General features: G+C 39.0%; 4 protein-coding genes across 4 annotated transcripts; all 4 read right to left on the bottom strand.

The window, feature by feature from the left end:
* Positions 1 to 30,625: 30,625 nt before the first annotated feature.
* LOC111880457 (extensin-1-like) lies at positions 30,626 to 31,180 on the bottom strand. Its single transcript, XM_023876890.1, has one exon. The coding sequence runs from the start codon at positions 31,178 to 31,180 to the stop codon at positions 30,626 to 30,628; it is 555 nt and encodes a 184-aa protein (XP_023732658.1).
* On the bottom strand, positions 31,177 to 32,100 carry LOC128126867 (leucine-rich repeat extensin-like protein 5). Its single transcript, XM_052765014.1, has one exon. It carries the CDS (start codon positions 32,098 to 32,100, stop codon positions 31,177 to 31,179), a length of 924 nt encoding a protein of 307 aa, XP_052620974.1.
* A 493-nt stretch (positions 32,101 to 32,593) lies between these two features.
* Positions 32,594 to 34,735, bottom strand: LOC111880483 (probable carotenoid cleavage dioxygenase 4, chloroplastic). Its single transcript, XM_023876919.3, has 2 exons — positions 33,197 to 34,735; positions 32,594 to 33,115 (listed from the first exon to the last, which is right to left on the bottom strand). Exons 1-2 carry the CDS (start codon positions 34,651 to 34,653, stop codon positions 32,731 to 32,733), a joined length of 1,842 nt encoding a protein of 613 aa, XP_023732687.1. The 5' UTR covers positions 34,654 to 34,735; the 3' UTR covers positions 32,594 to 32,730.
* An 18,425-nt stretch (positions 34,736 to 53,160) lies between these two features.
* Positions 53,161 to 54,366, bottom strand: LOC111880458 (uncharacterized). The gene has a single exon (XM_023876891.1). It carries the CDS (start codon positions 54,364 to 54,366, stop codon positions 53,161 to 53,163), a length of 1,206 nt encoding a protein of 401 aa, XP_023732659.1.
* Positions 54,367 to 72,089: the final 17,723 nt, after the last annotated feature.

The following is a 72,089-nucleotide window of genomic DNA, read 5'->3' as shown; positions in this document are numbered from 1 at the left end:
TATTCAAATCATCCTTATTACTCCGAAACGTTTACATGCTAGTTCTAATAATGTAGACGCACGCTTAGAATCCTACACACATAAGGTCTCCAGATCCGGTCGGCAACAGACCGTAGATCCGAACAAATAATATCATATATGGCAACATATAACATTTAGCACATAAAGCATTTTAGGCAACTTTCCTAAAATAAACTAGTGCTCGTGTCTAAAATCCAATAGACACACATCTCAAAATTCCACTTAGCATTCTAATTTTAAGTCTAGAAATCCTATAAATTCCTAGTTCGCTTAAACTACTGCTCTGATACCAACTGTGACATCCCCAAAATCTCGGCCAGAAAAGACCGATTTTCATTTATGCTTTTAAATAATTTCAGAGTAAATCCTTTTGATTTGAAAGAGTTGCGGAATTTGTTCCCAGAACAAAACATGATAAAATAATATTTATCAAAGCATTTCATCAAGAGATGCATTTCATTATATAATCAAAACTCGGGATGTCATGTTCCGATACAGACCATAAAGCATAAACGATAACATTACAAGTCATTCAACAAATATATACATATACAGACTTGTAAACAAAACAACAAGATGATCCATCCATCTTACGCCCTTGTGCCACTTCCTGTAATACAAATAAAACTGAGTGGGTCCGGCTTGGGAGCCTGGTGAGCATATAGGGTTTTCAACCCACAATAAATAAGTTATATTTAATTTCACCAACCAATCACTATCCCGATTACCCATTACCGTTATCCTCACTTTACGTCCCTAAAACAACAACTATCTCAAGGGACCTAATCTAGGATTTTCATCGGGATGGACATCACTGCGAAGGGGTTTCCTCAACAATAGATATCCTAAAGGCAACCATGAGGGGGATAGAGTACACCGGTGAGCACATCGTTCACAACACCTACAGGTTATGAACCTGCTAGCGTTCCACTGGAATGTCTAGAAGGAGTCCGTGGTCGTTATCCATACTCCGCTGAATAACTAGATCAACAACAACAACAACATCGGGGCCTCTCATCTGTTTATTACACACCAACTATCTACCCATGTTCTACCCAACATATTAGTAGATAAAATATATACTTTCATACATAGTTTAAAACCTGTATATCATTCTCATTCAATATATATTCCACATAACAGATGAGGCATACCACATAACATGTATTCCATAGAAAGCAATTCAGATCTATGAGATGGAATAAAGTGAATATCTATTCACGCATACAACCATAAAATATACACATAACAAGTATATCATATAAGATACTTCATAGTTACTCGTTAGAAGAAAGTAACTACACCCTCACACATATAAACCATAATGTACTTAATACACTCAAACCGCACTTGTATTATTATCGTGTTTATGAAAGGTAGTATACACTCACTTGATCAGAAGATGATCGGACAGCACTACGACTTGCAGAAGTAGTAATCTACAGTAGATCTGGAAGATCTCCTCAAAAATCGAACTTCTCGCGGGCAGAGCTTCGACTCGGGAACCGCACTTCTCGGGATCTTCGGGATCTCGGGACTTGCCTCGGGGCTAGAGAATAATACCGGGGCTTCGGGGTATTTCTGGCATGCAAAACGATGCAAAACGGGAGAGAGAAGAGAAGAAATTGGCAAAATAGCCGGCTGCCTTCGAATCCCTTTTATAGAGGCTGGAACCTTGGAGTACGCGGGGCGTACTAGTCTCCGAAATCGTCACCGCATGCGTCATCCGAAGTGTCGACACTCTTCGGAGTATGCGGGGCGTACGTCGGATCGGACTGGTGACTCGGCTTCGGATAATGCCGGATTTTTTATTTAAAAATAAATACAATTTATTTATCAAACTTCGGAAATTCATATCTTCTTCATACGAACTCCGTTTTCGACGTTCTTTATATCCACGGAAAGGTGAGACTACGCTCTACAACTTTCGTTTAGACTCCGTTGGCTAATTTTGACTTTATTTTTATTATTTATTTTTAATAGGCCACGACAGAAAAACTTCGTAAGACGGGTAAAAAGGTTTAGACTACTTTGTAATAGACCACATAATTAAGCAATTAAGCACAAAACACATAATACTCAAATAATACATTCTTATTAATTCAAAATGGGTTCCAAAGGTTAACCTAGACTATTACATTGCTAAAAATGGCAAGCCCGGAAACACAGGCGTTACACAGCATGTGTATGTGATTGCAAGAGGAGAACTCGTGGGAGTTGCTCAGAGATTGAGAATGGGTCTTTCCGTCGTCGCGGGACGGATGGAGTGGGATTTGGATCGGGGATCCGATGGTTCATGGCTTTCTAAGCCCTTATGGGTCGAGTGATTGTTGAGATTTGGGGCAGTGATGCTCCATGGGCAATTCTCGGTTGTTGAGTGTGATTATCAGAGGGTTCAGCCGGTGCCCGGCTCGAGACGGTGGTCAGGACACCGTAAGGAAAGAGAAAGTCTGTTTGAGTTTCGATGGGCATGCCTTGAGGAACTTGGCCCAGTTAAGGCCAGGCGGCGCGTTGTGGGAGTATCGTTGGGATTGAATTGCAGTATGCTTCGAGGACGAAGCCTAATTTAAGTGGGGGAGAATTGTAACATCCCGAAATATCAAGAGTAGAGTAGAAGGGCTAAAAGAATAAATTGGGAAAGAGTGACTCGGCGAGTCTATGGGTGGACTCGGCGAGTAGAGTCGCGACTGGGTCGTGTGTTAAGTAGCCGACTCGGCGAGTTAGTAAGATGGACTCGGCGAGTAGGCGCTGAGTGGAGAAAACCCTAATTCTCGGGGTTGAGCCCTATATAAAGAACATGACAGCCCTCTCTCAGCCTCTTTATTCCCCCTTGAGTCCCAGAAACCCTAAAATCGTGGAGAAGCTCCATTGTTGAGCAAATTGGAGCTTGGAGAGGTGATCTTGGAAGAGATTCTAGAGAAGGAGAGGCTTAGAGCAAGGGGAATTTGCTTGGATTCGAACTTCATTGCAGTTGGGACGTTCTTTGGAGGTAATATCTCGTTCTTGGGTTGTTGTTATGTTGTTTCTTCATTTTGGGGTTTGAGGGAAGCTTGTCTTTGGATGTAATTAGAGCCTAGAGGTTTGATCTGAGGTTGCTACCTCAGATCTGGAATGGAGAAGGATCAGAGAGCATGAAGGTCCCTGTGTTGGAGTGTTTAGTGGAGCTATCATGTCCCAAACCTTAGCCCTAATGTGCAAAATGCATAGATCTCTTTCGATTCACGTAAATTTTGCCACTTTACGTGATGGATGAGTTGTAGGAGGCTAGATCTATGTTTTGGAGCAATTGCATGGCCTGGAATGCTTCTGAATGGATTCAGACCGGTGGTACTCGGCGAGTCACATGGGTGTACTCGACGAGTTGCTTGAAGATGAGCTGGAACTCGACGAGTTGGAAGAACAACTCGGCGAGTTGGATGATGATGGACTGGAACTCGGCGAGTTGTATGAACAACTCGGCGAGTAGGTTGAAGATAGCCTTAGACTCGGCGAGTCTTGTCGAAGAGTCCCAATATTTTCTGGTCGAGTCGAGAATCGGTGAGTCAAGGGATGACTCGGTGAGTTGTGTGCGAGTGGACTCAGAGTTGTTGGACTCGGCGAGTCTCGGGGTGACTCGGCGAGTTAGGTCGCGGATTGAAGGAAGTTCTGAGTATGGGGACTCGGCGAGTCATCGGGTTGACTCAGCGAGTAGAGTCAGTCAGGGGTTGACTTTGACCTTGTCTTTGACCAAGGGTTGACTAGTGGTTTCCAGGGGTGTTTTGGTAATTGTTGATTATTGTTTTGAGTTCAGTGCATTGGTGGTTGTCCAGTGGTGGAGATCGTATCAGTGATCGGAGCAGCTTGGGTTATCTGTTCAGTCAGCAGTATCGAGGTGAGTTATCCTCACTATATCAACAGGGTCTAAGGCACCAAGCCGGCCCTTATCGGATTGAGATCCGGGTAGTTGTTGTTATGTTGTTACTATGATATGTTTGCATCCTGAGAGCTAGGATGGTATATAGAGACCTGATTGAGATCGGTATCCTGAGAGATAGGGAGATGCTATGCTAGTGACCTGTTAGGTCGGTATCCTGGTTAGGATGATGATATGCTATGTGATCTGTCTGATCTGCTTGTTGACTGTGAATTTATATATGATTGTATGTATATGTGCACATGGTTGTTTGGACTGGAGTTGGGTTGAGGCGGGTCCTGCTGTGTGTTGTAGGCCAAGATACCCAGGGCGGACCGGTTGCTCCGAAGGCCAGCGAGCGGTCCGGATAGGCTGTAGGCCCCGAAAGGGCGGACCAGACGTGCCGAAGGCTCGGAGAGTGGACCAGATAGACTGAAGGCCCGGTGCGGGCGGACCAGTCATACTGTAGACTCAGAGAGTGGACTAGGTTGATTGAAGGCCCGGGAGCGGGGGGACCAATCACAATGTAGACTCGATGTATGTGGATAGACTCAGAGGGTGGACAAGGTGGACTGTAGGCCGGTGCGGCGGACCAGTCACACAGTAGACCCGAAGTGCATGGTTGTTCTGTGATCGGACATGTTATGGCATGTTATGCGTGTATGGTATTTATGGTTGGTATTTTGGGGATATCTCACTAAGCTTTCGGGCTTACAGTTATGGTTTCATGTTTTTCAGGTTCTTCAGGAGACTGTGGCAAGGCGAAGGCGTGATCGTACCGCTCCTCATGATTTCGTAGTATTGTGATTATGGGAACACGTTAAATGTTTTGTATTGAAAACCTTTTTGTAAAGATCTAATGGAATCGAGATGTTTTTTGAAAAATTTAAAATTGGTTGTATTTTTCGTTCGTTACAAGCCTTGCCTCCTTGCCTTTTTAAAGAATTGTTAGGGTTTTTTAGTATCCTTATTTGTTATTTTAATTGCCTTCAAATTTTAACAACTAAAACTAGATAACCTAAACCCTAATTTTCGAATTAAGGAAAGGATTAAGATTAAATAGATTAACTAATTACAAGTCTAATTAAAGATAATTATTTAATTCTTAAATGATTTAATTAATTTAACTAATTGTTTAATTAGAAGATAAACCAAATCAAAGATGGTTTAAAAGATTAATTAATTAATTGTTAATATAGATATATAAATTTAAGCCTTGTATATTTAGAAGGTTTTAAAATAGACCATGTACATATATATATGAGAATATTAATACTATATTTATAACATACAACCAATCGAATCAATAGTAGGCCTCATTCACGAAGACACACTATAAGAGAGGTATAAGGAAACAACCTATAAAATAAGCGTTAAATAGGTGTCCTTTTCATCAGTCGCTTCTTTGTGTGGTGGAGGGTTGTTAGCCAAAAGGGTTCGATGGGACATAATCACATTAAAAGTATAATGTATAAGTACCAGAACCATCTATAAAATCTCACTCTAGTTACTTTAGAAAAAAATTGTGAAATTGTATGCTAATCCATGAAAACGTAAATCATTTCTTTGTAAGTAGTTAATGCAGCACGCGTGGTTAACCGACACACTAATTTGGGATTACAAAGGTGAAATGATGGCACAACTCGAGTTTATGGTTGTTGATAAAGAGTTTGTGGTTAACCACTACGTCAATGTGAGATCATAAATGACAATGAGGTTGTCACATGGGTTTGCATGGCTATTCATATCTTGTTTGTGATCACCGACATCTCAATCACAAATCAAAGAGCATAACATAAGATTAAACATGCCATTGAAAAATTCAATGAATCTCGAAAGATCTAGGAATTTCATATTAGATTAAAATTGATATAGTCCTTTGCCTACCTAAAATAGATTCGCAATTAGATTACGACATCCCTCTTATTAATTTCAAATTGTATTTATGGATCCTAGACTTGAATATTAACTTGGGTTAAAACATTAAGGAATAATCAACTAACTAAAATCTTATCTCTTATTTAGATGTCTGGAAATGGTGATCTTCCTCCTCGTCCCCCCCCCCTCTCCCACTCGTCACTTCACTCTTTTGTCAATCCTCTCAAAAGACAAGCTTAATGGTCCAAACTACATAGAGTGGATGCGAAATTTGAAGATCACATTGCAATATGAGAACAAAGACTATATTCTTGAGAATCTTTTTCCAGAAATTGGTAAAGAAACTACTACTCATGAGGAATTGGAAAAATACAATCAACACATTTTTGCCACCACCAAGGTTGCTTGCATTATGATTGCATCCATGACACGTGATCTTTAAAAGTCCTATGAGCTTGTCTCTTGGTCAAATGTTCCATAAGAAAGAGAGACAAGAGCGTTATGAATTCGTTAAGGCTCTAATGGCATGCAAGTTGAAAGAAGGGGAATTTTTGTGTGCTCATGTGCAGAAAATGTAGAGACATTTAGAGAGATTGGAGAAGATTAATTTGAGCTTTGACAAGGAGCTTAACATTGACATGGTGCTTAACCCCTTGCCTAATAGTTATGATCAGTTCATTTTTACCTATCATTTGAAATATACTGAGACCACATTGATTGAGCTTCATAATCTCTTGCAAAGTGATGAAGTTGGAATGAAGAAGTCTCATTCAAAAAGTTATGTAAGTGCCCCAGTCATGGCTATCCATCAAGCCAAGGAGAAGAAAAAGGAAGGCATATTCCCAATCCAAGTGGAAAGTCAAAGCCCACGATATAGAGTTCAGTGGGTCAAAGGAAAATGTCAAATTGGACACTCCTATTGTTGGTGAATTGAAAGAAGTCGTGTGTTTTCATTGTGGCCAAAAGGGATATTAGATGAGAAGCTGCCCCAAGTACCTACAAGAAGTGAGAGAAGCACAGGGCAAAGTGTCAGGCTCCACATTTGATATGTACTCTATTGAGATCAATAACATTAATGTTTCAAACTCTTGGCTCCTTGATACGTGTTGTGGTTTCCACATATTTTTTGATATGTAGGGACTAAGGGAGCATATTGAATTCCCTAATAAGGTGTGCAAGCTTTTCAGTTCTATTTATGGACTTAAACAATCATCTCATAGCTAGAATCTTTGCTTCCATGAAAATGTTAAAGATTTTGGATTTTCTAGAAGTGAGGATGAGTCTTGTGTGTCTGTTAAAGCTAATGGGAGTGTAGTAACCTTTATAGTGTTGTATGTTGATGACATACTCATTTTCTCTTTAATTTTAATTCCTAGGGTATCCTTGGGTTTGGGTGTCACACATTAGAGACTTCCACATTATTCGAGCTAGCAGTCCAAAGAAAGGGTTCTTTAAAGTTGGTTGCTATATTTGATTATAGCAAATGGTATGTTAACTAACATTTGAGTTTTTCAATTTTATCATAGGTTATTTATTTTTTCTAATTACGTTGTTATTGTGAGAAAAGCCATAGATTTTTCGGTTTCATGTGCCGATAATTGTTTATGTGAAATTCCGTTGTGCAAATCATGTTTGATTAAGTTTAATTTGTAACCTAGAAAACCCATAAAAAGGTACCTCAAGTGCTTTTCCATGCAAGATTTTGTTAAATATTGGAGATGCACCAAGAACATATAGGTCACTATTTGACCCCGATATACTATAGTATGCATGCCAAAACCATAGATCTTGTGACAGCACTGGCTTTAGAATCACCATATGGTATACATGATCACCGCATGTGTATTGACCACGTCATGCGTTCAAAAAATATTCGCATTCCCAATGCATACAATCAATGCTTCCAATCATTCCTAGGAAACCTTGTTTATCGCTATGTGCCACATATCGTTGCTCAATATCACTTCTCACCGGATGTCGCAAATGTATGCCACCGCAAAGCTATATCATATATTCACAAAATAAATATGTATATTCTCGTGATGATCTCTCTAACATCTTCACATATTTATTTATTGCATCTGCCATAATGTTATACTGTTAATGTCGAAGTCTCTTAGTACACTTTTGTATCGTAGTAAACCCCCGTCTATTTATAGCATACCGTCTCAATTGAAAGATCTTGTAATTATCTTTCAAATCGTTAGCTATACACATAAATAAATTTCTACTTAAATTGTTATGGTATAAAAACTGTACACTGAAATACAAAATTAAATTTAATGAGACGCCATAAAATTGTTTACTTATCTTGGAAATTTAACAAAAATTAATTTAACTAATAGTTTGATTTTTTAGACATTATTGTTATTAGAAATTTTATAAATAAAAGTAAATTTATAAATTTATATTATTTTCAAGCAATGGAGGAAAACACTCATTTGTATTCCTATCGTATAAAAATGTATCTAAAAATGGAATTATATTCCTTGAAAATGATTTAACACATTCCTACCAAGGCCATATGGTATGCTTTACACGGACCAATCCGATTGATATGGCATACACGCCATGTTCGTGTACATAACCCTAGTGCCACGTGCTTCGAAGTGACTATAAAGGAAAGGCACAACTAATAGAAAGCAAGTTGTCTTTCTTCCTCTCATCTAGGGGGTAAACGAGATGAGACAGCTCACGAGAAACTCGAGCCCGAATCGGAAAATACTCGAAATCGACTCGAATTTAATCAATTTGAGCTTGAGCTCGAGCTACTCGAGTACATTATCAAGTCGAAATCAAGTAGTAAAATACCCGTCTTATAAAGATTGTGATCTTTATCAAGTATTTATAAAATTACTTTTTTACCCTTTATATATATATATATATATATATATATATATATATATATATATATATATATATATATATATACTAAAATATTTCAACACTTTTAGCTTTTAGGCACCGGTTAAAGAGTAAGGACTTAAGTTGCATTTCAAAACTTTTCAGAATAATTTTTTTGGTATCTTGGATGTATGTAAAATGCAATGAAATAGATGGTTGATGCAATATTGACATTAGATGGTTTATTGTGAATTTTTTGTTAGTTTAAACAATGTAAAAGTATGTAGAATGTTTTTACTTATTTATGATTTTAACTTTTTTTAAAATATTTTTAATTTTAGGCAAGCCGAGCTCGATAGTATCGAGTATTCCACGAGTCGAGTCTAAGCTTCAAATTTAGGCTTGAGGCAAGTTTGAGTTGAGCTTCGAGCTTGAGTATTTTAGGCAAGTCAAGCTTCGAGCTTTGCACTACTTGATTCAAGTCGACTCGTTTACACCCATACTCTCATCTGTCTCTCTTCCTCTTTCTGCTTTCTCTCTTCTACAATCAAGGCTAAGTGGAGAGTACTCCATGGCCTTCTACTTCTTTGAGGTGGTGGTGGTTTTAGCTGAGTTGCATGAAAAAGCCCACACAATTGGTATGGGTTGTATACTCTATTGCTTAAGCAAACATGATTTTCTTTATTCAATGATAATGCTTCATTCCATTTGATTTTTACTTGGTAAATACAAAAAACAATTTATGAATGTAACTAAATTTGAATCTCAATTAATCTTTGATCACTAGTTCTATATATCTTGGAAGGTTACAATTTCTCCTACAAAGAATATAAATCCAACCACCATAAATACTAATGTCATCTCCAATGGGAGTTTAATGGGTATTTTAATCTCATTAATCTTAAAATCCCTATTATGGGATAATGGCATAAGGATTCAATAGAATGGGGAGTTCAATCCCCATTGAACTATACATTCTCTCTCCTCACACACACATACACACACACATATATATATATATATATATATATATATATATATATATATATATATATATATATAAGTGTGTGCAAATGAGAACAATTCTAAATTTGAAAACAATTGAGAACAATTATGTTTACTTGATACTCGAATGTTGCTTGCTTTGTCCTTTTAGGAGTTCTAGTTATCTTTTACTGTAGTAAATGAATATGTTTAAGTTACATATTGTGAGGATTAAATATTTAGGAAGGTTAGGTCTAGCCCTATTGCGCAGCTCTTTTCTGAGTCCAACCGTTGTAGGGTAGGATCTCTCATTCAAAGATCTATCTAGTCTTAGTGATATGTAATAGTATTCACGAGCTAGTTAGGGGGGACAACAGGGACTTCTTATGCAACTGATAGCAGAGAGTGGGTTGGTGATTACCCTAGGGCAAGCCAAGGATGAGATTAGCATGAGATCAACAACAGTAGTAGAAGGGACTTGGTGGAGTCAAGGCAGTTCTTGAGGACAATACAGATAGATGTGGAAGGTAGTATGGGCCCGTACAACTAAAAGTAGAGGATCCGTACTCGAATCAAGGAAGGCTGAGATGAACCCATGAAGCTTGTAGTGTGTGAGATCCCTCGAGATATGATGAGTATACTGATGTTTATTATTGTGTATTTTTAGTATCGTGACGCTACATACTAGGCCGGTTGGCACTTCAGGTACTGGTGAGGGATCAGGCTCGGGTTCTGGAGCCGAGCAGATGGATAAGCAGACGAGGGAGTTCATCTCTTTGAGATCACGCATAGTATTCTTGAGCATACTCTTGAGATATTTAGTTCGATCAAGGAGGGTATCCTGAAGCTTATGGATGAGAAGCTGAGCGCTTTCCACACCGAGGTGGCGGCCATGATGGGGTCGGGTACACTGACTTTCAGGGAGTTCAAGGCTTATGGAGCTCCTGACTACCATGGGGATCGGGACCCCATTGCGAGCACCAGATGGTTGGTGGATGTCGTCAACGCATTCTGCACCAGCAGATGACCCGAGGGGGACAAGGTTAGACTTGCGTCCTGTCTTGTAAAGGACAGGGCACATGAATGGTGGGAAGAGATTGGGAGAGCCATTGGAGATGATGCAGATTTGGATGCGATGACCTGGAGTGATTTTTGGACGAGGTTCAGGGCCGAGTTTGCACCTGTGATTGAGGTGCAATAGTTAGCGAAGGAGTTCCAGGATTTGGAGCAAACGACAGAGACTATGACGGAGATCACCCCCAAGTTTAAGGAGAGGGCCCTTCTCGTTCCGCAGTACGTGGCGAACATGGAGATGAAGAACGCCCGATATCATGAGATGTTGCTGAGTGATATCAGCCAGTTTGTGAGCCGCTCGAGCTGCAAGACGCTGTAAGACATGATTGCTAGGGTTCGTGAGAAAGAGATTGTTTTAGAGATGGAGAGAAAAAGGAAGCCAGGATCTGTGTCTAGCGTGGAGGGCTCAGGCAAGAAGCCTAAGACAGATTCCCGAGGGAAGGGCCATCAGGGTCGAGGCCGCTGCGGCAAATGTGGTAGGTCGCATGAGGCGACGTGTAGGGCAGTTAGTTCGGGCTGCTTCAACTGCGGCCTAACTAGACATGTAAGGAGGGATTGTACCACTACTTCTAACACCACTACCACCACATTATCTGATATGATTTGCTTTTAGTGCAATCATAGGTGCCACAAGAGGTCCCAGTGTCCGATTTTGGCAGCAGCAGGGAAGGTGGCAACACTCACCCCTGCTACATTGAGGATTACAGACGGTCGTCAAGGCCAGGCAGAGGCGCTAGTGGCGAAGAGCAAAGCCTTCCATTTGACAGCATAGGAGGCACGTGTAGCTCCTGATGTCATTACATGTATGTACCTTCTTATCTCTTTATTTGTATTGATTGTTTCTTATGTTTATGAGTTACTTATAGGATCGTTTTTAGTGAACGGTATATCAGCCTTGGTACTGTTTGATTCGGGTGCCACCCGATCTTTTGTGTTACTCGCGATTAGCAAGCGATTTGTAGGAGCTCCAGGAGAGCTGGATTGCCCACTTGATGTGAAGATAGCATATGATAGGATCGTTAGGGTTGCGAGGGTTCACAGAGGTTGTACACTACAATTATTCGATGAGTAGTTCTCAGTAGATCTGGTTCATATTCCCCTACGAGGGAATACGGTTATAGTGCGTATGGATTATTTGAGCCCCAATGGGGCAGTGATCGATTGCGAGCAGCAGCTAGTGAGGGTTTGGACTCCTAGTGGGGTAGGGTTAGTGATTCAGGGCGAGAGGCCACAACACAGACTGGTTTTAAGTTCAGCAGCGAGGCCGAGGCGTTACCTTCAACAGGGTTACGCAGGTTATGTCACTTATGTGATGGATACCCGGGATAAGGGCAAGGTGACAGTGTATGATGTGTCATTCGTGCGAGAGTACTCAGATTTATTCCCAGAGGATTTGCCTGGGTTACCTCTGAAGAGACAGGTTGAGTTCAGGATCGACTTATGTCACACCCCCAAACCGGAACGACAGAAATGTTCAGGGGCGGAGGATGTCATGTACAATATTATAACAATTGCTCAATAGTAAAAAAAGCAACAACATACATTGCATTTAAAATAATTAATACAAGTGTGTTTTATTTATTGTTTATAAGATACTAAAAATGTATAGCAAAATAAAAGCAAAGTCTTGAATAAGCTCCGTCTTCTCAAAAACCTGTGTGAGTGTACCTGTCTACTGGTTCCCTAAGAATACAAGTTATTTTGAAAAGAGAGTATCAACATTGAAGTTGGTGAGTTCATAAGTATTTAGTAATTGAAGTTTGTATTTGTTCCATGAAAAATGATAGTATGTTCCCCAGAAAATCCCATATTTTCTCTATTAAATGAAAAGCAGTCTTAGGCCTTAAGACCAAAATGTTTGTATGTTAATGTACTCTGAAATAGTATGAGTGTGTGTTTTTCATAAATGTATGTTCTCTTTGATAGAAAATAGTGTATTGCACTTGTATGAACTCTATAGTATAATAGTTCTAGAAAATAATGATAGGTAGTCTTATTACTTAAAGTAAAACCACTGAAGTAATGTTTGTTTTGTAAACCCAAATATTTAGTTAATGCTTAATGTGAATGAGATTATAACCATGCTAATTGACTAGTATTCTACACGACTTTCTTCAAGCGTCGAAAAGTTATGACATTTGTCACTCATAGACCTGCCGGTCCCAATTGTAGCTAACAACCAAGGTGCGGGATTCTCAGTCCCGTATAGATCTACACACAAATTCACGCTCTCCCTCCAGGAGACTCTAGTTATAAAACAGGACTTAGCAAGAATCTTACTAAGTACCCTGAAGTAGCATCTCACATTCTAGTATTAACTCGTTTGTATATGTTTTCTTGTTCTTGTAAATGAATAATGTACTTGTAAATGAAAAGTGATTTGTACTTATGTATTGATTCATGTAATGTATCATTGAACTAGATAATAGTGTGAATGGATCTCAAAAGTATACCTATTATAGTTTCCAAATGTTATGTTTGTACTGAAAATGATTGACAATGTTACTGAAATAAGTTTAATACTCATATATATACTTGACATGGATAATTGAGGTTTAACTGACAGTCGGACCGGTGATCCTACCCTAAGGACAAAACCAAACAAGGAACAGGAGTCAAGGCAAGAGCAATAGTCCTAAGTCTGTTAAGTCCTAATTATAGACAAAGATCTATGTGAATATGGTTTGTTAAAAACAGTAACTTAACAGTTTGAAGACAATTTAAAATAGTTTAATAAGTTTATAAAAACATTAATACCTTAAAATGGTTTGTAATCACATGTGAGTGTTAACACAAATACTTTGTGTTCTACTTGTATTCTCCCCCTAAAAGCATTAAAAATGCTAAAACATTGGGGTATGAACTCACCTCTAGTGTGCGTTCGAGTTTGGATAGCGAAACAATAGTGATGTTCCTCGGGATAGCGTACGGGATAATAACGGTATGCTAATAATAATTACACATGATATCATAATTTAAATTAGTAAATATATTAATTTAAATTGTCAGACAGCACTATATTAAGTAAGAAATACTTACAATAATTTCTTAGAAAAATCGAGGTTGTTCTTGGTGTGTTCTTTGTGTTTGTATGAATCTTCAAAGGTTTTCTGGGTAAATCATATGATGATTTGGATGATAGTTGAGAGAAAATGGGGTATTCTCGAATGAAACTTGAGATAAAATGGGTGTGTATTCAGTGAGAAATGTGAGAAATGATTTGTGTTCTCGGTTATATCTTAATATATAAGTGATGTGTTCGGTCTTAATGAGCTTCCAAATGTGTGATTTCGGTCATACATAGTGGAATTAAGCGGGATTTCCTGTTTCTAGTCAAAGAAAGGAAGAAGAAATCGGTTTCAAGTCAAAGGAAAAAGAGAATTCGGCCAAGCTTTATTCCTAGGAGGTGAATTCGGTCTCTAGTCAAATGAAAAATGGGAATTCGGTTTTGGTTAAGGGATTTGATTCCCTTGACCGAACACCACTAAAAACTATACATTTTGTGTTTTAAGCTAAGTATTAGGCTTTTATTTGTTCATATCAACATGGTTTTGCATATATACCTACATATGAGTTAAATGAGCACGCATTCAAGGAATTCATAGTTCTTATTGCACCAATTTATGTAGTGAATTTACTTGTAAATGGTTGTAGTTTCGACTTTATTTAAACATGTTTAACTTATATTGTCTTGACGTAACGGGAAATAACGGATTGTTACAACTTAGCCTTTGGTGCGGCTCCGATACCCAAGGCACCGCATTGGTTGGCTCCTCCCGAGATGTAGGATTTATCTATGCACCTGCAAGAGTTGCTAGAAAAGGGATTTATCAGGCCGAGTAGTTCGCCATGGGGAGCACCAATCCTTTTTGTGAAGAAGAAGGATGGTTCGCATCGGATGTGCATAGACTACCGGGAGATGAATAAGGTAACGGTGAAGAACCGTTATCCCCTCCCGATGATTGATGATTTGTTTTACCAGCTACAGGGTGCATATTGGTTCTCCAAGATTGATCTGCGGTCGGGTTATCACCAAACGCGAGTCAGGGATAAGGATGTGCAAAATACAGCTTTTAGGACTCGCTATGGTCATTATGAGTTTGTGGTGATGTCGTTTGGGCTCACTAATCCTCCAGCCGCGTTCATGGACCTCATGAACCGCGTGTGCAGATCGATGTTGGATCGGTCTGTAATAGTCTTCATAAATGACATCTTGGTTTTCATCCCACATATGTTCATGGACCGTGAACACATCATGGGCCGTAAACCCATGGTGGTAGGCCGTCAACTCCTTTTTGTCCCTCATTCTTGATTCTAACACTTCATTGTGAGTGTTTCCTACATCCTAAGGGTTTTTCCTATGCTTATTAGTGGTTTTAGACACTAATTGTAGGCCTAAACATGTTAATATGTGCTTAATAGGATCGTACTGTGCTCGGGACATCACTTAGCATACCAAGAATCTTATCTTTGTCATTCATCCAAGTCACTCACAATCAGGTGAGTTCATACCCCTATGTTTTTCACTATTTTTAATGTTTTTCAGTCGGGGGGGGGGGGGGGGAATACAAGCCAAACACAAATGATTTTGTGAACTAATACAAAACATTTTCAACAAGTTTAAAACTTATCTAATTAATACAACCAAAAGATTTCCATGTTTTATATAATATTTTGATATTTTATCCCTTTTGTAACATGTTGAGCATAAGGGACGTTTTCAACGTCTATCCATAATTGCTAAGTTTTCGGATCAATAGACGATTCTACATATACAAGCATACAAACTATAAATAGGTATAGTTTGGGAACTCAGTACACGGTTTTAAATATACAAGCATACAAACTACAATAGGTATAGTTTAGGAACTCAATACACGATTTTACATATTCAAGCTTATAAATTATTATAAGAATATAGTTTAGGGAACGAACGCATCTTTTATAAACTTATCCGTTATTATAAAAAACATTTTTCCGTAATATTACTTGTAAAGTCGTTAATCTAGTTTGAGAGACATGTCTTTGGGTATAATTACATGTACTAGTGGAAGACTAACCTTATGAAACAGAGTCTCCTCGAGGGAGAGTGTGAGTTCCTGTATAGATCTATACGGGACTGACAATCCCGCACCTTGCTGGTAGCTACAGTTAGACCGGCAGGTCTACGGGTGACAAATGCATAGAGGGTATTGGCGTCCGATTCACGTCGTATTAGTTAGTATGGTCATAAAACTCGCAAGTAGATAACAACGATATATTTACGTAGTAATATACTTTACATGAACAATGCTTATTTAACATAAATGTGGAAAATACATGGTTTCATTTCGAGTAATAGAGCAGAACATTCTATTCATAATGGTGATAGCAAGGGTTTTTCTTACAAAAGGAAATTTTATATTCAAAATAGTATTATACAATTCATCTGATGATAAAAGACATTCGAACTAATACTTTATGAAACATTGTAACAAACTCATAAGTTCGAAAATATTGGATTTTCTTGGAAACATACAAACATTTTCATTGATTTATTAACACTTTTTATTTCATTACAAAAATATACTTATGAAATCACCATCTTTTATGTTGATACTCTATTTTCAAAACCACTTGTATTCTCAGGGAATCAGTAGACAGGTACCCCTGCAGCTTTTGAGAAGACGGAATGTATAGAGTCACGTATTTTATATTTTGCTATTATTTTTATGTATACAATCTATGTATTAAACAAATGTAAATATTCTACATATTCAATGTAATGGTTGTGTTTACTTTGATTACTATGATCCAATTGTTATGATACTACAACATGACGTCCTCCACCTCCGAACGTTTCCGCCGTTCCGGTTTGGGGTGTGACAGAATCGGAGTTTCCTGGGTCTAGCGGGTTATTACCAGAGATTCATTAAGGACTTCTCCAAGATTGTTGTTCCTTTGACCCAACTGACCAAGAAGTCGGTGACCTTCCACTGGGGGCCTGAGCAGCAAGCAGCCTTCGAGACTCTTAGACAACGTTTATGCGAGGCACCGATTTTGACTCTGCCCAAGGGAGTTGATGACTTCTCTGTTTACTGTGATGCGTCGATTACGGGCATGGGTGCAGTTTCGATGCAATAGGGTCATGTGATAGCTTACGCATCGAGGAAGTGAAGCCTCACGATGCTAACAATCCGACACATGATTTGGAGTTGGTGGGTTGTGGTGTTCGCCCTCAAGATTTGGCAGCATTACCTCTATGGAGTCCATTGTACCATTTACACGGACCACAAGAGTTTGAGGTACCTCATGGATCAGCTGAATCTGAACAAGAGGCGGCGTTGGTGGCTAGATGTTGTGAAGGATTATGACTGTGAGATCCTTTACCACCCGGGCAAGGCCAATGTGGTGGGGTAGTGGCACGACATGGAGTGCCTGTTACGGTGGTGTATGACTGAAATGTCTATTTCACTTCCAGATTTTGGAAGTGGTTTCACGAGGAGATGGATACTCGTCTCCACTTCAACACCGCTTTCCACCCCCAGACAGATGGACAGAGCGAGAGGACGATACAGTTGAGATACGTATCTTCCGCTAGTGGAATTTTTTAATAACAGTTACCACGCCAGTATAGACCGATCTCCCTTCAAGATGGTCTACAGGAGGAAGTGTAGGACCCCAATCTGTTGTGGTGAGGTCGATCAGAGAGTCACGAGAGTAATGAGGTAGTACTCAAGACTATAGAGCGAATCCAGCAGGTCTAGAGCATGATCCAGACTACTTAGAGTCGACAGAAGAGCTACGCTGACAAGTGTCGTTCAGATTTAGAGTTTCAGGTGGGCGATATAGTCCTTCTGAAGGTGTCACCTTGGAAAGGTGTCATTCAGTTCCGGAAACGGGGCAAGCTGGGTCCCAAGTACATTGGTCCTTTCTGGGTTATAGCGCAGGTGGGCAGGGTGGCTTATCGGTTGGATCTACCGGCACAGCTCAGTCAGATCCACAATACTTTCCATGTTTCACAGTTACGGAAGTGCTTAGTGGATGATTCAACGATTGTGCCCTTAGAGGATATTCAGGTTGACGACAGCCTAAACTAGATCGAGATACTGGTGACAATTCTGGATCACAAGACGAAAACCTTGAGTAACAAGGTTGTTCAGTTACTGAAGGTGCAGTGACAGCACCGCAAGGGTTCAGAGTGGACATGGGAGCGCAAGGAAGGGATGAGGGAGCACTACTCGGAGTTTTTTCAAACACAGTAGACTTCAAGGACGAATCCTAAGAGAAGTGGGGGAGAATTATAATGCCCGGACTCTGGTACGCATTTATTTACAAATTATTCATGTTTAAAAAGCTACTCGACGAGTTGGGAGCCCTAGACACCTCGAGTAGAAGTAAGTCTTGGACGTGGGATTTTAGCCACCCACTCAACGAGTAAAGAGCCCTCGACTCGGCGAGTAGGTATGTCAGAGTGAAACCCTAATTTCAGAGTTTTGCACCCTATTTAAGTATCTTAATCCCCACCCTTTGGCCTCATTTACGGCCTCTAAGTCCCAAACCTTAATCCACGAAACCCTAGAGCTTTGTTTGAGAGTGTGAGCCATTTTGAGTGATCTTTATGCACTTTGAAGCTTGTGGAGGAAGAGGAAGATAGGAGGCTCAAGAGAGAAGGAGTAGATCCAGAAACAACACTCCATTTGCTACATTTTCTGGTAATCAAGTCTCTAACTTGATCATTCTTTTTTTAGATCTATTTACTTCCATTTTATGAGGGTTTTAGTTCAAGAACCTTGGTCTTTGGGATTTGGACCCCCCACGTGACTTATATTTCAGATCTAGGATCTAGAAGGGGTTCCACGGCATAAAGGTGTAAACTTTATGACCATGGAAGCCCCATGCAATCTTATAAGCATTAATATGACCTTTTTAGCCCTAAGAGGCCATGCATGGAAGGAAATCTAGGAACTTTACATGTCCAGCTGATGTTCAGAGCCTAGATCTAGTATAGTGTGCCTTGGTTTAGGTTATTATAGCTTGTGGACCAAGATATATGGTCTAGAGAGTTAGGGTTTGAGCTAAACCCATTAAGAAGGACTAAGAGCAGGTAAAGTTAGAAACTTTACCCTTAAAAGTGTATTCCCAATGTGTAGATGAAGTTTGGAGCTTGGATCTGAAGGGTAGGAGCTTAATCCATTGAGATGGCTCAATCAGACAGGGGAACTCGGCGAGTCTATAGAGGGACTCGACGAGTTGTTTTGGTTTGTCCCACTTTAGCTTAAGGTAGAACTCGACGAGTCAGTGAAGGGACTCAGCGAGATAAATTTGTAGATCTAAACTGTGAGTAGCCTGGAAACTCGACGAGTCAGGGGGAAACTCATCGAGTTAGATCACGATTTCAGGATCTATGACTCGACAAGTTGATGGAGCAACTCGATGAGTTGGGTCAACCAGAAGGTTGACTTTGACCCAAGCGTTGACTTTGACCAGGGTAAAATGGTCATTTTACCCTAAGAAGGATTTTTAGATTTTGATTAAGTATGGTTATGAAATTGATTGTCGGGTAGTCGCCGGAGCAGCATTAAGAGATTCCCCACTCGAGTTTTCAGCAGTCAACCTTGCGAGGTGACTTTCCTTCAGTGGGAACGGGTCTACGGCACCAAGGTCGGCCTGTAGTATGATATGTTAGTATCTAAGTGTGGGCGAGGCCCGTATCTCATAGTAGCCGAGTGTGGGTGGGGCTCGTATCTCATAGATTAGTTTGATTATGGATATATTCCTGACTGATAGACTTAGCTATACTTATTGTCTATGTGATACTTGTATGTATGTTTAGTAGCTGAGTGTGGGTGGGGCCCGTATCTCATATCAGCTGAGTGTGGGTGGGGCCTGTATAGTAGTCGAGTGTGGGCAGGACCCGTATCTCATAGTATCTCAGTGTGGGCGGGGCCCGTATCTCACAGTTAGCGGAGTGCGGGCGGGCCTCGTATCTCCATGAGTGTGGGCAGGGCCCGTATCTCATAGTTGCATTTTATGTGTATGGTATGTGGTAGTTTAGGGAAACTCACTAAGCTTCGTGCTTACATTTTTTAGTTTTGGTTTCAGGTACTTCCGGTAGCAACGAGAAGAGCTCGGGATGATTGCAGTGCACAGACCGTTTGTTTACCCTGAGATGCTTATACTCTGATATATTTTGACAGATGTTATGAGATTTTGAGATACACGAATTATGGTTTTTATATGATGTTTGGATTACTATGGTTTTATTAATGATTTAAAATGAAATTTTTGGACTGTATTTTTGGGATTTTTTGTTGGATTAGTGTCTAAGCATGTAACTATATTTGGTAAAGTATTTGACCCGGTTGTGCATGGTCCTTTTAGGTTGCTTTCATCAAAGCAACTAGATAGGATGATTTATGAAGAAAGAGGTTAATTATGGTTTATTAATATATTATATGAATAATATATTAATAGAGAAATCATACAGTTTAATTTATATTGGTCAAGAATTAATTAAGAAATTAATTTTGTGGCTAAAAGAGAATAAGTAGACTTGGGGGACTAATATTGTAATTATAAGATAATTGCATTGTGGGCTATGGATTCCTAAAGGGAAGGGGGTTGGACGAAATCTATGGGAAGCCCATATGATTTTCGTTCAAGGGCCTTCTAGAAAGGTTCCATGGGTTGCTTAATGCCTAAGCAGAGAATTAGGGTTTCTCCTAAAACCCTAGCAGCCCACAGAAGTATAAATAGACCCCTATGGATCCCAAAAATGCGGCTAAGCTTTCTTGTATAGATCTTGGACGGTTTTGATGCTCCTACCCTCTTTCCAATATCATCCTCTTGCTTGTGGTGTTTGTAAACCATTAGAGGAGTGACATTTGTGACTCTAAGCTCCAAGGAAACGAGATTCAAGCGATTCTATAAGAGGTATTCATCTAGATCTGTTCTTACATGATAACTTCGATATACATATGCTAGATCTGGGGTTTGAAACTCTTGGACGAATTGCATGTACAATAGAAAACCTAGATCCAAGCATTAGGGTTTACATGAGCACATAGGATGTTCTTTTGGCTCAAACCCATCAGTGGTATCAGAGCTTTGTTTGGTTTCTGTTGTAATGATGCCTTATTTATTCATTCACGCATTAAAATCGATTTTTGGGCTATCTGTCTGATAAACTCGACGAATTCCATTGGGAACTCGATGAGTTGGATGAACTCGACGAGTTTAGCTATCAGACAGTGAGATTTTCGGGATTTCTTGTTGTTTTGCTGAAGTATAATTACCTAAATCGTTTTTGACTAATAAAATCGGAATTTTATTACTGTTTTACGATTAACCTTACCAAATTAAAAGATAATTACCAATTGTTTGAATAATAAATTCCTTATTTGATAATATTTGATCGTTTAAATTAATTGTAGAATTATCTTGTAAATAAAATTGATTAGGTCTAATTGCAGATAATCATTAAATTAATTCTTTAATTTAAATTATTTGCTATTTCATCCTTTATGTTTTGAAAAGTTCAAAACTTGTCCTCAAGTTTTTGAAATTTAAATTTTATGATTAAAAGTTTAATTCAAATTATTTAATTTTCAAACCCTAGAATTTTACAAGTTTAAAATTCAACCTCATACTTTATAATATTATATATATATATATATATATATATATATATATATATATATATATATATATATATATATATAAAACTTAAATGCTAGTCTTACCGTGAGTAGGCCTCATTCACGAAGCCGATCTATAAGGGGGTATAAGGTTATGGCCTATAAAATGGTTGTTTAATGGGTGTCCACTCTCACCCACCGCTTCCTTGATTTGTGGAGGGTCGTTAGCCGAACGCGTAGAATAGGGCAAACCCTTTCCATTAAAAGTATAATGAATTATATAGTAACTAAATGTTTGTACAAAATTCCCAATCTTAGTTACTTTAGGAAAAAGTGCATTTGATGCAATTCCATGAAATTACACTTTGTACCCTTGCTAAGACGTTAGTGGAGCGTGTGTGGTTAACCGACACACTAAATGGGCTCTAAGCAAAGGTGGCAAAGGGTGACTCGATGTTTGCCATATATCGATGGAGCGTGTGTAGTTAACCGACACGTCTATTAGGTGACTGTAACATTGCGGGGCACCATGTATATTTGCATGGTTATTCACACATGTTTTGTGATCCTCGGCATCCCAGTCACAAATCGAAGGCATATCGAGATTTAAACATGCCATTGAAAAGTTCAATGAATCTCAAAGGATCTAGGAGTTTTCAATACATTTAAAACTTAATCTCTTTTTTGTTTTTCATTGTGAAAATTTAGTGAGTCGTCATTCACTTACCTTCAAATGTTCTGAAATTTGGATTACGGCATCCCTCTTCCAAGTTGTAGAATATTGTATTGGGTCCTAGCCTAAATATCTCATTTAGGTATTTTATTAAGGACTCAATCAATCAATCAATCAACTAACTATAATTTTCTCCCGTTTTGTAGATGTCTGATTCTAACTGTGGCCTTCCCAAATCCCAAGGAAAAGGCTTTCCTGATCCAAGTTAAGGTCTGCTCAACAATCAAGGTGAAAGATCAATCCCTTCATTGTGGACTAGTAGGACCGTACTTCCTCCACCTCCTAAAATTGTTCTCCCCAACCTACAAGATTGAAGACTTGAAAGGTTCAAGATCACTAAAGCCCTGTTAGCACTGACACATGAAGATGGTAAGCCTATGTGTGCTCACGTCCTAGAGATGAAAGCTCACATCGATAGGTTGAGGATGTTGGGTTCCATTTTCCCAAGGAAGTTGGCTGATGACTGGGTTCTTAAGTCACTTCCAGAATCATATAGTAAGTTCATAAGAGAGTACTATATGATGAAGCTTGACGCAACCCTCATCGAATTGACTTACATGCTTATTGCTGTTGAATCAGAAATGATTTGGCAAAGTGGTAAGGCATATTTGTCTGGTAATTCAACATACCATGCTTTTGTGGACGCTTATGAGGAATCCACCTGTTTCTGTTGCCAAGAAAAAGGGCGTTGGATACGAAGTTGCCTTGATCACCTGAAGAATCTAAGAGATGGGAGAGTCAAGATATATGGCTCTGCTTCCGGTAAAATTCGTTATCTAACTCTGTTAAGTTCCTATTCATTGATTCTTAATACATGATGTGATAAGATTACATTTTGATGTTTTGCTAGATCGAATAAAGGAGAGGAAGCTTGATGGAACAACAAGATGGGTCTAATCACGATGAAATGGATTACGATCGCATGGATTCGAAGATCATATTTTGAGCTATCACTTAGAGTGTTATGATAAATTTGTTAGGAATATTTGATTACATAGTTTTCAGTTGATTTTGCATTGTAAGGACAAGTTTTCCGCACCTTTTATGAATAAAATAATTTTTTTTATTTTGTCTTATTTATAAATATATCCTTGCAATGAAATCGTTGTGAAAATTGATGTTTGTGTATTTCTATGATGGATGTGATTCTTAAATATGTTATGGAAGTGTCAAATTTTATCTAAGTAAGGAAAGATTCCCATCACCCAAGTTTCAATTGGAAACAAACTTGAAATCATACAACTTGTATCGTGTGATGTATGAAAATCTTGATACTTAAGTAATCAAGACTAATTCATTGTTCACATAAGTATGTGAGTCAAGTGAAGGACTAAATAGTCTAGTACACAATGTTGTGTACTGATCGAGTCCACCATAAATAAAAAATGAAAGTTATTCATCATATTTTACTAAATGATTAGTGAATATGGTTATGCTTATAAGATTAAGTGTAATTCTAAAACATTGGAAAAGTTTCAATGTTTGGCAGAACGAATAAGAAGAACCAATTAGGCAGAAAGGTAAAGGATTCTCCAATCTGAAAAGATGGGAGAGTACTTTAGTATCATGTTTTATGATCGTATCATTGATTGTGAAACCATATCACAATGGATCCTCTAAGTAAATCTTAGTGCACTAGTGTGGCTAAGAAGATGAATCAAGAATTGTTGAAATGGTTAAATCAAAGGATGAGTCATACTTCGTTCCAAAATCAAGTCTTAGAGTTGTACACCGAGATTGTGTGTTAAGTGATATGTCTTAAGTAAGTAACACGTCTTGAATAGGTTTATAACACTCGTCAAATATAGAGTAGAAACGTTTCTTACTCTTGTACATTTGAAATTGGTACGTTGTGATGTCTTGGACAAGACAAAGACCAACTAAGACCAGTGTGTGTAGTGTTTGTCTTGATGAGAATCCACACTAACTTTAGAGTATTTGTTTATCAAGAAATGTTTCTTGAAAAGAGATTATTATATGTCAAGAGGACAGTGGGAGTCTAAATGATCTTGAAAAGGTTCAAGAACTAATCAAGAGTAAACTTATTAGACACTAGCTCACGACATGAGGTTTGTGACCAATCATGTTAAAATATTCTTGTTTCTATGCCATTCCAGTTAACTTAACTATGCATGTAAGTTCTATGAGTTCTCAATAGACTAAATAAAGCAAGCATCTTGTTCAATGAAAGTACATTGACTAGCATAGGTGAGCTGCTAAATAAGATGGAAGCAATGGCGGGACCCTTAAAAGCTAGAAATTAAGTATGAACAAGTTCTGTCCATAAGAGTTTGGATTTGTCACAAACATTATCTTATGATTGTGGTTATGACAAATTCGCATAGATAGGAACACATGCACCATAAAATCTAAGTGTCATAAGGTTTCTCTCCTTCATGAAAATGATTGTGAGGAAACGTTTTCAATAAAAGAGATTTTAAGGAGATAGCGATTATGTAAATTGCATTCTCGAATTCGATTATGATTACATCATCCCTCTTCACAGTTCGAATTGTGAGATTTAGCGATTAGTCTGAACATTTGGGACTTAGTAATATAAGTTTTGAATTAGCTTAGACACACATGTGAGCTTTCTAAGGCTTATTGAAGCATATCGTATTGGAAATATGAACTTTGGAAGTCAATAAGTATTGTCTTCTAGAAGTCCAACTATTTTCTGATACGTGTCAAAGCTAGTGGGAGCATAAATGTTATGTTGGAATGGATATAATCATCATGTTAATGGGAGAATGATTATTATTTTAAGTGTTGCAAGTTGGCAATATTAATTATACAAAAACAAAAGTTTCATCTTGCAAAGTTACAGGGGTTGAAAAGTTGTTTTTGCTATAATTAAGGGAGAGAATGTTATACTTCGTTTCCAATCTAAAAGCTTAGATTGAGAAATTTTTAATTGAATTCAGTCAAGGATATATTTATTAATTGCATTCTCAAAGTCCGATTATGATTACAGCATCCCTCTTCATAGTTCAAATTTTGAGAACACGGCAAACAGAAATATTATGACAATATTATAGCAAGAAACTGGTAAAGTATCACGTTTTTCATTATGAATCGTATCTCATACGATTCGGGTATAGGATCGATTGCATATGCGGTAATATTCGACTGTTCTAAAATTTTCCAAATGCCTAGGGCATTTAGAGGGAAAAAGGGAATAGAATCGGATTTGACTAAAATAATTAAACAACTGTCAAGGACAATCTAAGGTTCGCCAAGAATTGGTCGCTTGTGAGCAGTTAGAAGTAAAGTAATGAATGGACAATATTGACGTTATTATGAATAAATAGGATTATATTTAAAAAGAGTTGTCATATGGCAAATATGGAAATGTTTCCATATTGGGAGTTGGACGTTAAGAATCTATGTCTAGATTAGAAACTTTTATGCAAGAAGGATGTTCAAATGAATGTACTTTGAATGTGAGACTTCATGACTATGGAATTGTCTTGTAACAATCTCCAATAGAGAACTTTGTAATTTCATTGGCAAAGTCTTGGTGACTTTAGCGCTGTGATATTACGAAATGATCGTTGCATAAAATGTTAGAATCCAACATATTCTAATAGTGGCGAGAATTTTGTATTCTTACACTAATTGATTAGGATTAGGAATTGTTAAATGAGAATCATTGAAAATGTTTTCATTTGATCTATTCCACAAAGTAAAGACCATAGGTAAACATAGTGTGCATTCTTGGTGCATGGGACAACTTTTGTTCTAATTCAAGTAAGAAGTTGATTACCTGAAACAACCAATAATGAGTAATCAATATGGTGATTAAATAAAAGGTGTTTTATTTATACTCAAAAGTTTGGGGTCATACAGGATTAGTATTATTCTTGTGTTTCACTTTGCATGTTTTGACTTCCCGAATAATAAGTTTATTCAAACCCTCCACAGTCGCTCATACTTTGGAAGTAGGTATGAAAGAAGTCTATCATGAAGCCTTCTGTAGATTGACTAAAGTGTTTAGACATAGCACAAGTTTGTTGCAGAGTTCATGAGTGTTGTTATAAGATTAGAGTATTGGATTAAACCCACGCTCACTTGGATCGCTTCATGGATTTTATCACAAGTGATTGGTGAGACGATAATATCTTATATTCTTGAAACCGAGATGTGTGAGTTGTATTCTGCAAGTCGGTTGCATATTGATAATATGTAAACGCACTAGTAACTTGGTGTCATAAAACATATTGTTGTGTGTGATTTGATAAGTAGGTACAAGCGAGCATTCAAGTCGAAGTTTATCCGTTCCTTTTACCCAAAGTGGGATAAAAGCGATATATGTGGGCCCCTCGATGATTTAGTGATGACACCCTAAGCGCTTGGCCAAGCCGGGACTAAGTTGATGTGTTCAATTATAGTCTGTTGTCAGTCGTCATAAATCAGAAATCGAGAAACAACAAATGAACAAAGAGTATGATTAAAATCCATGTCTCAGTTCATACGATATCTAGAATGGAGGAATATATGATCCCTTATCTAAAGGACAGGTTACTGATAAGATCAGAGTTCGACAGGGTCTTTGAGAGCTACGATTGCTAATCGGATAATACTTGCATTTATAGTTACTAGACTTATCCAAGTGGGAGACTGTTGGATTAGTGTCTAAGCCCATAACTATATTTGGTAAAGTATTTGACCCGGTTGTGCATGGTCCTTTTGGGTTGCCTTCATCAAAGCAACTAGATAGGATGATTTATGAAGAAAGAGGTTAATTATGGTTTATTGATATATTATATGAATAATATATTAATAAAGACATCATAGAGTTTAATTAATATTGGTCAAGAATTAATTATGTGGCTAAAAGAGATTAATTAGACTTGGGGGACTAATATTGTAATTTTAAGATAATTACATTGTGGGTTATAGATTCCTAAAAGGAAGGGGGTTGGACGAAATCTATGGGACGCCCATATGATTTTCGTCCAAGGGCCTTCTAGAAAGGTTCCATGGGATGCTTAATGCCTAAGTAGAGAATTAGGGTTTCTCCTGAAACCCTAGCAGCCCATAGAAGTATAAATAGACCCCTAGGGATCCCAAAAATGTGGCTAAGCTTTCTTGTAGAGATCTTGGACAGTTTTGATGCTCCTCCCCTCTTTCCAATATCATCCTCTTGCGTGTGGTCTTTGTAAACCATTAGAGGAGTGACATTTGTGACTCTAAGCTCCAAGGAAACGAGATTCAAGCCATTATATAAGAGGTATTCATCTAGATTTGTTCTTACATGTTAATTTCGATATACATATGCTTTGGATGAATTGCATGTACAATATAGAAACCTAAATCCAAGCATTAGGGTTTGCATGAGCACATAGGATGTTCTTTTGGCTCAAAACTATCATTTTTCAGAACTACATCTGGTTATTGTCATCTAGAGCTTTGCCTAAGAAACTCTTAGTGATTTTCGGTGCCAGAGATCCGCCATGTTAATATTACCGGAAACCTTATCACTAACTGCAACTTCAAGATCCAAATTGAGGTTGGAAGAAATTAGATCCTGGTTAGGTCATAAAGATTATGTGCATGCATTCCAATCAGCAAAAGGAGAAGGGGGTTGTTTAAACGAACGTAGATTTGGGGCTGGATTCCGATCACATTGGAGAAAACTAAATTTATTTTGTCATCGGCGAAGGCATGAATTAGAGGGATAAAATGGGATTTTGAATACCCACAATCTCAAAGCAAATCCAGATTTTAAACCATGTAACTAATTTGTTTTCTTTCTCACTATGCTTAAGTAGCTGCAGGAGAAGGTCTTAACACGTCTAGGTATAGATATACTGTGGATTTCCTTTTTTAATTTTTTATATGAAAAAAACCACATAAACATCTTTTAATTATCTATAAAATATACATTTAAAAACGGTTAGACAATGGTCAAATGTTTACTTAATATCGATGATTATAAAAAAATAAAAAAACATATTTTAACATACGTTTTGACTACTATATTGAGAATATGTATTTTATAATAATTTTTTCAACTTTCTAACGTACATTCATCAAGATATAAGAAAAAAGAGTAAGATTTCTGAGAAAAAAAAAGTAAATGATTTAACCACTCCTAATCATTTTAATTTGACAAATAGTGACTTGTCAGTCTCCTACAAGTAAAGCGTGTTTCTTCCTCAAGGTTGTCATAATAATTTATTGGTTAAAACCTTACATTTTTTGAATGACACATATTTCATTTCACTTTTTGTTTTTACGATATTAAAATTCTTTAGTCTTATCATTAATTTTTTATTAGGCTAAGCGGAGTGGGCTCGCCAAATACCATCGCCAAAGTTGTTAAGCAACATGGAACACCGCCCCCTAGCGCTTGCTAGGGGGCTCACCACCGGAGACTCGTCACTGTGTTGGCGAGAAGAAAGAGATGGAGAGAAACGAATGTGATTGGTCTTATGGCTATATACAATATAGGTAACAAATTCAGTTCATTTGTGAGTCTTGATTGCTTCCATGGCTATAACTAGTTTTGTAAGTCTTGATTGTTTCCATGGCTATATACAGCTCCAATACCGAAGTTTTAAAAAATATGTTCAGATCATTAAGCTTCAAATTTGCTTCCATGACTATGACTATCAGTTGTTATTTTCCTGTGCACACCAGGTGTTCGATCATTTGCCTCTATGAGAATACCACTGTGTAATTCAAATCAAATCTATTCAAAATGCCTAAAATTGGTTGTAACAAAATACTAATATTAGGAATTGGAGATGCTCCATATGATCATGTCTTGTGGCTTCTGTTATATGGATTCAAACATGTAATATGCTATAGATGCTCATCTCTTAATTACCTCTATTTTGATTTGATTAATAGACACTTACAGGCATCAAGATTGACATCAATAGAGTTCCAAAGAAGAAAACCCTTGTTGATTCTTTAGAAGATACAATTAAGTTTTATATTGTTTAAACTTCTATAACTTAACAAGTGCTTTTCATGTCAGTTTGCAAGCTGGGTATTTTGACCAATAACTTAACAAATGCTTTACAGGAAGAAACTAAATCTGTCGAGCAGCTACATAATTTTAGGCTGACTAAGAGTTGTAGCTGAGTACTTGTGGCTAATCACTTGTTGGGTTAACACAGAAACAGGGACAGTTTTGGTCCCAGGGGTATTTTGGGAAAACTTTCCTAATTTAAGGTTTTGAGTTAGTTTAGGATTCTAATTAGCTTAATATAAATAGGGTATGGTTGTGTGACATTTTTAATTAAGTTTTACAGTCGTTGTTGTATAAGATAGTTGGAGCCAAAGTAGTTTTCCCAGAAAGAGATTTAGATGAAGCAATTAGATTATTTATGAAGTGTGTTTTAAAAAATATAATTTATATTATATTAAATGTTTGTGGTTTAAAAAAAAATTGTTTCATATTCATGCATAAAAAATGCTTGTTTATTAAAATAAAGTAATTAAATTAAATTAGAAAAAAAAATGAAGTGTTAGGAGTGTTACCACTCCTTACCAAATGCCAACCTTAGGTGTTAAATGGAAAAAAATGAGGTAGCAACCAAAAAGTTGATGTGGCAAGGTGCTAAGAGTGTTACCACTCCCCTTAGCCTTATAGAAGTAAAAAATTCTTCATAGATTGTATTTATATTAAAAACATAGACCACATAAATTTTATTTATTTTGGTTACCCTAACTTTTTACTCATGAAGTTGTCTATATTTTCTTTATTGAAAGGTAGTATCATAATTCAAAGTGGCTTTTAAAAAGGTTATATATATATATATATATATATATATATATATATATATATATATATATATATATATATATATATATATATATATATATATATATATATATATATATATATATATATATATATATATATATATATAGGTTCTTTTAGTAATTAAAATGTTTTACAAAAGCTTTTTAGTAAAACAATTATTTAATAGAAAATTATATATATATATATATATATATATATATATATATATATATATATATTGGTTTTTTTAGTAATTAAAATGTTTTACAAAAGCTTTTTAATAATTGTTCTCATATTAAATACATGAAACAATTATTTAATATAAACTTCAAAAACAAAAGTTATCCATATAAACCATTTGTGATCAAATACATATAATCATATGTGATTAAATATACAATAAAAGTTATTAAATCGATAATGCAAAAATGAATTTTTTCCATATAAATAATATGTGATTAGATACATATAACCACATGTGATTAAATACAGAAGACCAACTATTGAATCGAAAACGCTAAAATGAATATGATCCAAATAAATTATATACGATTAAATAGATATAATCACATTTTATCATGTTCAAAAGAACAACTATTGAATCGAGAAAGCAAAACGAATCTTGTCTATATAAATAATATGAGATTATAAATTTAATCACATATGATTTATGCGAACGATATTCATTTTTTGGGTTTCAATTCAATAGTTGGTCTCGTGTATTTAATCACATATGATGATACATATTTAATCATAGATGATTTATATAGAAAATATTTATTTTCACGTTCTTGATTCAATAGTTGATATCGTATATATAATCATATGTGAAGTGGGTGGTAATAGAGGTGGGTGGTGGTGGTTCTTGGTAGAGGTGTGTGGTGATGATGGGTAGTGGTTAGTGGCGACGGGTGGTAGTGATGGTGGTGGGTGATGATTAATGTTGGTGGAGGTGGTAGCTTTAGTGGGTGATGAGTGGGGTGGTGGTAGCGAGTGATGGTAATTGGTAGTGAGTGATAGGTTCGTGGTCGGTCATGGGTTGTAGTGGTGACGGGTGGTGGTGGTGGTGTATGTTGGTTTTGGTGGGTGATGGTGATGGGTGGTTGTGATGGTGATGGAGGTGAGAGGTGGTGGGAGGTGGTCGGTGGTGATTGTGGTCTCGGTGGGTGGTGGGTGGGTGTGGTTGTGTCAAGTGGTGGTAATGGGTGGTGTAGGCCGGTGGTGGTGATGCGTAATGCTGGTGGTGGATGATGGATGATGGTGGGTGGTGATGGATATTGGTGGTGTTTGGGTAGGGTGGTAGTGGTGGATGATGGTGATAGGTGATAGAGACGGGTAGTGGGTGGTGGTTGGTGGTAGTGGCAGGTGGTGGTCATAATGGTGAGTGGTGGGCAGGTGGTAGTGATGAGTGGTGGAGGTGGGTGGGTAGGTGGTGGTTTCGGTAGATAGTGATGGTGGGTTGTAGGGATAAGGTTGGCGGGTGGTGGTGATAGTTGTGGGTGGTGGTTTTCGTAGGTGTTGGGTGGAGGTGGTAGTGGCGGGTGGTGGTGATGGTGGTGGGTGGTGGGTTTGGTAGGTGATGGGTGTGGTGGTCGTGACAGGTGGTAGTGATGGTGATAGAGGTGGGTGGGTGGTTGGTGGAGGTTGGTGGTCGATGGTGATGGTGGTAGGTGGTGGTGGTCTTGGTGGGTGGTGGGTGGGGCTGGTTGTGGTGTGTGGTAGTGATTGGTGGTGTTGGCAAGTGATGGTGATGAGTAGGTGGGGGTGGTGGTGATGGTGGGTGCTGGAGGCGGGTGGTGATGGGTGGTGGTTGGTGGTATTGGCGAGTAGTGGTCATAATGGTAGGTAGTGGGTGATGGATGGTGGAGGTAGGTGGTGGGTGGATGGGTCGGTGGTGGATGTGGTGGATGCTGACGGTGAGGGGTAGGGGTGGTTGTGAAGTGGTGGGTGGTGGTAGCGAGTGGTGGTGATGGTGGTTTTGGTGGTTGATGTGCAGAGAGGTGGGAACATGTAGTGGTGATGGGTAATGGAAGTGGGTGGTGGTGGTCGGTGGCGATGGTGGTAGGTGATGGTAGTCTTGATGGGTGGTGGGTGGGGGTGGTGTTGGTGGGTGGTGATGATGGGTGGTGTAGGCGGGTGGTGGTGATGGGTCATGGTGGTGGGTGGTGATACATAGTAAAGGTGGGATGGTGAGGGCGGTGGTGGTGGGTAGTTGAGGGGGGTGGTGACGGTAAGTGGTGGGTGGTGGTTGGTGGTAATGTTGAGTGGTGTTCGTAATGGTGTGTGGTGGGTGCATGGTAGTAATGGTGGTGGGTGGTGGTGATGGGTGGTGTTGGTTGATGGTGGTGGATGGTGTCGTGGTTAGCGGTGGCGGGTGGTGATGATGGTGGTGGGTGGTGGATGGGGGTAGTGATGATGGATTGCGGTGGTGGTGGTGGTGGTGGTGGTGGGTGGTGTTGTTTGTGTGGTAAGTTGTGTTGGTTATTGAGTTTTTTTAGTTTTGTTTACTTATTGTTTGATTTATATTAATATTATTTGATGATTTTAATTTAAAAAAATTGTATGTTTCAAATTTGTTATCACAATAAGAAATGTTCTCGATTGAATGTTCCCCATATATATTAAAATATATTAAAAAAATTATTTTAAAGTTTAAATTTTAAATTTTCAAGTAAATGTTAATTTTACCTGTAGTTTTTTATTTTTAATTTCATGTTAATTATTTATTTAAAAAATAAGTAAAAAATAACAATAACAATAATTAATTATTTAAAAAATAAAAAAGAAAATAATAAATAATATGACAATTTATTAAATTGTATAGATTTTAATGGAATAGAGTTTATAGTGAATAGAATTTAGTCATTTACATGTATGAATCTAATGAAGTTATATGAGTGCAATGTGTCGGAGATGGTCTAAATCTTCACCTCTTATTGAGGTCGTTGTCTCTAACGAATATCCCATGTAAACCGTAAGGCACTCGTTGTGGCAGTTTGACCTCAGCCACAATTTCTAGTGTATGTGACTGCGCATCCATCACCAAGAATCTCGACTCTCCTAAGCTCTCATTGTGCACAAAAGACACAAGATACCCATCGTCCTCTTTTGAGTTTGGATTCTTCGGTTCTCTTGAAACAAAGAAAGGTTCACCTCCGAAGCAGTTATCTCCGTATATCCGACGAGCAACTGTGTGGTCATGCACATCTGTATTATCTTCTCGTTTCTCAATATCCAGCTTTGCGACCCCTATTGTCCTCATCATTCTCGATTCTATTGGCGTTTTCTCAGAGATCGCTGCGTAGACATACCTGCATTATGTCAATATCTTCTTGTTAGACAGCGGCAGATTTTGATGTTATATAGTTGTTGAAAAACAGGTGTTTGCTTACTTGTTCTTTTTGGCAACACAAGCTGGATTGATCACCGTAAACTCCAAGTTATCAGTCGATAAAGTTTCCCTCGAGACAACCCCAGTCCGAAAATGAATGGTCACTTTCTCCATGGATGCTTGGATCAGGTCAACCCGGTCAAGGAAGTGTTCTACTGTCAATATATTGGGTGCCACCAAAACCACCACCTCGCCACCATCTTCATCTATCTCATCCCATGCATTGACGGCATGAAAGATATTAAATCCCGGCACCTCAAACCACTTCATATCAGATTCATCCTTTGCGTACCTTGGAAGAACACCGATTCTTGGAACCTTTTTTGGGTCTACACTTACTAACGTTCTTCCACGGATCAAGTTCATCGGATCCGCTCCTAGTTGAATATCAAAGATGATTGCATACTTTTTGGTGATAGCCAAGTCATGAGTTAGCGAGGGTTGTTTCATGGAAAGGATGGGGACATCGGGTTGCTTATTTCCATTTGCGTCAAACCGAAAGTAAGTAAGATATGGACGTGTTCCCCAGTAACGAAACGAGAAAGCCTCCTTCGTCTCCGGATCTATCTTTGAGTGGGCTGTCATGTTCATGCGAAGCTTCCCATCAAAATCATGGTGACCTAACGTTATTATATCACCATCATCTCTAACTTTGATTGCATAGGGAAGATCGGATTCACATAAAGCATACAACGAGCCCCCTAACAAGGCTATATTGGTGTTTGCTACACCGATACCTTTTCCAATATCATAATGCCCGGAAACAACTCGCGCAGCGAACACCGCAGCACGAGCAACAAAGGAACCAAATCCCTGCATGCCTCCGATGATATTTGGAACAATGTAGGATTTAACTTGGTGCTCGCAGACAAATTTGTTTGTCTTCACGTATCGGCTGCAGAGAGTGGCTTGACCTCCATGGATCCTAACGGAGTGCACCATCCCATCGCCATCAAGATAGTGGTGTGGACCACTAGGGGGGAACTGTGGGTTTGGTCCATTACGGATGTAGACGCCATCAAGGCATGCAGGGATGAACCCATGTACGACTTCGCATTCGGTGGGGCTTAGCTCATCAACTGGTGCGAAATTGTCACAAAGGATGTAGCTCGGGTCAACCGATAGGTGAAGTGTAGGATCAATGAACTTGATAATAGCTCTATCAAGTGTTGAAAATATATTTTCGAGTAACGAAAGCTCTGACGATGGTTTTCTTGGATCTACCGGAATATTCAGTGTATTCTCAAACCCTCTTCTTCGTTCCATGATTGCTGGAATATGTATATCTTGTTGATGTTGCAAACTTTTGGTTATTCTTCCATGATCGACACCTTCACTGATTCCTAAGATGGAAACAATGTCTGCTTGGCGAGATTTCTTGTTATTGATCCGAGAAGGGAAATCGCCATGTTTGTGAGACATCAAAGGAGAATGCATGGACCGGGGCAATGTTTCCATTACTGCAATCGTACGTTAGTGTTTACAGAAACGTAAATAGTGAAGAGGTAAGGTGATCGAGCCAAACTGCCATAAAAACACAGTTAGGATGTGGTGTTTTATGTTTGGATGGTGTTTTTTTTTTATAATAATCAAGACTGAGAACATTACAGAATAGTTGTCAACAAAGGTATGCAGCTGCTATCTAGTTGCGTCTGTTTTAAATGAAAATATTGGTTATTTCAGAGTTTGACCATATTAATAATTAATAATGCAAATGTTCAAAATATCTTGTGACTTATCGTTGCTTCAGATTTTGCAATTATCATATAGATTAATGAAATTACATATATTAATATCCAAGATGGTTTCGACTTCTAATTACTAATTATGCTTTAATTTAAGACAAATTGCTTAATCATTTATAATTTACAATCGGGAAAATGACACAAATGTCCTACGAATTTTTTAGGGTTTACCCTTTAAGTCCCTAAAGTTTTTTTCAGGCTTTATGGGTCATTAAACTAAGATATAGCTTGTTTTTTTAGTCTCTGTCAACCTGTAATAGTCATTTTAGTGACCTTTTAGACCAAAAAAAACTCACCCTTATAAAACAAAAAAAAAAAAGTTTGGGGATCAATTCGTACAAAAAAAAACTCTCATTTGGCTTTATAGTGGCATAATGTGAGTTTTTTTGGTCTAATATGTCATTGAACCGGTTATTATAGGTTGACAGAGACTAAAAAAGCAGGTCATATCGTAGTTTAGGGACCAATAATGTCTGAAAAAAAACTTTAGGAACTTAACGGGTAAACTCTACTAAATTCATAGGGCATTTGTGTCATTTTCCCTTTACAATTTTAAAGTAAATGTCAATTTTTTCCAAATGGTCAAAAATATTATTCCTTTTTTTCTCGTTAATATACCATCAAAAAACATTACCCAGTTTTTTTTCAAAATTATATGGGTAAATGACACAAAAAACACTCTTTTTATACAAAAATTCGATTTTGACACCGTGTTTTTTTATGTCAATTTTGACACTGTGTTTTTTGTGAGAAAAAAAAATGAAAACTTAATGTTTTTTGTGAGAAAAAAAATTCAATTATGACACGTCAGCATATCATGTCAGTATCTCACGTCATCATCCCACGTTAGCATGTAATCTGGTTAACCGGTCAAGTGGTTAGAATTTTAACAAATTGGATAACACATTGTTAAAATTGACACAAAAAAAACACGATGTCAAAATCAAATCTCTGTGTAAAAAAAATGTTTTTTTTGTCATTTACCCAAATTTTATGACCTCTCACATGCCTTTTTTTTTTGCCAAAGAAAAAAAAAAGAGAAAAATTGTATCGTGGATAAGATTTTTTTAAGAGGATAACAAATTTTCCTCTTTCTTTCTCCCCAACAGATTTACTCCATAACTAATTAAAACGTGGTTAGCAACGGATCAGTTTTCCTTACGAAAAACTTAAGCAATGGAGTCTCCATCACCAAAAATGGCCACTTAATATAATTATTTATAAAACATTGGCGAAATTTTAATAATACTAGTGACTAGTCCATCGCTACTCTACTCTGTTGTAAATATCTATTTTTGCATTTTCATATCCTTAGCTGATCTTAGCAAATTTCATATGATTTTTCATTTTTCTAATGTTGATCCCTTACAAACTTGATATATGATTTTTTTTTTATATATTTTTTTCCGTTGCCGATACCTTGCAAACTTCATATATGATTTTTTTTTTCTAGTCGGTGATCCCTCACAAATATATAAAATCATATATTTTTTTTATTATGAATCTAAAACAAAAGATGCCAAAAACATCAACTAATAATATTATACCAAAGAAAACATTATCTTTTAAATAACACAAAAATCAAATAATTATAAAACCCGAAACCAAATATTAACATTGCAATACCAAAAACTATCAAAGTTTACACATTCATCCAAAAACATAGATATCAAAGTTTACCAAAACGTCCAAAAACATAACACGTGTTGTTGTTTGGCATCTATTGTTGCAGCTTTGGTATCTATTGCCTCACACATTTGTTGATGTTTGGCTTTCATTTATGTAACTTTAGCGTCCATTTCCCCATGCATATCTTCTCGTACACATTCATATACAATCTACAATTAAAATATGGATACAAGATCTTATAATCTGGTAGATTTTGTAAGTACAATGCCAAAGTAGGAAAATTTTATAAAGTGCAATGTTATTATACGTAAATTAACAATCTAGTAGATTTTGTAAGTACATTGCCATGATAGGAAAGTTTAATAACTTGGTTTGTAAGTATAGTGTCATAATAGGAATATGTTATAAAGTACAATGTTATGATAGGATACTATAAAAAACAAAATTAAACGAAACTATTGGGATCGTATTGTACTATATGTTTATTCCAAAAAGCTCACTGGATCAGACACATGCGAATCCAAATATTCTTCCTTTCTTGATCTCTCCGGAAACATCACACCATCTTTCATTATCTAATAGGGGAGGGCAACTAGTATCATTGTCATACTAGCCACCGTAGTAATTTTATAAGCCTCTTATTATAAAAAAAAAGTACAAAGGTAGGATGTTCTAATAGACAAATATTTAAGTGTGACAAAAATGCTTATCTTGAAAAACTATGTACTCTCAAATATAAAATACATTGTAATATAATTGTTTATAGAAGTGAAAAAATATATATACAATGTGAGATTTATTATCTATTTCTTTTTTTGTTTTTGTTTTTGTTAGGAAGAGGTCAACTAACATCAATAGGCAAGATAATAACAAAACCAGAGAAAGCGTTAAATAACATAGCCAATGGAAGACTAGACAGGGTTCAAAAGGACCAAGACGAAGCAGATGAATATTTTCTATGACGGCTCCCTTTAGCTATTTTTAGATATTTTGGAAATATAAGAAAAGCATAATTCCAAAACAAGAAAAGGGGAAGAAATGTAGAATTACAAAGATATATTTGCAAAATTCCTAAGTTGATTTAATTTCAATTTTTTGATTACTTTTGTAAATGGTTATGTTATAATGTTTATAAAAATCCGTTTTCTCATGGTTCAAATTAAAATAAAAAGACAAATGAAAATAAAAATAAAACTAAGACATCTATGAATACAAATCTAGATCTATCTTTTCAAATAAATGAAATTACATTGATGTTTCTTGAAAGCAATATACAAAAGAATTCTTTTTTATCTTTACTTTCACGAAGTGATTAACCCGAAATATGGGAGGTTTTGATTGCTTTTTTATTCCAACATATGTTTTTATCTAAGTTGGGCGACAATCCATTAGCAACGTTAAATCACCTTCTAGTGAGACATTCACATTTGTAACTTAGGCAAGTTTTACAAATTCTTCACGTGCTCTTGGTATTGTGTCAGGAAAACGTTGCTTCATACAATTATCCCATACCTTGACAACTAGAATATCTGACTCTTTGGGCCAGGCATACAAACACTACATGTAGATTACTCATGCACTTATCTATTTCATTTATACCAAGTTTTTCTTTGATAAATCATAAAACTACTAAGTACAACCTTGAATGATGGCACATTACATCATGATGTTCTTTGTCAACCCTCTTCCATGTGGTCCACAGGCCACCAAACATCATCTTCAATATACATGTGATGTCTCAAATCACTAAAATATAATCCTAAAATCTTTACAAAAAAAACTATTAGAAAATTAACATTAGTATTATCATTAAATCACTTTCAATATATATGTAACGACTCAAAAATCACAACTTTAAACTTTTAAAAACAACCCATAGTCATAAAATGTTTATAAAACCATTGTTTCCAAATTGTTTATTCATATCAAAGTATCCAAAAATCATAAAACGAAAAACAGATGATGTGTACGGTCACGCCTTCGCCTTTCCGCGATCATCAAAAGTACCTGAAACAATAAACTAAAAACCGTAAGCCAAAGCTTAGTGAGTTCCCCAAAGTACTACCACATACAACCTATCGAACAACAACATGCATAATTGAACCTTCAGCCTGACTGGACTGCATTGTAGGGCCTACAGCCTTTCTAGACCGCTCCCGAGCCTTCGACATGACTGGACTACCTCGCAGGGCCTACACCCTATCCGGATCGCACGTCGGGCCTTCGGCCTGACTGGACTGCCTCGCAGGGCCTACAGTCTATCTGGACCACCCCGGGTATCTTAGCCTTCAGTATAAAGCAGGATCGCCTCAATCCAACCAACCATAACATTTCGACATACACATATCAGATAAACATATAACCAGGCATCAAACAAATAGGCAGGTGTACAGATCATTACTGCATGCTAACATCTTATGTACAAGGATACCGATCTAACAGATCATAATAACATATTATCATATAACAGGATACCAAATCTACTGGGCTGGCCTTGGTGCCTTCGACCCGTAAGTACAGTGAGGAAGACTCACCTCACAGCCTAACGAAACTGGTCAATACTCTGATCCCGAATACCAACTCCACCCAAGTCCTAAATGTCCAAACATTTCCCATTAATAAAATAATCAAAATTTCCTAACTTACTCTTGTTCAAACTTGGTCAAAACTACAAGTCAACTAAGTCAACCCAACCGAGTCAAAACAAAACTCGTACACGGGGTGTATTCCAGAGGTACCTGGGGCTTACTCAAATCTTGACTGTAGATGAGAGGTTTGACCGCGTACGCGCTGCATACTACAGGTTACACAGGTCGTACGTCCAAACTTCTTAAAACTTCATTAAGAGCTTAATGCCTTAAGCTCTTACGTCTAACTTTCATATCCAAGGCTAAATTATCCTCAAGAGTAGGGGTGTAAACGAGCCGAGCCGAGCCCGAGCTTGGCCAGGCTCGGCTCGGGCTCGTTTAAGTTATATGAGGCTCGAGCTCAAGCTCGGCTCGATTCGAGCTTTATTTTACTGAGCTCGGCTCGAGCTCGTAAGAAATATCCAAGCTCGGCTCAGGCTCGGGCTCGACTCGTTTGTTATCTGACGTGCCTAAATAAGCTTAAGCTCGGCTCGAGCTCGTTAAGAAGCTCGTTTACTAATACCCTAAATCTGTAATTCCTATAATATATTTTTATTTTAATATACATAAATAATAATAAATTATATTATGTAAAGGCTCGTTTAGGCTCGCGAGCCTAATCGAGCTTAATGACATAGGCTCGAGCTCGAGCTCGTTTAATAAACGAGCTTAATATTAAGCTCGAGCTCGGCTCGGGCTCGTTTAAAATCGATTTCGAGTCGAGCTTTTAGCTTGGCTCGTTTGCACCCCTACTCAAGAGTCATAAAGTTTCCAACTTTATGACTTTCCATATCCATTAAGTGTCCAATACCCCAAAGTACAACATCTTAATGCATTAAGACCCTCTAAATAATGCATGGAGCAAAACTAACCATTAAAACCACTTTTTTATGACTCAAGACCCTTCCTAAGGTCTGAAAGGACAACTTATTGGGTCATGAGCATGTCATGCTCAAGAATCACCATTTTTTTGACAAAAGGTAACTTAATGGAATGAAATGTATAGATCTACAAGATAGAGTGATAAAGTTGCAAGCTTTATACCTTCTGCAGGTTGCAAACAAGAAAAGAATCACAGATCGAAAATGCTTCCAAGCTCCAAACTCTTCTCACCACCTACTTCTTCTTCCAACACACCTCCAAAACACTCTTAAGGGCTTAAGATGAATTTTTCTCACTTAGGGTTGCTTGAAGACATTGTTCACAGAGGGAGGCTATTGAGGATATGAAGCATGAGGTTATAATAGTGTTTATATATGGCCAAAACCCTAAAATTTAGGGTTTGGACATTCTGCGCGTACGCCCTGCGTACGAGATGTACGCCCAACGCACTAGGGTCCGCCTTAGTACACTCAACATACACATCATAGGCCCAACATACAAGACTCTTGCCCAAAATTACCATAATGCCACTATAGGCCAATCTTGTAATCATTTCATCTTCATGGGGCCAAAATGCAATATTATTCAAATATAAGGTCAAAATTAGAAGTACCTCATATTCGGATGTTACAATTATCCCCACTTGAATTAGAATTCTTCCTCAAAGTCGACCAACATGAATAGATCATTATAATGCTCTCGCATCTCAGCCTCTAGCTCTTAGGTCCACACGGAGCCTCTCCGATGTTTCCGCTGAATCTTGACCAAAGGTATATTCTTGTTGTGCAAGACCTTCATTTTCCTTTCCAATATAGCTACCAGACTCTCAATATAGTTCAGGCGCACATCTATCTGAATGTCATCCTGTAACACCGTAAATTTCAAAACAATTTTTCGGATTTTATAAATACATAATTCATTTATTATTCATAAAAACATCATTGTTTGAAACTCAAATTCATAGCATATAACAATCCCAAGATCTCATAACATATAAATCTCGTGTGTGTACTGATCAGGTCGGCGCCTTCCCGCGATCCTCACTAGTACCTGAAACAAATAACACCAAACACTGTAAGCACAAAGCTTAATGAGTTTCCCAAAATACCATATATAACACATATTAGCCACTCGAGGCTATAACTCTTTGGGTCCGTGCACCCAACTCTACAAACTCCATCATGACCCTTGCCGCACTTTCCACAAGTGCGGCCCTTCTGGCTCCCTGCTCTGGGATCAGCGGGCTTGGCCCGCTTAGCTGCCGGCTGGGACTGTGTCGGTCGCCGATCCCTCCCCTGAGACTCCGCCTCCTCCCTAGCCTGAGTCTTTAGCTCGATCTCCCTGTTCCGAGCATTTTCCTGAAGCTCGGTAAATGTCCGGTACGAGGAGTTCGCCACGAACTCCCGAATATCTCTCCTCAAAATACTCAAATAACGGCTCATACATGCCTGATCAGTAGACACATGCTTAGGGAAGAACATCGCCCTCTCATGAAACATCCTGGTAATAACCGTAACAGACTCCATACCCTGCTTGAGGGTCAAAAACTCCTGTGCCAACTGACCCCGTTCCACCGGGGGAACGTACTCATCACGAAACATGGTGGTGAACCTCTCCCAGGTCACCGCAGCAAGCTCTGCTGGAGAATAGTGTGCTGTCATGAACTTCCACCAATCCTTCGCCCCCAGGCAAAGCTGGTTCAATGCAAACCGAACCCTCAAGTGCTCCGGGCACGAGCATGTATAGAAACAACCCTCAATGTCAGATACCCATCTCATCGCTGCAATCGGATCCTGCGTCCCATCAAACTTTGGTGGCTTCGTGTTGCTGAACTCCCTGAACAACAACGAGTCACCCCCTTGCGGCCTAGCAGCAGCAATGGTTACGGTGTCCACTGCAACAACAGCCTCAGAAAGAGCGGCATAAGGCTCGTCAAAAGTCTCAATCAGCGTGGTCTTTATAGTCCCGAACATCTCTGGTATCTCTGCCCTGATGGCCGCAGCCACCTCCTCATGGATGATCCGACGGATCTCCTCATCACTGGTCTAGCTTCTCTCTGGCGCATGACGTGTCCTCACCGTGATCTACCTCTGAAAAACAACATACTATATATTAGAAACTCACTCGAGCATACTTGCACTCGATAACTCGTCCCTCCTTGATTCCCGGCATCCCGAAGATTCTTACTTGAACTGTACACCGTCCCGGTGTTTTCAGTAGTACGGGCCCAATACTACCTTCCACACCGCGTCAGTATACAACCCAAGTCCTCCTCCTAGGATCCCAAGTCCCAAGTACTCTATTATGCAAAATCCTTTCTCTAACAGATCTCTCATATGCTCCTCGTTGCTACCTACTCACTATCAAGCATCTCATAGCAGCTCACCACTACCTAGGCTAAGGCATCACAAATCAGGCCACTCTAGTCCTAATAGGAGTACCTAGCCCACTCTAGCACAAGAATACATCATATCAATGTCATAAGCATATAACATAAAGGTATCTTGGAAAATCACCGTTCGGGCGCTGACTGATCGTACACATGACTCTGCTCTGCGTTTTCCAAAAATCTTTTACTCTTTTTGAAAATATTTCTCAAATCCTCAGTTTGAGTTCAAATACGTCCGAAGGTGTACTCGAATCCCTCAAACCAAGGCTCTGATACCAACTTGTAACACCGTAAATTTCAAAACAATTTTCGCATTTTATAAATGCATAATTCATTTATTATTCATAAAAACATCATTGTTTGAAACTCAAATTCATAACATATAACAATCCCAAGATCTCATAACATAAAAATCTTGTGTGTGTACTGATCAGGCCGGCGCCTTCCCGTGATCCTCACTAGTACCTGAAACAAATAACACCAGACACTGTAAGCACAAAGCTTAGTGAGTTTCCCAAAATACCATATATATAACACATATTAGCCACTCGAGGCTATAACTCTTTGAGTCCGTGCACCCAACTCTATGAACCCTCAGGCTCTATCTCTATGAACCTTCCGGTTCTAACTCTGTAGCATGCACAGCATAAATCACATAGAATAACACAGTGCAACACATAACACATATATAGCATACAACACTGTATCACATAACTCTAATTACTTACTCAAGGTAAAGTATAGTGAGAAGACTCACCTCGCGTATCTCGGTAACTCGTAAATCCCGGAAATCACTAGTGCTCGATCCCCCGAGCTATAGTCCTCCTATAACACAAGTATATCTCTAATTAACACTATCCCAACTATGGTTGACTAATTCTACCAAGTCAACTCTGGTCAATGGTCAACGGTCAACCCAACTCGGCGAGTCTAGCGTGGACTCGCCGAGTCCCTACGGGGACCCAATTCCTCTAAATCCCTTCCGACTCACCGAGTCACACACCTAACTCGGTTACTCAACCCCTGGTTCGAAAACACGGAACAACTCACTCCAACTCGTCGAGTCTGCCTATGGACTCGACGAGTGCATTCCATGCACAACCCCAAACGACCTTCTGAGGTCAGATCTGTTCCACTAACTCATAGATCCAGTCTTTCCAAGCTTATTTATCACGTAAAGTTTATGTCTTGGCGCTCATATCACACCTATTGACTCATAAATGTTGTTTTAACCTCAATACAATGATCCCAAACCAAAACCTCCATAGACTCATATAAAGCTTGGACAAAGAGGCACTCTGGACCTCCATGGGTCCAGATCCATAACCTAACTCGCTAAGGGACCATGGGAGCACTAGATCTAGTCACAAAAGGGCTCAATAAGCCCTAAATAAACATGAACATCACCACAACAGAAAAATGGTTCGAAAATAGTACCTCAAACGTGATGTTATGGACCTCATATCTTCAGGAAGTTAACCCTCTTGCTTCCTCTTTGCTATAGCTTCCTTTCCCTTGCTCGACAACACCTCCAAGGTCGACAATGGCTCCTTCTCTCACTCCAAACGTTCAAGCTCACTAGGGTTTCGCTCTGGGGTCTGGTGAGCACAAATGACGGCCATAAGGCCCTTTAAATAGGTCCCAAACCCGAGAAATTAGGGTTTCATTAAACAGCGCAGACTCGCCGAGTCCACCAATGCGACTCGTCGAGTCCGGTCATTAATCTGGGTGAGAAATCGCGTCTCTACTCGGCAAGTCTACGCACCAACTCGCCGAGTTCTTCCACAAAACTTGAAATAAAATGAATAAATATAATACCTGAAATTCTGGATGTTACACATCCAAGGGAACCACTATATCACCGTCCAGCACACACTTTCGTAACTGAGAGACATGGAAAGTGTTGTGGATCTGACTGAGATTACTCGGCAAATCCAACCAGTAGGCCACCTAGTCTACCTTGGCGATTACACGAAAAGGTCTAATATACGGGGACCCAATTTCCCCCTCTTCCTTAAGGATATCACACCCTTCCAGGGTGAGACCTTCAGTAATACCATATCACCGACCTGAAATTCCAACATTGATCGGCAACGATCGATATAACTCTTCTACCGACTCTGAGTTATTTGCAGCCTATGCCTGATCTGAAAAATAAGCTCCTTGGTCTGAGGGACTAATTTGTTTCTTCCCATGATCCTATGCCCAACTTCTCCCTAACATATTGAGGTACGACATCTTCGATCATACAAAGGCTCAAAAGGTGGGGCACCAATGTTAGAGTGATAGTTGTTGTCGTAGGAAAACCTTGTGAGGGGTAGGTAGGAATCCCAAATCCCACCAAAATCAATTACATAAGCCCACAACATATCCTTAAGTGTCTGGATGGTCCGCTCACTTTGTCCATCGGTCTGTGGATGATAAGCAGTGTTGAAATGTAGACTCGAGCCCAGTTCCTCGTGGAACTTCTGCCAGAATCGGTAAGTGAACCGAACATATCAGTCTGAAACAATAGAGACTAGAACCCCATGATGAGCGGCAATCTCCCAGACAACACATCGGCCAACTTTTCGGCCGAAGAGCTCTCGCGGGTGGCCAAAAAGTGGGAACTTTTGCTCAATCGATCCACGATGACCCATATCGCCTTAAAACCCTTGGCTGTCTTTGGAAACTTGGTGATAAAATCCACGGTGATATGTTGCCACTTCCATGTGGGAAAATCCAAAGGTTGCAGCTTCCCATGCGGCCTCTGATGCTCGAATTTGAATTTGATCATCCTACAGGTCAAGCACCTCTCGACATACCAGGTTATCTCCTTCTTCATACACGGCCACTAGTAGCTCAATCTCAAATACCGATACATCTTGGTGGCTCTCGGTTGTATAGAAAAGTGAGACTTAAGAGCCTCCTCCAGTACTATTTTCTTAATCCCACCGGAAACTGGAACCCAAACCGACCGCATCAGGTCAACAACCCCCGACTATCGATGACAAACTTGCCGATCTCACTGATGTGTGTAAAATGCACTAATTTTAATCCTGCTAACTTAAACACAAAGACAAACACACGAATGGCAATGACCTATCGATTAGCAGTTTAGTTCAGGTAAGTAGGGTATCGAACACAGGGAACGGTAAACAATTAAAATAAATGCTAATATTATCTAAATAAAACAAGTAATAGAAAGGGGGTTTTCTCTAGTTTTGCTAGACTAGAAACTTAAACAATTAACTAAAACTTAAACTAAGAAACTAAGAGCTAAGCAAATAAAAATCAACTAAATTCAATAATTAAGGAGAGCGCTGTTTAGGTTCGAATCATTTATTCCTATGGTTGATTTTATGACAAGTGCAATGGATTTATTGGCATTGGCTACCGATTAGTGTGATTAGGTTCACGCTCGCTATTACTAATCCTTAGAAAACAAATTAATTCAAGTAGTGATCAGTTGATTAAACCAATAAGTTTCCTAGTTTATTGATTCGGGTTAAATAAGACTTGTAATTAGTTAATCAAATTACTAATTCAATTAACCTCTTGTTGATGGTTTGTCACAACAGCTCACACATTAATTTACCCACTTTCTAGTTAATCCTAGTTTCACGTTGGCTAATCCTAGGCACATAACTATGGTTTCACATAAATCACATGAGGTAAGCAATTAAGAGATGTTCACGCAGCTTAATTACTTGATAATCAACAGAAAATAGTTATGGTTAATGCATAAGGTTCTTTAACAAGCTTAATAAAACAAAGTTCACCAAATTAAATTAATCCAACCACAAAATCAAACCATAATCACAAAATCATCTATCCTAAATAGAAGATATGAGTTTTAGCTCATGATTACAGCAGAAACATGCTAAAAAACGAAATCAATTGGTAAAAATATAGTTTAAACAAGAGATTAGATCAAGAGTAAACTTGCTTTTGCATTGATTCACCTTAAAATTGAATGTAGGGTTGATTCCTTAGCTTCCCACGCTCCAGCAGCACCTTTAGTCGACAATGGCCTCCAAGGGTTCATCTATATGCTAGGGTATCGGGTAGGAATGCCCTTTATATAGATTTTCACAAAACAGAGGTGACTCGTCGAGTCTAGTTGTCACACCCCCGAACCAGACGGCAAAAACGTCCGGGGGCTCGTGTGACTAACAATTGAATAATCATCACAATGAATATACATGAATCATAACACAATCATCACCAACATTACATAATACAACTAGCATTGTTCACACAAGTACATTGTTAAAATACATAAGTTCAAATTGTTAAAAGTATGATAAGTGTTATTACATAAACGAAACCATACACACTTGCAAATCTTCCGGCTTAACAATTACCTGAGAATACAAGTTATTTTGAAAACGGTCAACATATATAATATTGGTGAGTTCGTAAGTATGTTTGAGTAAATGTCTTTGTATCTTTCATAAAAACCCATAAAATCCGATATTTTCTGTAAAATGTCTAAAAATGATGTGAAAATCAAGTATAAATGCATGTGTGAATTTCATAGTTATAACTTACGTTAGTATAGTTTAGATTCATTGTATTTTGAATAAATGATAAATGTATGTGAATAATTTCCCCAGAAAATCCGATATTTTCTGTTTTATAACAACGTCTAGATTCTTGTATCGTTAAGTAAGTCGTTTTCCATTGACACAATAAAAGAGTTTATCTTCAAAAGGTTAATCTTATGGTATCGAATCCCTATATGAGCCGTTATAACCATGCATGATAATGACTAGGTCGCTCGTCTTGGTATTTTTCCAAATGTCGGTCTTGCTAAGGATTTTGTCGCCCTAGACTAGCCTAGTCTAGCTGTAGCGAACAACTAAGGCGTGGGGGGTCACCCCGTATAGATCTATACAAAAGCTCCCGCTTTCTTACCAAGAAACTCTGATTATAACTATAGGCTACGATTGTACACTCAGAGGTGCCAACCTACATGTATCACTAGATTCTCAACCCCTTTTGTACTATGTTTAATGTTTACATATATGTAGTATGTTTTGTATTCGAAAGGTACATATATAAGTATACGACGTTTAATGATTTTGAAATGGTATTGTTACGGCGTACTAACATGTGAAATTTCCATTCCAAGCCCTATTAGCATGTAATTAGACCACAAAGGCCCAATAACATGTAAGAGTGTAATTTAGGCCCAATAGACATGTAAATGGGTCACAAAAACCCAATAAACATGTAACCCATAACTTAGGCCCAAATTAGCATGTAAGTGGGTCACAAGACCCAATAAACATGTCATGGAAAACATTGGGCTCAATATGCATTTAATTGGGCCCTTAGGGTCCAATGGCCAAGTAACGTATATATTGGGCCCAATAAATAGTTATTGACGTATTCCGTTCGTTTGTTTTATTCTGTTGTTTGTTTTAGCTCGAAGTTTAATAGATTAATGATAACAATCCTCTTTTTGTAAAAATGAGGTTTTTGGCCAATCATCCTCTAATTTTTAATTTAGGCCCAAAGTTTTGTAAAAATGACAGTTTAGTCCCTAATTTATAAAAGTTCGTAATTTTGTCCCAAATGTCTAAAAATTTACGGTTTTAACCCAAAAAGTTATATTTTTACATTTAGAACCCTGCTTTGTAGAAAATACATTTTCAGCACCTTGTTTGTAAAAGTTTACACTTTCAGCCAAATTTTGGAAAACCTTATATATTTGGTCCAATTTGAAAATAAATGTTATTTTCACCTCTAAATTTGGTTTATTTACATTTATGACTCAAACTTTGGCCAAATAACATTTTTAACCCCAAAACTTCATTTTTTTCTCAAATTGGAAAAAAAACCGTGAGGCCCAAAAGTTTTGGCCCATTACACTTAAATTTGCATTTTTTTGGCCCTTTTTAAAGTATGTTTAACATAAAAATACCTTTTTATACATCCAGAACCTGTTTGGCTCTTATAAAAACATAAATGACACTTTTTTCCCTTAACTTTTGTTTTCTTGACAATTTTGACCTTTAACAAGGTTTTGTTGAAATCTTTTGTATCTTAAACATGTGATCATTTTTGGCTTGATAATGTGATGTATATAGTGTCATAGTTCATAGATACTTGCTAAATAATACTTAAAATTTTGAGATTTGCTAAGATCTAACACATTTTTACCAAATAAACTAAGAATTCACACAAAGCATGCATATAACACATAGATCTACACATTTTACTTGTATTCGCCCCCAAAAATCATATGAAAACTGAAAACAAGGGGGCATGAACTCACCTTTTGCTTGATGTTTCGGTTTTTGAAGAAGAATGGAAAGAGATGAAATCATTTTCGGCCCTAGCAAACTCTCTTGAGTAGATCTCGAACTTAAGAAGATTTCTAAGAGTATGATCACCAGAAACTTTGCTTAAAAGAGTGATCTATCATGAAATGGAGTTATTGAACTTGAATGTGTAAAGACTTACAAAGAATGATGATTATCTTATGAAAATTTCCTTGAAACATAAGCAAAATCTTGAGAATTTTGGAGGAAGAAGATGAATGATTCTTGAGAGAATTGGAGAGAATTTGGTGTAATGTGTGTGTGTGTGTTTGTTTGTTTGTCTTCGGCTGAGAGTAGAAGAGGAGAGGGGAGAGAGAGGGGTGAGGTGACTAGCTTGGTTGCATGGTGGTTTTAAGCCTTGATGTATGTTGAATATTATGGAGGTGTGACCTCCAAAGTCAACCCCCTTAGTTCTCTTCTTTTTCTTTTTTTCTTTTTTGTTCATTCACGGGCCGAGATTTTAGGGCCAAGAAAAAAGGGTGGAGTATATTGGGCCTATTAACTTTAGCTAGGATATTTGGATCCTAAACATAAAAAATTTTGGCCCATTGGGCTCTTGGAGGCATTTACGGCCCAATTAGAATAAAAGAATGGGCTTATGGCTCACTATGGTTAATTGGATTAGTTATGGCCCAATAAGGCCCATTAGGGTTAGAATGAATCATTCTCGACTCAAATGGTCTAAAATGTTTTAGATTTATGAATTGGGTCCAATTAGGATCCAATTAGGGCTTCTAAGTCCAATAAAGTTGAATTGGGTGCTTATTGGTCCATTAGGCCCAACAAGGAACTCCTAGTCCAATATGGACTCAAACCGGCATTCTTAGGGTTTTCAAACTCCTTGATGAACGTAATTGATGAATCTAAATGAGCATTGAGTGAGATTTACTTTGAGTACATGTTTTACAATAGATGAACGGTTATACATGAATAGAATTTCCTAGCTAAAATGCTAGTTGTGACATCATCCCCCGTTAGAGGGAATTTCATCCTGAAATTCTTTTGAAAACTAGGTTTGTGAAAGGAAGAATAAGTGAGGGTACTTCTGTTGCATCTGGTCTTCACGTTCCCACGTGAATTCCGGTCCACGTTTTGCGCTCCATTGAACCTTCACGATCGGGATGCGACTTTGCTTTGTACGCTTCACCTCCATATCCATAATCTCGACTAGTTCTTCGACGAACAGGAGATTCTCGTTTATCTCAATCTATTCCAACGGGACGAAAAGGGTTTCATCTGATAGACACTTTTTCAGATTCGATACGTGGAACACTGGGTGTACGTTGCTGAGCTCGGTGGGTAGCTGCAGCTTGTAAGCCATCGGACCAATCCGGGAAAGAATCTCGAACGGTCCAATGTACCGTGGGTTCAATTTTCCTCTTTTACCAAATCGAATCATTCCCTTCCATGGAGAGACCTTTAATAGCACGCGATCCCCGACTTGAAATTCTAGTGGCTTTCGTCGCTTGTCAGCATACGTCTTTTGTCGGTCTTGCGATGCTTGAAGTCGAGCTTTGATTTGGACTATCTTCTCAGTTGTTTCACGAATGATTTCGGGTCCTGTAAGAGCACTGGTCAGTGATTTCCCTTTTGCTAGTTGAGTGTCACCCACCTCGGCCCAACATAGGGGCGATCTACATTTACGACCATAGAGAGCCTCGAAGGGAGCAACCTTGATGCTCATATGGTAACGTTGTTATAATAGAATTCGATTAGAGGCAAATAGGAATCCCATAATTTTACGAAGTCAATCACGCAAGCTCGGAGCCTATCCTCGAGTGTCTGGATGGTACGCTCACTCTGACCATCCGTTTGTGGGTGGTAGGCGGTGCTCATATCTAGCTGTGTTCCCATTCCCTTCTGAAGAGATTGCCAGAATCTTGAAGTAAATCTGCTATCTCGATCCGAGATAATAGATACTGGCACTCCATGGAGTCTTACAACCTCCTTAAGGTAGATTTGGGTCAGCTTTTCCATCTTGTAGGACTCTTTTGTTGGCAGGAAATGAGCAGATTTTGTTAATCTATCGACAATTACCCAAATAGCATCTTGTCCGTCTGCTGTCTTTGGCAATTTGGTCACGAAGTCCATAGGAATCCTCTCCCATTTCCACTCGGGTATCATTGGTTGTTGCACGGTCCCGAGGGCTTTTGGTATTCCACTTTCACCTTGGCACAAGTAAGACACTTGCCCATGAAAGTGGCTATCTCTACCTTCATATTAGGCTACCAATAATGCTGCTTGACATCCAAATACATTTTGTCTGACCCCGGATGAATAGAATATCGTGTCTTGTGGGCTTCATGCATGACTATCTCTCTAAATCCCCCAATTTTGGGAATCCAAATTCTATTCATGAAGTAGTAGGTTTCGTCGTCTTTCACTTCGAGATCCTTCTCCATTCCTCGTAGCGATTCATTAGTGACATTCTCTGGCTTCAATGCATCCAATTGGGCTTCCTTGATCTATGAGGCTAGATGAGATTAGATGGTGATTGACACGGTCTTCACACAACGACTTGAATACTCCTTTCGGCTCAGGGCATCGGCTACTACGTTTGCCTTACCTGGATGGTATTTGATTTCACACTCATAATCATTTAACAGTTCAACCCATCTCCGTTGCCTCATGTTTAGTTCCTTTTGATTTAGAATGTGTTGGAGGCTCTTGTGGTCCGTAAAGATTGTGCACTTGGTACCATATAGGTAGTGCCTCGAAAATTTTAAGGCGAAGACCACCGCCCCAAGTTCGAGATCATGTGTGGTGTAATTTACTTTATGCGTTTTCAGTTGTCTGGATGCGTAAGCAATTACCTTCCCACGTTGCATAAGGACACAACCTAAACCCTGATTTGAAGCATCATAGTAAACTATGAAGTCCTCGGTTCCCTCCGGTAAGGATAACACTGGAGCATTACAGAGGGCTTGCTTCAAGGTTTGGAAGGCAATTTCTTGCTTCTCAGTCCAGTTGAAAGGTATGCCTTTCTGAGTCAATGTGATGAGGCGGTTGGCTATCTTGGAAAAGTTATGAATGAATCTTCGGTAGTAGCTAGCGAGACCCAAGAATTGGCGAATTTTCGTTGGTGTTTCCGGAATTGCCCAGGTTTTGATTGCTTTGATCTTGGAGGAGTCGACGTGTATTCCTTCTCGACTGACTACATGGCCCAGAAAATTTACACTGCGAAGCTAGAATTCGCACTTGGAGAGGTTCGCATACTTTTAGCCCACATGGTTTCTAAAATCTGTTGGAGGTGTTCGCTATGATCTTCTTTCACTTAGAGAGTACACGAGAATATCATCGATGAAAACAATTACTAATTTATCAAGGAATGGGCGGCAGACTCGATTCATGAGGTCCATAAATGCAGTGGGGGCATTTGTTAGACCGAAGGGCATCACGACAAATTTGTAATGACCGTAACGAGTTTAGAAAGAAGTGTTAGGAATGTCCTCTTCTTGGACTTTGAGTTGATGATAACTGGATCTCAGATCTATCTTAGAAAAGTAAGTAGATCCTTGGAGTTGGTCAAATAGATCATCGATTCGTGTAAGTGGATACTGTTTTTTGATGGTGAGCTTATATAACTCCCTATTGTCGATGCACATCTTGAAGGATCCGTCTTTCTTTTTAACGAAAAGAATCGGAGCTCCCCACGGCGAGAAGTTGGGTATGATAAATCCTTTATTCAGGAGTTCGATCAGTTGGCTTGACAATTCTTGCATTTCTGCAGGAACCAACCTATAGGGTGATTTGGCGATTGGAGTGGCTCCGGGCACTAGGTCGATTCGGTATTCGATTTTTCATTCTGGGGGTATTCCCGGAAGATCTTCTGGAAACACATCTGGGAAATCACACGCCACTGGGATGTTGTGAATGCTCGCTTCCTCTTTGGTTTTATCCACCACGTGAGCAAGGAATGCGTAGTTCTTATTTTGTAAACACTTTTGCACCTTGATACTTGAGATAAGGCGAAGGTTTGCGTCGGGTTTATCTCCGTAGACTATTAGGGTTTCGTGGTTAGGAAGATGAAGGCGAACGGTCTTCTCGTGACACATAATATCGGCATGATGGGGGTTTAACCAATCCATGCCGATGATCACATCAAAACTCCTAATATTTACAGGCATTAAGTTTATTTGGAAGGTGTGATTGTTTAGAGTTAGTGTACACCCTACATAGATATCCTTAGTTGATTCAGTCTACCGATTAGCCATTTCCAACATGAAGGCTTCATTAAGCTTTTGGAGTTGTTGTTTTAGTAAGTATTTGAACTTATTACTCACAAAACTTCGCTCCGTTCCACTATCAAATAATATGCATGCAAACGAATCGTTAAGTAGGAACATACCGGTCACAACGGCTGGGTCTTGCACTGCTTCGCCCTAACCCATTGTCAGTACTCTCCCTATTGCTCTTGTCACTTGATTGTTCGCATTGGGGCAGTTTCGCCTGATATGCCCAGTTTTCCCACATTCGTAACAGGTATAAATAGCTCCAGTATTGGTGTTGTTTTTGTTTTTGTTGTTGTTGTTGTTTGTCGTCTGGTTATGTTGAAGTTGAGTCCTAGAATACTTCGTTGTATGGTCTTTCTGATTGCACCTTGCGCAACTCATCTCTCTGCACTCCCCGTGATGGTGGAAGTTGCATTTGTTACACTTGGGGAGATTTCCCGAGTACTGCTTGGAAGCATTTGGCGTGAATGAGGCTGGAGCATGTGGTGTGGCAGTAGCTTGTGTTACAGCATGGAAAGACATCGTTTGTTGCTTCTTAGACAATTCAGAGTTTTGCTTTCCTTTTCGCTTGTTGTTTTTCCCTTTCTTGTTCTCTTCTTCCTTCTTAACCTCCACTCCCACTGTCTTGGCACCCTTCTTATTGCCATGATCGTACCATTTCTTGGCCAGTCTCTTGGCACTATCGAAAGTCTTAGGGTTTGTCGCAATGACATTCCCTTGGATAGGTTCATTCAGTCCCCAGATAAACCTTTCAATCTTTTTCTCTTCTGAGGTGATCATTCCGGGACACAAAAGAGATAGATCACTAAACTGGGATATGTATGCATCGATATTGGAGTTTTGGACCATGAGGTTCCACAACTCTTGTTCCATCTTGTGAATCTCACCTCTAGGAAAGTATTCTGCCAACATCATCTCATTAAGCTCTTCCCAGGGCATCGCGTTCACCACCGGGAGTGTCATGGCCTCTACGTGGCCATTCCACCAGGAGAGAGCTTGGTCAATGAATGTGCAGGCTGCGAACTTGACCTTACACTCATCCGGACATCCGCAGATTTCGAAAACATACTCTACTTTCTCAATCCATCTCTTCAGGGCTATGACGCCTCCTGTCCCATTAAAGGTCCGAGGTTTGGCGTTGGTGAAATCCTTGTAGGTGCATGGTCGTGTGGCTTTGTGGTTTGTCCCTTGATTTGTGCTTCCGGCTCTTTGCCCGCTGCCTTCTTCGTTGTTTCCATTGCGGATTTGTACAAGTGTTGCAGTGACCGCAACGGACATTGCTGCTTGGAATGCAACCGAGTTTATTTCTGGCGGGGTTAGTGTTGCGTTGTTTCCACGGTTGGGTCTTTGAGGCATCTTTCTGTCATGGAACGGAAAGATGTTGAGTGCCTATGGTTTTTGCGAGTTGTGATCCTATAGTCTAGGGGTATAGCATATACTTAAGTAATTTCACACATTGACATAAAACAAGGAAGTAAAACACATGGCAGATAACAACGTCATGATAAAACATAAAGCATTTTCATTAATACTAATAGTTTTGATACATGAAAATTTGCCAAAAGGCATACAGTACATAGAAATACAAAATCCGGCAGCATGACGACCCTATAAGTAGTGTAATCACTTAAACATAGAGTCAATGGTACATAGCATAGTAAGCCTAAGAGAAACCTAATACTAATAGGATACGCTACTAATCCTGATCATATGGAGAAGTGTCTAAAGGTGGTAGCGAAATCACATCCCAAAATGTTGTGCCAACAACTGAGCCATCTCGGTCATTTCTCCGATGACCTCATCCCTTTCCTATTCAGCTTGCACGGCTCGTGCCTCCATAGCAAACAGTTGTTCCCGAAGTGTGGCGACCTCTGCTTCCAGAGAACAATCCTCACCAACGGGATCCGCTAGTGGAGCAGGGTGGTCCTGGTGTGCCTCATCGGTAGGTGGTTCGATAGGGATCTCATTCACGTCCTTATCTTCCTCCATTTCTTCGTTAGTCCCCTCAAACTCATAACCGGTATCGGTGTACTCGTCGGGTCCAGCATCATGGTTGATGGGTTTTATGCACTACATCATTCCTATGGTGTACATGCAAACCCTAAAGCTTTGGATCTAGTTTGTCAAATGAACATACAATAATCATCCAAAGCCATAAACCCTAGATCTATCATACTATGAACCGAATTAAGGGTTTAGAAATTACCTTTGATTGTTATGTAGTAATAACAATCTATTCCTCCTTGTAATTGGCTTCATAAAGCTTAGTGCCTCAAGTGTTGCACCTCTAATGGATTCACAAACACCAAGAGCGTTAAGGATGAAGAAGGAGAAGAGGAGAGACACTCAAAACCATCTAGAAACCCTAAGGAATCAGTTAGGCCATGTTTTTGGTGCCCTAGGGGTCCTTAAATAGTGAGGCTATTAGGGTTATCTAACAAGGAAACGCTAATTTGACTACTTAGGCCCTAAGCAGCCCGTGGACTCCCTCCTTAGAGGCCTAGGATGATTTCTAATGGGTTTCCCCATAGAATTCGTCCACTCCTCTAATATCGAGTCCATTAGCCCAATATTCAACTATCACACAATTGATAGTTCTAGTCCCCTAAGTTTAATTAATCTCTTTTAGCCACAAAATTAATTCTTAATTAATTATTGACTAATATTAATTGAACAGTATGATTTACCCATTAATATATTATTCTCATAATATATTAATAAATCATAATTAATCCTCTCTCTCTCCATAATTCATCCTATCAAGTTGTTTTGGTGAAGGCAACCCAAAAGGACCATGCACCATCAGGTCAAGTACAAACCAAAATAGTTATGGACTTAGACAATAATCCAACAGTCTCCCACTTGGATAAGTCTATTAATTATTCTGCGTATGACTTCAGATCCTGATCCGCAATCGTAGCTTTCAAAAGTCGTTGTCAACTCTTATCTTATCATAAGCGTGACCTTTAGATAAGGGATCATATATTCTTCCATTCTTGATATCGTATAGACTAAGACATGGATTTAAATCATTCTCTCTGTCTATATATATTGTTTCCCGACTTCCGATTTATGAAGACTGACAACATATTACAGTTGAACACATCAACTTAGTCCTGGCTTGGCCAAGCACTTTAGGTGTCATCACTAAATCATCAAGGGGCCCACAAATATCGCTTTTATCCCACTTTGGGTAAAAGGAACAGATAAACTTTGACTCAATGCTCGCTTGCACTCACTCACCAAATCACACACAACAATACGTTTTATAACACCAAGTTACTGGTGCGTTTACATATTATCAATGTGCAACCGACTCGCAAGATACAACTTACACATCTCAGTTTCAAGAATATAAGATATTATCGTCTCACCAATCACTCGTGATAAAATCCATGAAGTGATCCAAGTGAGTGTGGGTTTATTCCAATACTTTAATCTTATAGCAGCACTCATGAACCCTGAAGCAAAGTTTTGCTGCGTCTAAAGCACTTTAGACAATCTACAGTCAGATTCATGACAGTCTTCTTTCATTCCTACTTCCAAAGAATGAGCGACCGTGGAGGGTTTGAATAATCTTATTATTCGGGAAGTCAAAACATGCAAAGTGAAACACAAGAATAATACTAATCCTATATGGCCTCAAACCTTTGAGTATAAATAAAACATTTTATTAAATCACCATATTGATTACTCATCATTTGTTGTTTCAGGTAGTCAACTTCTTACTTGAATTATAACTATAATTGTCCCATGCTCTTAGCATGCACACTATGTTTACCTATGGTCCTTACTTTGTGAAATACTATAATTAAATAACATTTTCAATCACACTCATTTCACAATTCCTAATCCATTAGTGTAAGAATACAAAATTCTCGCCACTACTAGAATATGTTAGATTCTAACATTTTATGCAACAGTCCTTTCGTAATGTCACGGCACAAAAGTCACCAAGACTCGGCCAATGAAATTACAAAATACTCTATTGGAGATTGTTACAAGACAATTACATAGTCATGAAGTCTCATATTCAAAGTACATTCCTTCGAACATCCTTCTTGCATAAAAGTTTCTAATCTAAACATTTATTCTCGATATCCAGCTCCCAATATGGAAACATTTCCATATTTTCCATATGACAAGTCATTCTAAATAGAATCTTATCTATTCATAATAATGTCAATATGGTCCATCCATGACTATACTTTCAACTGTCCACAAGCGACCAATCCTTAGCGAACCTTAGATTGTCCTTGGCAGTTGTTTTATTTATTTTAGTCAAAACCGATTCTATTTCCTTTTTCCCTCTAAATGTCATAGGCATTTGGAAAATTTTAGAACGGTCGAATATATAGCATATGCAATTTATCCTATACCCGAAGCGTATGGGATACAATTCATAATGAAAAACGTGATACTTTACCAGTTTCTTACTATAATATCGTCATAATATTTCTATTTGCCGTGTTTTCAAAATTCAAACTATGAAGAGGGATACTGTAATCATAATCGAACTTTGAGAATACAAATAATAAATATACCCTTGAATAAATTCAATTAAAATTTCTCGATCTAAGCTTTTGGATTGGAAACGAAGTATAACATTATCTCCCTTAATTATAGCAAAAAAAAACTTTTCAACCCCTGTAACTTTGCAAAGTGAAACTTTTGTTTTTGTATAATTAATATTGCCAACTTGCAATACTTAAAATAATAATCATGCTCCCATTAACATGATGATTATATCCATTTCAGCATAACATTTATACTCCCACTAGCTTTGACATGTATTTAGAAACCAGCTAAACTTCTAGAAAACAATACTTATTGACTTGAAAAGTTCATTGTTTCTAATACGATATGCTTCGATAAGCCTTTATCTAATCTTCTCAAACTCATACACCTTTCCTCAGACATCTCACATGCATATCTAAATTAATTTAGAACTTATATTACTATGTCCCAAATGTTCAGACCAATTGCCAAATCTCACAATTCGATCTATGAAGAGGGATGCCGTAAACATAATCGAATTTGAGAATGCAATTTACATAATCGCTATCTCCTCAAAATCTCTCTTAGTGAAAGCGTTTCCTCACAATCATTTTCATGAAGGAGAGAAACCTTATGACACTTAGATTTTATGGTGTATGTGTTCCTATCCATGTGAATTTGCCATAACCTTAATCGAAAGATAATGTTTGTGACAAATTCAAACTCTTATGGACAGAACTTGTTCATTCTTAATTTCTTGCAATCAAGGGTCCCACCATTGCTTCCAATTTATCAAGCAGCTCACATATGCCAGTCAATGTACTTTCATTGAACAAGGTACTTGCCTTATGCAGTCTATTGAGAACTCGTAGAACTCATATGCATAATCTCTCAACAGGACTAACACAGAAATAGAATTTTGTCAACACGATAGGTTACAAACCTCAATTTGTGTGCTAGTGTTTATTAAGTTTACTCTTGATTAGTTTTTGAATCTTTTCAAGATCTTCATACTCTCACTGACCTCTTGACATATTAGATTCTCTTATCAAGAAACATTTCTTGATAAACAAATATTCTAGAGTTAGTGTGTGTTTATATCAAGACAAAACATTACACACATTTGGTCTTAGTTGGTCCTTGTCTTCTCCAATACATCACAACTTACCAATTTCAAACGTGCAAGAGTAAGAAAAACAATTTTCTACTTCACATTTGATGAGTGTGTGTCACTCAATTCACAATCTTGGAATACGATTCTAAGACTTGATTTTGGAACAAAGTATGACTCATCCTTTTGATTTAACCATTTTACCAATTTCTGATTCCTCCTCTTAGCCATACTAGTTCACTAAGATATCCTTAGAGGATCAATTGTGATATGGTTCTTAGTCATTAAGACGATCATAAAACTGATAAAAGTACTCTCCCTTCTTCTTAGATTTGAGAAACCTTTTATCTTTCTGCCTTCATTGATTCTTCTTATTCGTTCTGCCATTCATTGAAACTTTTCAACGATTCAGAATTACACTTAATCATGTAAGTATAACCATATTTACCAGACTTTTGGTAAATTATGATGAATAGTCTTATTGTTATTTGTGGTGGACTTGACTAGTGCAAAACATTGTGTTCTAGTCCTTTAGTCCTTTACTTGACTCACATACTTGTGTGATCAAGGAATTAGTCTTAATTTTCTAAGTACCAAGATTTCCATACATCACATGATTCAAATCATATGATTGCAAGTTTATGTCCAATTGAAACTTGGGTGTGTAGGACCTGGGTCTTGGTACATATTACTTTCTAAGTAATTTGCATTTTTGGCCTTAGACTCGGCGAGTTGAAGGACCAACTCGCCGAGTAGAAGCGGGACGGGACGCTGGATTTAAGTGATGGACTCGACGAGTTGGGTCCCAGAATCGACGAGTAGACCCTATCTGGACAAAAAACATAATCTGAGGGTTTTCACCCTATTTAAACAATGCTATGTCGGCCACAACGTCGCTTATGCTCCCAAAACACCTCTCATTGAAACCCTAGCCGTTATTGAAGCAATCTAAGCCTTATTGGTGGATTTTGGTGCTTGTGGTCTTAAGAAGGAAGGAGAAAATCTTGAGGAAGCTAGTAAAGACCAAGGGAACCCGAGTTTGTGCACCTTCTAGAGTTCATTGAAGGTAAAAAGTTGTAACCTTGCTCTTTCATTTGTTAGATCCCTTTTTGGGGAGGTTTAGGGATTTATAAGCCATTTTTGATGGCCAACCATAATTGCAAACATGGTTGGGGGTTAGTGCTTCTGAATCACATCATTAAGGGAGTCACAAGGCAGTTGACGACTGCTTTTGCACCCATGAAAGGTCCCATGCATCTTAAGAGCTTGTTTTATGTCTTTTTGAGCTCAAAGTCCCATGCAAGCACGTACAGTTTGTAACTTTACGAGCTAGATCGATTGTAGAAGCTTGGATCTATCTTTTGATCAAAGGTTGTACATTAGAAATCGAGGATTTAGAGTATGGACATGACCGACTCGGCGAGTCTGTTCCTGGGACTCGATGAGTCCAGGGTTTTGAGTCCCATATTTGTTGAAGGTCAAAAGAACTCAGTTGAGTGTTAGAAGGGTTCTAACCGGACAAAAAGAGTGACCCAACGCATTGGACATAATTTTAGACCTAGAGTTCATGGGACTCGACGAGTACTAGAACAGACTCGGTGAGTCCAAGGCAATTTTCTTAAGATTGAAGATGAACTCGACGAGTTGTTCATGAAACTCGGCGAGTTGAGGACAAGACTTGTTCATCAGATGAAGGTGGACTCGACGAGTGTTCATATAACTCGGCGAGTAGGATGAGTTTCATGTGATGTTCATACAAGAGAAAAACTCGTCGAGTCAATGCCAAACTCGACGAGTCGAGACGTGGATAAGGACTAGTAAAGGGTTAGGGACTCGACGAGTTGACGGCCCAACTCAGCGAGTCGGGTCAACTTGAAGTTGACTTTGACTAACCCTGTTTAGGGTTGAACGTGTTGTCTGTTGACTTGAAGGCTGTTGTGTAGGAATCGAGGAGTCGAAGGGAGTCGACTTGTGCGCCAAGGATAATTCAAACGCTACATGACATTGAGGTGAGTTACCTTCCAGTAGGGGTGGGTCTAAGGCCACAATGTCGGCCTACCAAAAAGGGGTATTTAGAAGATGATTGTCTTTGTGACAATTATCTTGGTCTATTTATGTGTTTTAGTCATGAGATTTAATTGTATGACATGTTATGTGTGTAGTAGGGATTAGCTTCCCTGACAGTGGTGCTTAGGACCTAGGGGTAGGTCAGTACCCGGATATGTCTGACTATATGCTTATATATGTTGTTGCATGCTAGTGGTAGGGGTGAAATAGCCCCTAGTTACCGGTTGAAAGATACTGATGGCAGTTACCGATTGAAAGATTCCGATGGCAGTTACCGGTTGAAAGATACCGATGATGGTTACCTGTTGAAAGATACCGATGATGGTTACCGGTTGAAAGATACCGATGAAGGTTACCGGTTGAAAGATACCAATGATATTGTGTGGTATGTGGTACGATGGAGGAACTCACTAAGCTTTGTGCTTGCAGTTTTGGTTTTGGTTTCAGGTACCTCTTCGTCGAAAGGGAAGGAGCTGGCGGTGTAGCGGCGCATCACACACACACACATGGTTTCCGCATTGAGTTTCTGGGATTGTACTCTAATTTTCATTACTTTTGATGTCATGGTTTGAGACACAACATTATGATTTTGTAAGATGTTGTTTTATCGACAATGTTTTGGTAAAATATTTATTAAACATATTAATTCAAAAATGAAATTTTCAGGCTTAAATTTTTGGATGTTACAAGTTGGTATCAGAGCCCTGGTTTGAGGGATTCGGACACACCCTCGGGGGTGTCTGGACTCAAACCGAGGGACTAAAAGATTTTTACAAGGAAAATGGTTTTCTAAAATCTAAATTGAGAAATTTTAAGAAAGACGAAGTGTGTGATGCGTGCGATCGGCCGGGCTCAAGTAAATTTTCCCCAAGATACCCATACTTGCTATGTTATGTTATATGGTTTTGATTCAGAGAACTGCATGCTAGAATAGGACTAAGGATCTAGGAGGATGTCTTGTGTGCCTGATATACGATTCTGAAAATTGCATGCTAGTTAGGGCTAAGGGTCTAGGAAGGATGCCTTATATGCTTGTTGTATGAGCTGTATTCTAGGACTGATTAGTCAGCAGTAGGATGGCCTCTATAGGTTATTCCTAGTTTGGTTACTCAATGCATGAATGTTGCTTGCCTTGTGCTATGGGGGTTCTGGCCAACTTCAACTAACTAAGGAACTGATATGTAACAGTATCCGCAAGCTAGTTAGGGGGAGGTGATGGGGACTCCTAGTGCAGTTGATGGCGGAGAGTAGGTTGGAGAGTGCCTTAGGGAAGCCTAGGATGAGGTTAGTGGAAAGGGTATCGGAAAAAGGGACTTGGCGAAGTCGAAGCAATCCTTGAGGAAAGTACGGATAGATGTGGAAGGTAGTATGGGCCTGTACTACTGAAAGTAGAGGATTCGTACTCGACTCAAGGAGGGCCTAGATGGAACCAGGAAACTTGGAAAGTGTTTGTAACCCTGACAACAATATGTTTATTTTTAGAATGGTGGACACGCGACATGGTGCGGGAGGTTCAGGATATGGTTCAGGATCGGGCTCGGGTGCAGGATCCGAGCATGTGAATGATGGATTACGCGAGTTCATCGCGTCCGAGATCACGAGAGGTATCCTTGATGCGACACCGGCTATCTTCGGATCGATCAAGGAGGGGATCATTGATCTGATGGAGGATCGCCTCTAATCGTTCAAGATTGATCTGGCATCTGGCCAGACGAGCAGGCGCACACTGTCCTTTAAGGAATTCAGAGGGAGTGGTGCGCCGGATTTCAATGGGGTGAAGGACCCCATTGCCGCTAAGAGATGGATCGCAGACATCGACTCTGCACAGCTGACTAGCTTCTACCCGGAAGGGTCGAAGGTCCGTTTCGCTGCATAATATTTGAGGGATCGAGCCAGAGATTGGTGGGAGTTTATTGGTGACACGTTGGGAGCCCCAGCCATTGAGGCTATGACATGGTCAGATTTTGTTGCCCGATTCAGGGCCGAGTTCGCACCAGCTGTGGAGCTTTAGCAGCTGGCCAGGGAGTTCTTGGATATGAGACAGACTACGGAGACTGTGGAGGAGATCACCGCCAAGTTCCAGGAATGGATTTGTTGGTGCCCCAGTATGCGGGTGATGAGGACATGAAGAGGACCTGCTACCATGACATGCTATGAGCTGACATCTGAGAGCATGTCAGTTTTTCAGTTTGCTCTACCCTGGATTCCATGATTGTCAGGGCTAGGGAGAGGGAGATTAATCTGGAGCACATCCGGAAGAGGAAGGCAGAGGAGGGGCAGACAACGGGGGCTTCGGGGAAGAAGCCCAAGGGATCCGATGGTAGACCAAAAGGCCAGTCAGGACGGGACCGTTGTAGGAAATGTGGTCGGTCACATAAGGGGACTTGTCGCACTGGGCCGAGATCAGGCTGCTATAAGTGTGGCAAGGTTGGGCATTTTGGCAGAGATTGTACTGCCCCTACTCCTGCGATTCAGACATCATACCTGATTTGCTATCATTGCAATCAGAGGGGCCATAAAAAGGCCAATTGCCCTAGATTGACAGCAGCAGTGGCGCCGACAGTGATGCCGACTCCAGCGACAACACGGGTTGTGGATGGCCAGAAGGTCAAGTCGGAGGCGCCAGTGGTTCGGAGCCGAGCATTTCAGCTGACAGCCGAGGAGGCACGCGCTGCACCCAATGTAGTGACGGGTATGATTTCTTATTTATGATTTTATGTTATGTTGTTGTGATTCTGATATATTATGTGCCTTGCTTAGGATCGTTCCATGTGAACGGTATCCCAGTTTAGGTGTTGTTTGATTCAGGTGCCACCTGATCATTTGTCTCTCTTGCGCTTAGCAAGAAGTTTCCTGAGTCTTCAGGCATGTTGGATTGCCCTCTAGAGGTCGAGATTGCGGACGACCGGTCTATGCGAGCGTCAGAGGTCTACCAGGATTGTGTTTTGCGGCTGTTCGTTGAATGTTACCTGGTGGACTTGGTTCCAGCAGGGTTGCGCAGGTTATGTCGCCTATGTTATGGATACCCGGGAGGCGGGAAAGGCGACGATAGGCGATGTGCCTGTTGTGCGAGAGTTTACGGACGTATTCCTCGAGGAGTTGCCTGGGATACCTCCGGAGTGACAGGTGGAGTTCAGGATCGACCTAGTCCCTGGTGCGGCTTCGATAGCCAAGGCACCATATCGGTTGGCTCCTCCTAAGAGGCAGGAGCTGTCTACACAGCTGCAGGAGCTGTTAGACAATGGGTTCATTAGACAGAGCAGTTCACCCTGGGGAGCCCCGATTCTGTTTGTGAAGAAGGACGGGTTGCATCGGATGTGTATAGATTATCGGGAGCTGAATCAGGTGACGGTGAAGAACCGTTACCCACTCCCGCGGATCGATGATCTCTTTGACCAGCTACAGGGAGCATCTTGGTTCTCCAAGATTGATCTGCGTTCAGGATACCATCAGATGAGGTTCAGAGAGGAGGATGTGCAGAAGACTGCCTTTTGTACACGTTATGGTCATTATGAGTTTGTGGTGATGCCTTTCGGGCTCACCAATGCTCTTGCCGTGTTCATGGATCTCATTAATCGTGTGTGCAAACTGAGGTTGGATCGCTCTTTCATAGTTTTCATCGATGACATCTTGGTCTATTCCAAGACGCGGGAGCAGCATGAGGAGCAGTTACAGGAGGTTTTGACTACTTTAAGGAGGGAGAGCTTATATGCTAAGTTCTCCAAGTGTGAGTTCTGGCTGCGCGAGGTGCAGTTTCTTGGGCACCTTGTCAACCAAAATGGGATTTCGGTAGATTCGGCCAAGGTAGAGGCCGTGATGAGGTGGGAGGTCCCGAGGTCTCCATCCGATATTCGGAGCTTCCGGGGACTGGCAGGTTACTATATGAGATTTATTCAGGAAACCTTTCGGAGATTTATTCAGGATTTCTCCAAGATAGCCGTGCCCCTGACCACGCTGACAAGGAAGGCCGTGGCTTCCATTGGGGGCCTGAGCAGCAGACTGTGTGACATCCCCATTTTCACGGCCAAAAAAGACCGATGTTGTTTATGCTTTATAAAAATCAGAGTACTTCATTTTATAAAAATGTTGCGGAATTTGTTCCCAGAAAAACATGGTAAATACGTTATTAAAACATTTTCGAAGAAACGTATTTATTTCATTTTAAAACGTTTGGGATGTCATCGTTAATACAGAAACATAAGCATAAACAGAACTTACAATTATTTACACTAGTGATCTACATCTCTTTAAATCTCTCAGTGTAATGTCACTTCATATCAACACCTGTGATATAAATAAACTGAGTGGGTCAGGTTGGGAAACCTGGTGAGTACATAGGGTTTTCAACCCACAATAATATAATTATTATGTTTAAACAATCAAACAATCAACCCAATTACCCATCCCCATTATCTTCTTTATTCTTAAGGATCTACCCTAAGAATCAGCTATTTCTCATTCATTCATTCCTAAGGATCATCCTAAGGAAACAACATGAAGTCCATTGTTGCCAATGACACATTGGTCAAGCGCAGCTGCTAATATTGTCACTTAGGCTCAGCTGCCAGAATTAGGACATTTTCTATGAGGCGCTTCTGCCGGTACTGACCTTTAAACACTACTTTCATGGTCATAAGGCTCCCTATTAGGCGCAGCTGCCGATACTATCCTTAGAGCGCAGCTGCTAGGACGTTCACCGTAGATCTAAATCATCTACGGGTTGTGGCGCAGCTTCCAGTGCTCATCTATAGGGTACTAGGTCCACTGCTGCCAATGTATACCTATAGGGCACTAGGTCCGTACTATTAATGTTCCTTTATTTCAGCTTTTATCTATCATCATTCATCTACCCATGTTTTACCCAACATATTTTGTAGATATAAAATACTTTATACAGTTTACATCATTTAAAACATGTATAAAAATCTTTCACCAGCATAGACAACAAGTATTCAGACAATATGCACACATAACACGTAATTTATATTAAAATACTTCATATCTATGTGTAAGATGAAAGAGACCATGCACTCACCTGATTAGGTGGTGATTCCGAACTCAGACAGCACTTCGTTATCTCAAAACAATTTTCCTTGACAAAACCTAGTATCAATACCACTAGGGTTTAGTTTTTAACGTTAACCACGATTAATTAATAGTCTAGCTATTATTACTATTATATAAGCGTTAAATAACACTCAATATAACTCATAATAATAGACCAAATAATTATTTTAAGGTCCTAATAATGTTACTATAATTAAATAAAATCTATATTAAATATAGTATAGGCGTAGCTCACTTACAGCGAGTTTTTATTAAAAATCGGGCTTCGCTGGAGTAGCGTTTCCAAGCCGAAAGCTTTTCTTCTCGGAGTCGTCGAGCGCTCCGGGGCTTTCTTCTCGTGCTAGGGAGGTTCCGTAGACTTGGGAGGGGTTTAGGGAGGCTAGAGAGAAGTTAGAGAGAGAAAGAGAGGCTTATGGTGTGAAGAAAATATGAGGAGTTCACCCTTGTATTTATAGGAGTTTTATAGTAAAGTAGTCTCTAAGCTTCGTCCGTAACTTTTGCATACGAGCTCCGTTTTTGTCTGTCTTTTTACCGTTGGGTTCCTATTAATGAGATCTTCAACTTTCATTTAGACCTCGTTGGCTAATTCTCATTCTATCTCGGATTTACAAAACTGTATCGAATTCGCCGCGCTCGAAAAGTAGGGACTAAGCTTCGTCCATAACTTTCGCATACGAGCTCCATTTTTGTCTGTCTTTTTACCGTTGAGTTCCTATTAATGAGATCTTCAACTCTCATTTAGACCTCGTTGGCTAATTCTCATTCTATCTCGTATTTACGAAACTGTATCGAATTCGTCGCGCTCGAAAAGTAGGGACTAAGCTTCGTCCATAACTTTTGCATACGAGCTCTATTATCGACGTTCTTTATATCCACGCGTTGGTATTTACGAGTACTACAACTTTCATTTAGATCCCGTCGGCTAAAAATCGACCGATCTAAAATTCAGATTTCGGGCTATGCACTGTTATGCTAAATGTTAGAAAAATCATAACTTCCTCATACGAAGTCAGATTTGGGCATTCTATTTATCGATGTTCTTAGTTTAACATATTCTACAACTTTCGTTTAGATCGCTAAGGCTAAATCTCGCTCTATCGTAAATTCACTATTTACGCTTCCCGGTATCGTGCCGGTTCTATCGCGAAACTTCAACGGGTCATAACTTTTTCGTTATAACTCGGTTTTCGGCGTTCTTTATATGTACGAAAACCTTGTAACATACTCTACAACTTGGTTAAGATTATTTATTCTAAATAATCTTTTGTCGAAAAGTCGTTTTCGACCCCTATTGCCTCTAATTTGACTAGCCCAGATTTGCAGGCGTTACAATTATCTCCCCCTTAGGATGATTACGTCCCGGAATCATCAACAAAACAGGGTCGTATAATGACTCCATACGTCATCTCTTCATCCTAGGTAATAATTATAACTTCTACATTCCTTCAATTCTATTTCTTAAACTCATTGACTGTAAGTGTACTCGATCGTGCACCTGCTCTCTACCTCAGGTTAGACTCCAAATTATGACCTTCAAGTCACAATCTCGATCCCTGCTGGATAGGGACTTGAGATAAGTTCTTTTATTACTAATATAGATCGATGTATCATATTCTAATGACCTATCATCGTATGTTGCAACACTTAGACTTAGGTCTCTTAGAGTTAAATTCTAAAACAGACTATGCCTTCCTTCATGTTCTAATGTGATATAATCACACTTTAACATTAGGCATTTCTAGCCACCAACTTCTTTAACAACGAGTGCGATACTTCTATTGATCGCTTTGATTTCAACCGTTTGGTTTAAGTCGGACGCTACATCAAACTTGGTTCTCTGAACCACACAACATACTCATCGTAGTCGGACTTGATTCGATATGACCACTAGGGTCGGAATATCAACAATCTTCTTAGTCATTACCGAAACGATGGTAACAACACACTTGAATAAAACGAAATCAATTACTAGCTTCTTGGTAACCTTGTGACTTTCCCTGATCCAAGTGTGAGTCCTGTGCTTCCGGTAGTATAGGCCTCTACTACCATTCACACCTACTCATACTCGTCTCAGGTATTGTCCCACAGTTTTCCAAGTCACCACACAAGAAAATCATATAACAGCTTAACACATCAGATATCAAAACGAAGGTTTTTTATTATTCCTTGAAACTATTACATAGGTGTTCAAGTTCACCCTAGACTATGCCTCTAACAGGCTACATCATACGATTCTATGGCTACTTCATAACTCGATCTTTGGATGTCAAGTTGTCACTCCTGAATCCTCGCATTGTCATCTGCTTCGTCAAGGATCATTTGAAATGCTCTCGCCTTTGGCTTTGGCGGCACATTTGGCTTTGTAGCCCCCTCTCTCTTTGGGCAATCTTGCTTGAAGTTCCCTTCCACATTACATTCGTAACACACCCTTTTATTGAATTCACACTCGTTGGCATAATGCCCATGCTTCCCACACTTGAAACAAGTTACTTCCTCACTGCATTTTCCAGAGTGTTTCTTTTTGCACTTCTCGCACCATCTTTCTTCACTCCCTCCTCCTCTAAACTTCCTGGTACTTGATTTTCTTCTCTCATCGGGCTTCGCAGACCCCTCAAACTTCCTCTTTTTGCCAACCTCGGTCTTGTTGGCGGCTCTTCCCTTGATCATCTCCTCAACCGACTTGGCAGCCCAGATAGCTGCCTCCAAAGTAGGTGCCTGACGCACTGGCACTGCATATTCCCATGGAAGTCCTTTTGCGTACTTGTCAATTTTTGTCAGCTCATCCGGAACAAGACGTCAGGCGAACTCCATCTTCTCTGTGAAGTTGTTGGTGTATTCATCAATAGACATGCTTCCTTTCTTTAAGGTAAGGAATTGGTTTTCTAGCTCGAGCAGATTTTGGGCTGAGCAGTACCTACGTTTGAAATGCACCAGAAATTCTACCCATGTCAGTTGCAGGGGCTCATTGGGGCTCAGCGTCTTTCCCAAGGTATTCCACCATCGTACAGCGCCTCCACGAAACTGACGCACTACAAACGTGGTCTGTTGTTTTCCCTTGCAACCGCACATCATGAAAGCTAATTCCATCTCCGAGATCCAATCCATGACCCCGATCGGATCCTCCTTTCCAGTGAAAGTCGATGGCTTGCAAGTCAGAAAATCTTTGTACTTGCATCCATTCCTCTCGACTTCGTCATCTTGGTTGTTTTGTCGAACTATTGGTGGGTTGACTTGACCAACAGTCCCACTGTAGTTTCCTTCCTCAGTCTGCCCTTCGTTCAACTTGGGCTGTTCGATCTGAATAGTCGCTTCCTCTCGATTTTGCTGGAGCAAACGTCTGGTTTCCTCCATTTGACGATCCAACATCGCTTGGATCATCGCTTGCACTCCGGCCATCGTTATTGGCTCAGCAGCGGCTACCACAACCGGTATTTGCTCAATCGCTGGGGGTTGACCTCGGTTCCCATTTGCATTCACGTTTCCGCTACGGGTTCTTGCCATCTTGATCTATACACCGAATAAGATGAATCTAGACCTTTACTTATGATTGACGTTTAAATCATTATTATCACTCCGAAACGTTTATATGCTAGTTCTAATATCGTAGTTAAACGCTTAGAATCCTAAACACATAAGCTTTCCAGATCCGGTCAGCAACAGACCATAGATCCGAACAAATAATAGCATATCAGGCACAAGCATTTAGCACATAAAAGCATTTTAGGCACAATTCCTAAAATAATCTAGTGCTCACACCTCACAATCATCGCTTAACATTCTAAGTTTAAGTCTAGAAATAAATCCATATTCCTAGTTCGCTTAAACTAATGCTCTGATACCAACTGTGACATCCCCATTTTCACGGCCAAAAAAGACCGATGTTGTTTATGCTTTATAAAAATCAGAGTACTTCATTTTATAAAAATGTTGCGGAATTTGTTCCTAGAAAAACATGGTAAATACGTTATTAAAACATTTTCGAAGAAACGTATTTATTTCATTTTAAAACGTTTGGGATGTCATCGTTAATACAGAAACATAAGCATAAACAGAACTTACAATTATTTACACTAGTGATCTACATCTCTTTAAATCTCTCAGTGTAATGTCACTTCATATCAACACCTGTGATATAAATAAACTGAGTGGGTCAGGTTGGGAAACCTGGTGAGTACATAGGGTTTTCAACCCACAATAATATAATTATTATGTTTAAACAATCAAACAATCAACCCAATTACCCATCCCCATTATCTTCTTTATTCTTAAGGATCTACCCTAAGAATCAGCTATTTCTCATTCATTCATTCCTAAGGATCATCCTAAGGAAACAACATGAAGTCCATTGTTGCCAATGACACATTGGTCAAGCGCAGCTGCTAATATTGTCACTTAGGCTCAGCTGCCAGAATTAGGACATTTTCTATGAGGCGCTTCTGCCGGTACTGACCTTTAAACACTACTTTCATGGTCATAAGTCTCCCTATTAGGCGCAGCTGCCGATACTATCCTTAGAGCGCAGCTGCTAGGACGTTCACCGTAGATCTAAATCATCTACGGGTTGTGGCGCAGCTTCCAGTGCTCATCTATAGGGTACTAGGTCCACTGCTGCCAATGTATACCTATAGGGCACTAGGTCCGTACTATTAATGTTCCTCTATTTTAGCTTTTATCTATCATCATTCATCTACCCATGTTTTACCCAACATATTTTGTAGATATAAAATACTTTATACAGTTTACATCATTTAAAACATGTATAAAAATCTTTCACCAGCATAGACAACAAGTATTCAGACAATATGCACACATAACACGTAATTTATATTAAAATACTTCATATCTATGTGTAAGATGAAAGAGACCATGCACTCACCTGATTAGGTGGTGATTCCGAACTCAGACAGCACTTCGTTATCTCAAAACAATTTTCCTTGACAAAACCTAGTATCAATACCACTAGGGTTTAGTTTTTAACGTTAACCACGATTAATTAATAGTCTAGCTATTATTACTATTATATAAGCGTTAAATAACACTCAATATAACTCATAATAATAGCCCAAATAATTATTTTAAGGTCCTAATAATGTTACTATAATTAAATAAAATCTATATTAAATATAGTATAGGCGTAGCTCACTTACAGCGAGTTTTTATTAAAAATCGGGCTTCGCTGGAGTAGCGTTTCCAAGCCGAAAGCTTTTCTTCTCGGAGTCGTCGAGCGCTCCGGGGCTTTCTTCTCGTGCTAGGGAGGTTCCGTAGACTTGGGAGGGGTTTAGGGAGGCTAGAGAGAAGTTAGAGAGAGAAAGAGAGGCTTATGGTGTGAAGAAAATATGAGGAGTTCACCCTTGTATTTATAGGAGTTTTATAGTAAAGTAGTCTCTAAGCTTCGTCCGTAACTTTTGCATACGAGCTCCGTTTTTGTCTGTCTTTTTACCGTTGGGTTCCTATTAATGAGATCTTCAACTTTCATTTAGACCTCGTTGGCTAATTCTCATTCTATCTCGGATTTACAAAACTGTATCGAATTCGTCGCGCTCGAAAAGTAGGGACTAAGCTTCGTCCATAACTTTCGCATACGAGCTCCATTTTTGTCTGTCTTTTTACCGTTGAGTTCCTATTAATGAGATCTTCAACTCTCATTTAGACCTCGTTGGCTAATTCTCATTCTATCTCGTATTTACGAAACTGTATCGAATTCGTCGCGCTCGAAAAGTAGGGACTAAGCTTCGTCCATAACTTTTGCATACGAGCTCTATTATCGACGTTCTTTATATCCACGCGTTGGTATTTACGAGTACTACAACTTTCATTTAGATCCCGTCGGCTAAAAATCGACCGATCTAAAATTCAGATTTCGGGCTGTGCACTGTTATGCTAAATGTTAGAAAAATCATAACTTCCTCATACGAAGTCAGATTTGGGCATTCTATTTATCGATGTTCTTAGTTTAACATATTCTACAACTTTCGTTTAGATCGCTAAGGCTAAATCTCGCTCTATCGTAAATTCACTATTTACGCTTCCCGGTATCGTGCCGGTTCTATCGCGAAACTTCAACGGGTCATAAATTTTTCGTTATAACTCGGTTTTCGGCGTTCTTTATATGTACGAAAACCTTGTAACATACTCTACAACTTGGTTAAGATTATTTATTCTAAATAATCTTTTGTCGAAAAGTCGTTTTCGACCCCTATTGCCTCTAATTTGACTAGCCCAGATTTGCAGGCGTTACAATTATCTCCCCCTTAGGATGATTACGTCCCGGAATCATCAACAAAACAGGGTCGTATAATGACTCCATACGTCATCTCTTCATCCTAGGTAATAATTA

Source organism: Lactuca sativa, chromosome 6 (assembly GCF_002870075.4).
Source record: "Lactuca sativa cultivar Salinas chromosome 6, Lsat_Salinas_v11, whole genome shotgun sequence".
In the NCBI taxonomy this organism is placed as follows: domain Eukaryota; kingdom Viridiplantae; phylum Streptophyta; class Magnoliopsida; order Asterales; family Asteraceae; genus Lactuca; species Lactuca sativa.
This window is presented reverse-complemented; position numbering and strand designations above follow the sequence as displayed.

Excerpts from the sequence above, each read along its gene's own strand:
- LOC128126867 (XM_052765014.1), bottom strand. The coding sequence starts at position 32,100 with ATGCACCCACCACACACCATTACGAACACCACTCAACATTACCACCAA.
- LOC111880457 (XM_023876890.1), bottom strand. The coding sequence starts at position 31,180 with ATGACCACCACCTGCCACTACCACCAACCACCACCCACTACCCGTCTC.
- LOC111880458 (XM_023876891.1), bottom strand. The coding sequence starts at position 54,366 with ATGCCTCAAAGACCCAACCGTGGAAACAACGCAACACTAACCCCGCCA.
- LOC111880483 (XM_023876919.3), bottom strand. The coding sequence starts at position 34,653 with ATGGAAACATTGCCCCGGTCCATGCATTCTCCTTTGATGTCTCACAAA. Across the intron at positions 33,116-33,196 it reads TGTGTTGCCAAAAAGAACAA|GTATGTCTACGCAGCGATCT; the intron begins GTAAGCAAACAC and ends GACATAATGCAG.